Source organism: Triticum dicoccoides, chromosome 4A (assembly GCF_002162155.2).
Source record: "Triticum dicoccoides isolate Atlit2015 ecotype Zavitan chromosome 4A, WEW_v2.0, whole genome shotgun sequence".
NCBI classification, from domain to species: Eukaryota; Viridiplantae; Streptophyta; class Magnoliopsida; order Poales; family Poaceae; genus Triticum; species Triticum dicoccoides.
The window spans coordinates 327,472,531-327,534,993 of NC_041386.1; the positions used below are offsets into that span (position 1 = coordinate 327,472,531).

Genomic DNA, 62,463 nt, shown 5'->3' on the forward strand with positions numbered 1-62,463 from the left:
ACCGTGGCTCGGCCAACCACCCGCCGGCGATTAGCTGCACCGACGCCGCTCCGGATCCCCCATGACCCGCACATCATCCCCATCCCCAGCTGGCGCATCCCTCCCCCCTGCACCACCCAGAACGCTCCACCGCTACCAACCGGCGCCGGATCCATCCCTCGACCCGGATCGCGCCTCCGCCACCATCCATTGCCCCACATCGCGCCGCCGCCACCGTCCATCGCCCCACATCGCGCCACCGCCACCGTCCCACGATGGGGATCGCGGCGCAGCCACCGTCCCACGATGGGGATCACGCCGCAGCAACTGTCCCACGATGGGGATCGTGCCACTTCAACCGCCATCGACCCACCTCCCGTCGTCGGGATCCTGCTGTCGCGCGACAACCATCGGGATCCTCCCACCGTGCGACCTCCCTCCACATGCCGCCGTGAACTTCTCCCACCAGCCACAGCGACCTTCTTTCCTCCCCTTCCTCGCTGAAGGTGAGCTAGCAGGCCACCATAGCCGCTCTGCCACCAACGCGCCATCGCCTCCGGCGGCCCCTCCCGCATCACCTCCGTTTCCCGCCGCCAGCCACGGCATGCGGCGCCCTCCGCCCCCGCCACTTTCATCCGACCCTGCTAGTGTCCAGTACATCGGCCGTCCCTTTCATCAGATATATTGGCCTCTGGATCCTCTGACGACCACCACGGTTGAGATCCGATGGATGTTGTCGGCCATGAGTAGTGGTTGCCGGAGCCCGTGTTTCTCCTGACCAAAACTGATGCATTTCTTCTTGTTCTTCTTCAGTTTTGTTGACTGAACTTAACTGTCTCCACTGATTGGACTGCAGGTGACATGTGGATGATTAGTCTGAATGATTGGTCTGAAGTGCCACTGAAGACATATAGAAACTATACTTCACATGTTTCACTACTTCGAGAGTGTGTCTTGCAATTAGTCTCTGCCCCACCTTAAAACAAAATGGATCATCTACTCCAAGCGTGTGTGCACGTGGATTCGAGGGATTTGGTTTTTTCTCTAGTAACTAGCATATTTGGTGAATGTGTGAAGTCCTGCTACTACTAATAGAGAAGGAAAATCACCAATGAACCTCATTTTGAGATAAAATAGAACCAATTTAGAAAAACTTGGCAAGCCCACATTATGTCACCACCCATTTCTTTTATAAGACAGTCGTGTGTGCGTGCGTTTGGTGTGATCGTGCTATGGGTATGCTTTTCCTTTATGTTTTTAATAAATCAGAAGTTCATACATACAAAAAATTGAAGTTTAAAAAATAAATGTTTGTAGGCAAAATTCACATGCGAAATAATGTATTTCGTGTGTGGGTGTGTGCCAAGACCACAAGTTCAGATGAGCAAAAAGTAATGAAATCAAACCTAAAAATGTTCATTGCACACGTTCAAATAAAAAGAGGAACACACCATCAAAATATCCCACAGAAGGTCAAATTGAAATAACAAATATAGTTCAAAAAAGAGTAATTAGAAAATGGATTTCTCTTGTTTCAAAAATAGACACGCTAGAAGTTTAAATTAAAATAACAGAGCGGCTCAATGTTTATTGAAAACTCAGATTTAACCGCCAATAAAAATTAAAACCAAGGACTTCAAATAAAAAATGGACCAGATAAAAGTTTATATAAAAATGTGTTTGCTCATTTGTACAACCATAGAAGATCAAACTAAAAAAACAAAAAAGCGGTTTGATATTTCCCCATTTCTAAAATAGAAACACAGAAGTTCAAAATAAAAAAATCGAGAAGTGCAAATTAAAATAAAAGAGTAGTTCAAATTTTAAAACAACTGACTAAATAATGAAAAGTAAGAAGTTCAAGCAAGAAATAGAACAATTGAAAATTCATAAAAAAAGATTTTGCCATTTCTAAATATTTTTTTTTCTACAAGTTCAAATTTAAATAACGGACCGGTTCAATATTTCTTACAAAACTAGTACTTTTTCGTTACGAAAAAATAAACCAAGAAGTCCAAATTACAAAAAAATAAAGAAGTTCGATATTTATCAAAAAACCTCAGATTTTCCTTGTTAGTAAATAGAAAATATGAAGAAGTTCAAATTAAAAAAGGAGTAGTTCGATATATACGGAAAACTCAACTTCTTTCTGTTTATAGGAAAAATAAACGTATGAAGTTCAATTTTATTTAAATGTTTGATGCTTATTTAAAAACATATTTTTTCTGAAAAAAGACTAAGAATTTCAAATTAAAATATTATAGAAGTCTGAAGTATACAGAAAACTCAGATTTTCTCGTTACTAAAGAATAAAATGGAGAAGTTCAAATTAAAGTAAAGGAACAAATGAAAAGTTTAAAAAGATCTTTCCCACTTTTTCTTAAAACTAGAAGTTCAAGCTAAAACAAGAATGTGGTTCGATGGTTATTTAAAAAATATAGGTTTACGTTTTTTTAAAACTCATATATCTATTGTTATTATAAAATCAACCATGAAGTTCAAATTGAAAAAAAACATTGAAATCCGACGTTCGTTTGAAAAATAAAAAACAAATCTTTACTGAAAAAAATGTGAAGTTCAAATAAAAATAACACGGAAGTTCTAAGTGAAGACTACTAGCTGTTCAACTACTACATGGAGTGTTTTTCATATACGAAAAAAGAATAAAAAACAAGGTCTAAAAATACATTTTGCTAGAAGTTCATGTGGTGGGCCCAGGAAGTTCAAATATTATTGTAAAGAAGGTTCACGTACACAGAGAAGTTCGAAGTATATAAAAAACTCAGATTTGTTGCAAGAAGTTCAAGTGCTCTGTCCGGAGAAGTTCAAAAATTCTTGCGGAAGAGGTTCACCTTGTATTTCCATGTTCGATTTTTTCTGTATAAAAATCAAATACAATTCTTTACTCAAAATATAAAAAGGTGAAGTTCATATTGAAATAACAGAGAACTTCAGAGTTTATTAAAACCTAGGATTTACCTGTTCAAGAAATAAAAAACATAACACCATTTTTTGCACTTTTAAAAACAACTCATAAACAAAAAAAAGGTTGCTAGAAGTTCAAGTGCTCGACGAGTAAAAGTTCAAACAAATCATGTGAGGGAGCTTCATCGTGTATTTAGATGTCCAAAATACGAGAGAGAAGTTCAAAGTGATAACAACCGGAAGTTCACGTACTGCATGGTGTGTATTTCATATAAGAAAAATATAATAAAATGAAACAGAGTGAAGTTAAACAAACATGCCCCAGAAGTTCAACTATTTCACGCAGTGCAAAAAACAGCACGTAAAAAATAGAGTGAAGTTCAAATAGACATGCCCGAGAAGTTACTAATTTTACGCAGTGCATTTCCATTCGCAATGAAGGAAGAAATCATGATCTCGTCATTTCTCTAATTTACTTCAGAACGACAGGAATATCATTTGTGTAAGTTCAAAGTCCTCGGTCGGAGAAAGTGAAAAAAAATATTGTGAGAGAGGTTTGTACAAAAAGAATATCATTTGTGTAACACTGACGAATGGATGAGAAAATTACAAACGAAAATACGTCATAGAAGTTCAATGTGAAAATAGCAGGAAGTTCAACTACTACAGAAAATGAATTTCAAATGAAAAACTTTTAAAATCGTCGCGAGTATGAAAAAACGATTAACACGGGAAAGTTGCGTGTTTACGGCAGCTTTCCACCGGTATATCACTTGCTCAATTCCGGTGAGTGGATGGAGAGCTACGAGCAAAAAAATCATGTGAAAACAGAGTGAAGTTCAGGTACACGCGCCGAGAAGTTCAGGTTCTTCGCCCGGTGCATTTTCGAAGAATCTGTTTTGCGATAAAGGCAGAACGAATGATCTCGCCATTTTCAAAATTACAGGAAAACAGCTAGGAATCAGAGAAAACCATCAACATGGGAAAGTCTCGCATTTTCCGTAGCTTTTTAGCCGTATATTATTTGCCTCATTCCGATAAAGTTTGTAGAACTTACGGGGAAAATATGTTTTTAGCCATTTTCAAATTTGACTTAAAACCGTAAGGAATTGGGAGAAACAATATATACAGAAAGTTTCGCGTTTATTCAAGCTTTCCAACACCATATCATTTGCTGCATTCGGACGTACGGTTAAAAAATTAGCTCAAAAATACGAACTCGGTGGAACTTGTATCATTTTCTAAATTACTTTTAAACCATTCAAAATTAGAAAAAACTTTTAACGTGAAAAAGTAGCTCATTTTCATAAGCTTTCCAACGCCATATTATTTTCCTCAAGTGTATTGGCCGTTTAGAAATGACATCGAAAATACGAACTCGGGTGTTCCGTTTGCGAAATTCTATGATTTTCTGAATTACTCTTTATCCATAGGGAATTAGAGATAACTTTTAACATGTGGAAGGAGCGGTTTTGCAGTAGCTTTCCAACACCATATTATTTGCCTTATTCCAATAAACAGTTTAAAAATGCGATCGAAAATACGATTCACGTTTTTTGTATGAAGAAAAAACGGTTTTCAAAACTGCTCTTAAACTGCTTACATTTTGCCAAAAATTTAACTTGGGTCATGATACTGATGTCCATAGCTTTCCAATGGTATATCGCAAGCCCCGTTTGGGCGATGTTGGCGCAAGTTCAACCTAGCACTAGGAGAAGTTCAGGTCGAACAACTGAGGCAGTAAAATTGCAAAAAACGCAATTTCATCACGAGTCGAGAGCAAAATCCGCCAACTAGCGAGATTCCTATTTAAAACCGGTATTTAGTTGCTAAAAACGTTCCTAGATTACACTAACATCATATAGAACACGACTAAATAGAATAATTCGCGGGGGAAGCCACGGTTGCGAAGATAGCCCGAAGGCCGGGTTCGTACAGAGGGAAGTCCAGGCGCGTTACTCATGCAGTTCCGGTTGTGATCAGAATATTATTCTGATCCCGTGATCAGAATAGTGTTTATGTATACACACACACACACACACACACACACACACACACACACACATATATATATATATATAGGATAGCACTATTCTAATCCTAGAATTAGAATAGTTATTCTGATCACGATCCACCCTATATAGGGCCCGATGTTCCTGAGATCCCGAGCAGCCCACCCGACCGGTACGAGGAAAATAAACCCAGCCCACCTGCTCCCACGATCCCCTCCCCAACCTTCGAACTGCATGACGCCGCAACCACCGCCACCCTCCCTGCCTTGTGCCGCCGTCGGGCCCCGGCCACGAATCACACCGCCGCCCTGCCCCGACCTTCAACCGCGCCGCCGCAGCGTCCTCCCTCCCGTGCCGCCACCGCCGCCTCCCTCCCCACCTCGCCACCAACTGGTGTTGTGCCGCACCCCTGACCCCAACCGGAGACGCCGTCTCACCTCCTCCCTAGATCCCGCGCCATGGTCCCGCACACGCTGCCCCTGACGATAGGAGCAACCACCCGTGCGGGCTGCTCCACTACCTACCGGCCTTCACCACTCCCCTCCACCAGCAACGGCCCCGCCCAATCCACCGAGCGCCGGCGTCCCCCATCTCCCTCCACCTTCCTCTATGCGTGATGGATGCCATGGCACGGGACCATGAGCTCGCCGGATTCCTTCCCCTACAGCTAGCGCCACCACCTACATCCGGCGCCACAGTCGTCCAGGCCGTTCAACTTCGCCGCCTCAGGCCGTGCAACTCCGCCCGTGTGAGTGCGCTCCGCTCCTCCGTAGCTTCTCCAATTCGGATGGCAGGTGACCTCGTTGATGTCTGAAGTTACTTCCTCCCCCTGTCCTAAAACCGAATCCATATCAAAGCATCGATTCTTCCCCTGTCCAGTCTTGTATTTGTTCTCTAAGTGATTTTCATTGATGTTTGAAATTCAGATGTATCTGCAGTTGCAAAACACTAGTGTTTTTGGGTCTGAAGTTCAGATGTATCTGCAGCTACAAAACACTCGTGTTTTTGGCCCATTGTTTTTAGTTTCACAAGCCGCAACCCATACTCGCTGCTTCTGTATGGGGACTTGGTGGCCTAATATGCATGAGCCGCCGTCGCAGAATGATTGGAAGGTCAGATGCAAAAACCAATGAAGTTCAAAGATAATATACGGAAATAAAAACAGGAGAACTCTGCAATCAAATGTATTTCAACAGCAGTTCTGCTGCATATGCATAGTTCCATAAATAAAGAACAGACAAGCACTAAAAGTGTGTGTGAGATGCAGGCAGAATGCTAGTGGCCGAGTACTAGTTGCATTTTTTAATTGAGAGTACTAGTTCAAGATGTGGCGGGGCATGTAGTAAGTTGGGACATCTACGGTAGAAGGATTTTTTGTTTTCCTTTATTTCCTTTTCTCAGAGAACTAGTGCTCCACTGATGTCTGTCTGGAACCCCATTACATCCATCTAGAAATTTTCAAAAAGTTGAAATTTAAATGAAAATGAAAGTCCAAAAAACTGAAGCAAGTTAATGTATCTTGTTAGAATCTTTTCTCCATTCATGTGTCGCCAAAAAAATGTACACATAATTATTTACCATGGGGCACTAGACCCAATGTTCAAAGCAAAAAATTACAAAGTATTTCAAAAAGGTCAATAAAAACGAATTTTGCCCAATTTTTAAAAAGTTAGTAGTTAAAATTTAAATAACAGAGCGGTTCGATGATTATTACAAAACTCAAATTTCACCAATTATTAAAAGATTATACCAGGAAGTTCAAATTAAAAAAACCAAGTGGTTCGATGATTAGATACCAAAGAAGAAAATAAACGTCACCTAGAAAATATTAACTCTCGAAGTTAAAATTTAATAAGTTGGAGAGTTCAAAGAAAATGTTATGGTTGTACAAAAAAAGCCCATGGATTTTCCTGTCATCGAAAAAAGATACTCAAAAAGTTTGAATTAAAATAACAGAGTCCTTCATATTTGTAAAAAAACATATCATCAAGTATAGAAAAACAGAAGGTCAAACTAAAATAACATAGCAATTCAAAAATAAAAGAGCACCCAGAAGCGGATATTTCACCATTTCTAAAAAACAAAAAAACAAGAAGTTCAAATTTTAAAAATAGAGAAGTTCAAAAACCATAGAAAATGACTTTTGTCATTTCTAAAATAAAAAAACTCTAGAATTTCAAATTTAAATAACCGGCGGTCCAATATTTATTACAAAACTAGGATATTTTGTTACTCAAAGAAATAATCAAGAAGTACAAATTACAAAAATAGAGAAGTTCGATATAAACAAAAACTTCCATTTTCCTCGTTATCAAATAATAAACCAAGAATTTCAATTCAAAAAATGGAGCGGTTCAATATATATTAGAAAAACTCGAATTTTTCCTGTTACTAATGAGTAAACCAAGAAGTTCAGTCTGAAATTACCAAGAAGTTGTACAACGTTTATTACATTTCTAAAAAATACACAATGAAGTTCAACTAAAAAAGGTAGAGTGGTTCACCGTGTATTTAGATGTCCAAAAACACAAATAAAATATGTTATTTTGGTGTTTTAAAATAATTCTCTCAAACCAGAGAGAAGTTCAAAGTGATAACAACCGGAAGTTCACGTATTGCATGGTGTGTGTTTCGTTACTTTCGTTTGCAAAAATAAAATAAAAATGTAAACTTTTTGTTGCTAGAAGTTCAAGTGCTTGGCCCGGGAAAGTTTAGGAATTCGTGTGAGAGATTTTCATAATGTATTAAAAAACTTTCCAAACGGTATATCATATGCTCTATTCCAAAGGGTATATCACACACTCTATTCCGAAAAACGGTTAAAACAAATTGGTGTATGTTGTTCATAATTAATATTGCGGGATGTCCGACCTCCAATTACATGTTTTAAAATGGCAAGAAATGGCGTCCGACTTTCAATTGCATGTAATTCGATGTGTACACAAAAATACGACAGAAGTTCATAGTGAAAACAACGAGAGGTTCAAGTACTACAAGGAATGCATTTCAGGAGAGAATAAAAGTATAGAAAAATAAAAGCTTAAAAAGTTTGTCGAAAGAAGTTCAAATGCTCTGTCCGGAGAAGTTCAAAAATTCTTGCGAGAGAGGTTCACATTGTATTTCCATGTTCGATTTTTTTCGTATAAAAATCGAATACAATTCTTTACTCAAAATATGAAAAGGTGAAGTTCAAATTGAAATAACAGAGAAGTTCGGAGTTTATTAAAACATAGGATTTACCTGTTAAAAAAACAAAAAACACAAGCTATTTTTTTCACTTTTAAAAACAACTCATATACGGAAAAAATGGTTGCTAGAAGTTCAAGTGCTCGGCGAGGAAAAGTTTAAAAAATTCTTGTGAGAGAGCTTCACCATGTATTTAGATGTCGAAAATACAAAGAAATATATGTTGTTTTTTGTGTTTTAAAATAATTCTCTTAAACCAGAGAGAAGTTCAGAGTGATAACGATCGGAAGTTCACGTACTACATGGTGTGTATTTCATATAATAAAAATACAATAAAGTGAAACTGAGTGAAGTTCAAACAGACATGTCCCAGAAGTTCAACTACTTCACGCGGCGCAAAAAACAACACGTCAAAAAACAACACGTCAAAAACAGAGTGAAGTTCAAACAAGCATGCCCCAGAAGTTCAACTACTTCACACAGTGCATTTTCGTTCGCGATGAATGCATAAATCATGATCTCGCCATTTTTTAATTTACCTCAAAACAACAGGAATATCATTTGTGTAACTCCAAGTCCTCGGTCGGAGAAAGTTAAAAAAATTATTGTGAGAGACGTTTGTACAAAAGGAATATTATTTGTGTAACACTAACGAATGGATGAGAAAATTACAAACAAAAATACGTCACAGAAGTTCAACGTGAAAACAACAGGAAGTTCAACTACTACGTTGAATGAATTTTAGATGAAAAACTTTTAAAATCGTCGCGAGTATGAAAAGATGATCAACACAGGAAACTTGCGTGCTTACAGCAGCTTTCCATCGATATATCACCCGCTCAATTCTGGTGAATGGATGGAGAGTTACAAGCAGTGGATGGAGACCTACGAGCAAAAAAAGAACGTGAAAAAACAAAGTGAAGTTCAGGTACACGCGCCGAGAAGTTCAGGTTCTTCACGCGGTGCATTTTCGAAGAATCTGTTTCGCGATAAAGGCAAAACGCATGATCCCGCCGTTTTCGAAATTACTTGAAAAAGGCTAGGAATCAGAGAAAACCATCAACATGAAAAAGTTTCGCATTTTCCGTAGCTTTTCAGCGGTATATTATTTGCCCCATTCCGATAAAGTTTGTAGAAATTACGGCAAAAATATGTTTTTCGTCATTTTCGAAACTGACTTCAAACCGCAAAGAATTGGGAGAAACAATATATACCAAAAAGTTTCGCATTTGTTCAAGTTTTCCAACGCCATATCATTTGCTGCATTCGGACGCACGGTTAAAAAATTAGCTCAAAAATACGAACTCGGTAGGACTTGGACCATTTTCTAAATTACTCTTAAACCTTTCAAAATTAGAAAAAAACTTTCAAGATGAAAAGGTAGCGCATTTTCATAAGCTTTCGAACGCCGTATCATATGCCTCCATTGGATTAGCCGATTAGAAATGACATCGAAAAAACAAACTCAGCTGTTCGATTTATGAAATTTTACGTTTTTTCAAATTACTCTTTAACCATTGGGAATTAGAGAAAACTTTTAACATGTGGAAGGAGCAGTTTTGCAGCAGCTTTCCAATGCCATATTATATGCCTCATTCCGATAAACGGTTTAGAAATGCGATCGAAAATACGATTCACGTTTTTTGTGCGAAGAAAGGACGATTTTCAAAACTGCTCTTAAACCGCTTATATTTTGCCAAAAATTTAAGTTGGGTCATGATATTGGTGTCCATAGCTTTCTAACGGTATATCGCAAGCCCCATTTGGGCAATGTTGGCGGAAGTTCAACCTAGTTCACAGGGAAGTTCAACGTACTACTAGCGGGGCAGGTCAGGTTGTGATCAGAATATTATTTTGATCCCGTGATCAGAATAGTGTTTATGTATATTATTTCGCTGTAAGGAATAGTTATTCTTCACCCCCTCTCCATTTTGATGTCAATGCATCGTATTTTTAGGTTTCATAAAAAATTTCTTATTTCGTACGTAAAAAGAGAACCTAAGAAAATATGTTCTCGCCGTAAAGAATATTTTATGTTACGTAAAGTTACGAATGTAAAAACATACAAAAAATGCGATATTTCTGGTCTTATAACCTATTTTTTGTTTTTTCTTGTACCAAAATTTACGTAGTGAATCAATAGGAATGTAACTATTTGGATTCCAAATGTAATTTATTTATGAAATGATCGTAAGATTACCTCGGATGAAGAATAAGTTATTCTTTCTTTATTACTTCCTATTAATTGCAACGATGACCAAAACTATGTTTGTCAGCTCTCAACAACTTTTATTCATCATACTATTTATATGTGAAGTCATTACTCTCCATAAGATCAATATGATCTATTTATTTCTTTTAATTCCTTCTTTTTTTCTTTCATTCCATCAAGATCATAGTAAGATAACCAAGCCCTTGACTCAAGACTAGCTCACGGACTCGATTACATAGACAAGGATCAACACAAAACTCAAAGCTAGAACATTCTAAACTTTATTCTACTAGATCAAGATATAACCAAAAGGATCGAACTGAGAAAAACGGTAAAGATAGAAGTGTGATGGTGATACGATACTGGGGCACCTCCCCCAAGCTTGGTAGTTGCCAAGGGGAGTGCCCATACCCGATACTCAGTTCTCCTTCTTCGGAGGTGGTGATGTGATATTCTTGGTGATGATGCCCCATAGGATATGATTCTCTTCCTCGAGCTTATTGACTTGCTGCTTAAGATACATTATTTCCCCACGGAGCTTGCCCGTGACGGCTAAAGCTCCTTTCACCCATGGATGTTTCATAGCTGCAGGAGAACAAGTAACACTCTTTTTTCATATTTTCATAAGAAAGAAATCTAGCATTTGGAGGGATGACCGAGTTTGGAATTGCTGAGCTCTAAAGTTCCTCCATCATGAATCCGGCTTGGAGATGAGAGGTAACTTCTTGATCCTCCTCCATGGCATCTATCCTTTTCAAGTTGGCCTCCATCTCTTCCTCCATTGATGGCCCAAAGTGGCCATCATCACTGTTTGCTTTGCCCCGGTGTCGGATGAGGCGCCCGACTCTCCCCGACTGACTCTTGAGAAGACATCTTGCTCTAAATCTGCTGCAGAAACAACTCAAAACAAAAACAGAGGATCGTGTCATGGTACGGTGGTCAAAACCTTTGGGAGATTATATAATGAATTTTTACCGACCAAAATAAGTATCGTGCAAGAAAACGGAGTCCGGAGGGCACACGAGGTACCCACGAGGCAGGGGCGCGCCCTCCTCCCTCGTGGACGCCTCGTGTCCTTTCCAGACTTCTTCTTATCTTCCTATTTTCTTAAATTTTCCAAAACGGAGAAAAATTGCTATTAGAACTGTTTTGGAGTCGGTTTACTTACCGTACCACATACCTATTCCTTTTCGGAGTCTGAAACATTGTGGAAAGTGTCCCTTATGTACTCCTCCGGGGTTACGGTATTAATAACATTGGTTTCAACATTTATGGGATTACCTGAGATATAATGTTTGATTCTTTGACCGTTCACCACCTTCAGATTTGTGCCTTCGAAGTTGTTGATTTTTATGGCACCAGAACGATTGACCTCCTCGATAACGTAAGGACCTTCCCATTGAGAGAGGAGTTTTCCTGCAAAAAAAAAATCTTAAACGAGAGTTGTATAACAAAACATAATCACCTACATTAAACTCACGCTTTTGTATCCATTTGTCATGCCATCTTTTAACTTTTTCTTTAAATTGTTTGGCATTCTCATAGGCCTGGGTTCTCCACCCATCAAGTGAGCTAATGTCAAATAGTCTCTTCTCACTGGAAAGTTTGAAATCATAATTGAGCTATTTAATGGCCCAATATGCCTTATGTTCTAGTTTGAGAGGTAAGGGACATGCTTTTCCATAAACCATTTTATACGGAGACATACCCATATGATTTTTATATGCAGTTCTATAGGCCCATAATGCATCATCAAGTTTCTTGGACCAATTCTTTCTAGATCTATTAACGGTCTTTTGCAAAATTAATTTAATCTCTCTATTACCCAGTTCTACTTGACCACTAGACCTGGGTGGTATGGAGATGCAATTCTATGATTAACATCATACTTAACAAGCATTTTACGAAAACCACAATGAATAAAATGTGAACCACCATCAGTAATTAAATATCTAGGGACTCCAAAGCTTGGGAAAATATCATGTGACAAATAAAAATATAGTCTCGAATAAAATACCGATAGTTGTTGGAACAAAGTGGGGATGCCACTCGGGGGCATCCCCAATCTTAGTTGGTTGCTCATTCTTGGATAATAGCTTTGGATGTCGGGGCATCCCCAAGCTTAGGCTCTTTACATCCTTCCTTCATCCATCAGAAGATAACCCAAAACTTGAAAACTTCAATCACACAAAACTCAACAAAGCCTTCGTGAGATCCGTTAGTATAAAAATAATAAACCACTACTATAAGTGTTGTATCAAACCAATTAATATTTTGTTTTTTATTATATATATTGTATTCCAACTTTTTTATGGCAAAAAAACTCATCAAAGAAAACCATAGAGCCATCAAAATAAGCACACAACACAAAGAAAATAGAATCTGTCAAAACAGAACAGTCCGTAGCAATCAGACTATTTCAAATACTTCTTTAACTCCAACAATTCTAAAAAATTAGGACGGCCTGAGAAATTTGTACAGTGATCTACTGCAAGTGGAATGGTTATTTTATCGCTGTCTGGTAAAAAATCAAAATTAATTTCGTGAGCGCAAACTTTCTGTTTTTTTCCCAGCAAGATCAAACAACTATTGCCCAAGAAGATCCTAAAGGCTTTACTTGGCACAAACACTAATGGAAACATAAAAAACACAATCATAAAAGTAGTATAATTGGGTAAACACACAAGAACAGGAAGCAAAAAGCAAAAATAAATTTTATTCATTGGGTTGCCTCCCAACAAGCGCTATAGATTTACGCCCTTAGCTAGGCATATAACAAGGATCTAAGTTTTGTCATCCTTGTCCAACTCTTCAATCAAACACTTAGAATCCCTCAAAGATTTAGCATAAAGATTTTCAATAACAACACTCCTAGGAATAAATTCAAAGATTTCATTCTTGCAAAAAGGATCTCTTATCACTTCAACAAAATCAGGGTGGATACTAATCATCTTAAGATCTCCTATATTGCTATAACTAGAAGTTGCACCCTTGTTTCTGGATCTCCTACTCTTTATGAGAGTTTCCTCAATAATTTTAGTGGTAGTAAAAGCCGTGCTTAAGTTACTGAAGATTTCTTCCAATTTATCAATCTGACGCAGGCTTTCTTCTATTCTTTCATGGATCAAGGCACCCCTCTCTTTTAATAACTTAAAAATATCACCCACTTTTGACCCAAGATTAGTAGAAAAATTATGCATCTTTTTATGTATAATTTCCATATGATCTTCGGTGGGCATTTTCTTTTCAATAGCATCTAGTCTTTCCGTAACATGCTCAAGAGTCAAAATTGTTTCATTAACCATAAGAGGTGGTGAGCCCACTAAATTTCCCATAACATTAAGAGCATCAAGAGGAGGACTCATTAAGAAATTTCCATCGGTAATCATATCAAGGACGAATCTTTTCCAAGTGGTGATGCCAACATAAAAACAACGCAAAAGCACAACGGTAGATTGCTTACGGATAGATCTATTATGAGCATTGCAAATTCTATACCAAGCATCTTTTAAACTTTCTCCTCCCCTTTGTTTAATGTTGAGAACCTCGTTCTCGGGACTACAAGCAATAGAGGAGGAATTATCCATAACGGCAAACAAGATCTCACACACAAAAACAGATCCGGCAAGAAAACGGTGAACGGAAAAAGAGAGGCGAATAAAAGGGATTTTTTTGTAAAGTGGGGGAGAGGAAAAGGAGAGGCAAATGGCAAATAATGTAAATTGCAAGGAGATGAGATTTGTGATTAGGAACCTGGTTATAATGAAGATCCTCCCCGGCAACGGCGCCCGAAATTCTCCTTGATGGCAGCTGGAACTATGTCAGTATTTGATACATCTCCAACGTATCTATAATTTTTGATGTATTCATGCCATGTTTATAATATTTTTACATGATTTGGTATGATTTGGTTAGAACTAACTCGGACTGACGATGTTTTTAGCAGAACTACTGTGGTGTTGTTTTTGTGCAGAAATAAAAGTTCTCGGAATGCGCTAAAAATCAACGGAGATTTTTTCTGGAAAATATAAAAAATATTGGAATGAAGAGTTACCGGAGGGGGGTCCCGTGGGCCCCATGAGGGTGGAGGGCACGCCCCTGTGCCTCGTGGACTTCTTGTGGGCCCCCCTGACTTGTTCTCGACGCCAACCTCTCCTATAAATCCCCAAACCTCCAGAAAATAACCTAGATCGGGAGTTCCGCCGCCGCAAGCCTTTGTAGCCACCAAAAACCAATCGGAACCCTGTTCCGGCACCCTGCCGGAGGGGGGATCCATCACCGGTGGCCATCTTCATCATCCCGGCGCTCTCCATGATGAGGATGGAGTAGTTCACCCTCGGGGTTGAGGGTATGTACCAGTAGCTATGTGTTTGATCTCTCTCTCTCTCTCTCTCTCTCTCGTGTTCTTGATATGTCACGATCTTGATGTACCGCGAGCTTTGCTATTATAGTTGGATCTTATGATGTTTCTCCCCCTCTATCTCCTTGTGATGAATTTAGTTTTCCCTTTGAAGCTACCTTATCTGACGTGTGCGGCGTTCAGCTTGGTCAATAATGCGGACCAGATACTCTTTATAGGAGAGGTCCTATTGCAATTCGAGCACTTCATGATCCACTGCTCGGATTGGGTCCTTGGAGCAACGGCGGAGCTGTGACACGTGGAACACATCGTGAACTTGAGAAAGGTTTGACGGAAGCTCCAGTTGATATGCCACTTTTCCACGCCTTTCAAGAATAGTGAAGGGACCGATATAGTGAGGAGCTAGCTTGCCCTTGATCACGAAGCGGTGAGCACCCTTCATTGGTGTAACTCAAAGATAAGCCTTTTCGCCAGGTTGATAGACCATGTCTTTGTGATGACGGTCATACTGACTTTTCTGACGTGACTGAGCAGTCTTGAGATTCTCACGAATAATGCGGACTTGTTCTTCGGCCTGTTGGATAATATCCGGACCGAAGAGTGGACGTTCCCCAATTTTTGACCAGTTAAGAGGGGTTCGACAGTTTCGTCCATATAATACTTCGAAGGGGGACATCTTCAGACTAGCTTGATAGCTATTATTATAAGAGAACTCGGCATACGAAAGAGATTCCTCCCATTTCTTGCCGAAGGAAATTACACAAGCTCGAAGCATGTCTTCGAGAACTTGGTTGACACGTTCAACCTGCCCTTGCGACTGAGGATGAAACGCAGTGCTGAACTACAGATGAGTTCCCATAGCTTCTTGGAAACTTGCCCAAAATCTTGAAGTGAATAAGCTGCCACGGTCTGAACTGATAACCAGTGGAATACCGTGAAGTGAAACAATTCTGGACATGTAGAGAGTTGCAAGATGACTAGTAGGGATTGTTTCTTTGACTGCCAGAAAATGTGCAACTTTAGAAAGCCGGTCAATGACGACAAGAATAGCATCATTACCTTTCTACGATTTGGAAAATCTAGTGATGAAGTCCATTTCAACAAGGTCCCATTTCCTTTCAGGAATAGAGATAGGTTGCAGAGTTCCAGCAGGCCTTTGATGCTCTACTTTGATACGACGGTAAACGTCACACTAAGCAACATAACGAGCAATGTCTTGCTTCATATTAGACCACCAGAATCTCTGATGGATGTCTTGGTGCATCTTTGTACTACCAGGATGGATAGATAGAGGCGTATCATGAGCTTCTTTCATAACCTTTTTAGTCTGATCCAGGTTTTTCCTCGAACATGGCACCACTAGGCGGCCTTTGAAGTACAAGGCGCCATCTTCGGTGATAGTGAAGAATGATGGCTTTCCTTCTGCGAGATGGCGTTTAATCTTTTGGACTTTAGAGTCATAACCTTGAATAGTCTTTATACCATCTAAGAGATCTGGTACGACAGCCAGGGTATTTAGCGAACCCTTAGTAACAACACGAAGATTCATCTTTTGGAACTCTGGGGGAGGGGAGCGAGTGCACCAGGGGGAACAATATGGAGGTTCAGCTTTCTGAATTCTTCAACAAGCGAGGGCTGAACTTTGTGAACTTGGAGGTGGTTGTAGTAGGACTTGCGGCTCAAGGCATCAGCCATTACATTAGCCTTGCCGGGGGTATAGGACATACCCACGTCAAAGTCTGCAACAGTCTCCATCCATCTCTGCTGACGGAGGTTCAAGTCTGGTTGAGTAAACAGATACTTCAGACTTTGGTGGTTGGTGAAGATCTCGCAACGATTACCGAGAAGGTAATGTCGCCACTGCTTCAAAGCATGAATGACAGCAGCAATCTCGAGGTCGTGGACTGGGTAGTTTTGTTCGTGAGGGCGCAGTTGACGAGAGGCATAAGCAATCGCTCTGTGCTCTTGCATTAGGACACAGCCTAATCGTTGACGGGAAGCATCGTAGTAAATTACGAAGTCCTTCTTAGTATCAGGTGGAGCAAGCACTGGGGCAGAAGTCAACTTGTCTTTGAGTGCCTGGAAGCTTTCCTGACACTTCTCTGTCCATTGGTATTTGACACCCTTATGTAACAGATTAGTCACATGCTTGGCAATCTTGGAGAAGTTCTCAACAAATCAAAGGCAATAGCTGGCGAGACCGAGAAAACTTCGGACTTACTTGACATTCTTCGGAGGAGTCCAATCGAGAATAGCCTGGACTCGTTCAGGGTTGACGGTGATACCATCATTGGAGATGACATACAAGCATCTTATGAAACTCAACTTGAAATCCAACACCTGCTTTAGTTTTTGTTTGTGGTGACATAAGTCCCTCCCTATAACTCTTGAATTAAGAATTCTCACAATAACAGGGTCTACTCGATGTTAATTAGGCGTGAATGAAACTTTAGAAAAAATCTCGTAAAACAAAAAGGATATTCAATTAATATAATATCAACTCATCAAAGAAAATTGAGGGCATGCTTAGGTTAATTAATATGTTTCATTCATATATAATGCGTACACCCTGTGTATGTTCTATCCTATAGGAATTCCACTATAGGAATTCGATAGGAATTGAGTTGTTGTTATGGTAAGTTAACATGGTTCATTATTAAACCATGGATTTGATTTACCAAATCCATAATTATTGTATACTCTTTGATAGATATAGCGCAACCCAAATTAATTCCTAATCCTTATTTTACAAGTTCTTAATAGTTCTAGTTTCTTATTTTGAATACAAATACCTAACTAAATACTAATAAAATTCTTTGTTGACAGCAATCTATGCTTCATAGTAGTATATATTTTTTATATCGAAGTCCTAGATAGGAAAGTAGAGTAGGCACAGATCCTCCACAAAAGGCAAAATGTATATGAAAAAAAGATTGATTGAACTTTCCAACGGACTCATTCCATGAGTAAACGATTGAATGGGATTCGCTTGGGCAACGAAATCAAGTCCTGGTACCCTTTTCTCTCTTATTTAATTAACCAATTCATTTCCTTTTTTACTTTTGGATTTTTTTAATTTGATTTGGCATTATTCAACAATAAAAAAAATGAAAAATTTCGACAAATTCCTTTTTTTAATTATGTGATAATTATGAGAACTAATCCTACTACTTCTCCTCCCGGGGTTTCCACAATTGAAGAAAAAAGTACAGGTCGTATCGATCAAATTATTAGACCCATGCTGGATGTCACTTTCCCCCCAGACAAGTTACCTTATATTTATAACGCTTTGGTAGTCCAGAGTAGAGACACTGCCGATAAGCAAATTAATGTGACTTGTGAGGTACAACAATTATTAGGAAATAATCGAGTTAGAGTTGTAGCTATGAGTGATATGGACGGGTTGATGAGAGGAATGGAAGTGATTGACACAAGAGCTCCTCTCAGTGTTCAGGTCGGTGGAGCTACTCTCGGACGAATTTTCAACGTTCTTGGGGAGCCTATTGACAATTTGGGTCCTATAGATAGTAGTGCAACGTTCCCTATTCGTAGATCTGTGCCTGCCTTTATCGAGTTAGATATGAAATTATCCATCTTTGAAACAGGTATTAAGGTCGTCGATCTTTTAGCTCCTTATCGACGTGGATGAAAAATAGGACTATTTGGGGGGCTGGAGTAGGTAAAATAGTACTGATCATGGAATTAATCAATAACATTGCTAAAGCTCATGGGGGCGTATCCGTATTCGGTTGAGTAGGGGAACAGACTCGTGAAGGAAATGATCTTCATATGGAAATGAAGGAATCCAGAGTAATTAATGAAAAAAATATTGAGGAATCAAAGGTAGCTCTAGTCTATGGCTAAATGAATGAACCACCGGGAGCTCATATGAGAGTTGGTTTAACTTCCCTAACCATGGCGGAATATTTCCGAGATGTTAATAAGCAAGACGTGCTTTTATTTATCGATAATATCTTTCGTTTTGTTCAAGCAGGATCAGAGGTATCCTCTTTATTAGGGAGAATGCCCTCCGCAGTGGGTTATCAACCTACTCTTAGTACAGAAATGGGTTCTTTGCAAGAAAGAATTGCTTCTACTAAAAGGGGATCTATAACTTCGATTCAAGCAGTTTATGTACCTGCAGACGATTTGACCGACCCTGCCCCTCCCACAACATTTGCACATTTGGATGCTACTACCATACTTTCCAGAGGATTAGCTTCCAAGGGTATTTATCCAGCAGTGGATCCTTTAGATTCAACCTCGACTATGTTATAGCCTCGGATCGTTGGTGTAAGTGCATCTAGTCCCACCCCTAGTTGGTTTTGGAGTATTGATGACAAACCTAGTTGAGGGACTAATGTGTTTGTGAGAATTGCAGGATAACACAGGTAGAAGTCCCTCATTGATTCGGTTTTCCTACCAGAGATGACCCCTAAAAATGTATGAAGACATTGATGTCAAAGGTGGTATGTGAAGATATTCACATTGAAGACTATGACAAGAGAAGACATCGCATGAAGCCTATGGAGCTCGAAGACTTAGATCTTTCATAGTTCTTTTTCTTCTTTGTTGAGTCATAGGAACCACCGTACTGTTAAGTGGGGTCCAAGAGAACCAGTCAGAATGACTGAAGTGATGCTTAACCAAAACCTATGTCTTCGAGTGAAGACTATGAGAGCGAATCTTGTCCAGAGTCAGACAAGTCAGCTTTGCTTGTAGCCCAAGTAAAGTTGCCGTGTGTGTTTGAAATCTGACCGTTGGAACACGTGTCAGTTCCTTAGTGACCCAGGGTCATTTCGAACAAATCAGGTCGGGTTGCCTAGTGGCTATAAATAGCCCACCCCCTACAACCATAAACGGTTGGCTGCTCAGAGTTAGAGTACGGCTTTTGTCGTTTGAGAGCAACCCACCTCGAAGCCTTTGAGAGAGAATTCCTTGCGAGGATAAAGCCCTAACCACCCAGAGCCAAAGAGTGTTAGGCATCACTTAAGTCTTCCTGTTTGTGTGATCTGAAGACTTATTACACTTGAGGACTGTGAATCCTCCAGCCGGTTAGGCGTCGCGTTCTGAGCATCCAAGAGTCATTGTGGATCGCCGGTGAACGAAGTTTGTGAAGGTTTGGGAGTCTACCTTGAAGACTTACCAGAGTGATTGGGCGAGGTCTGTGTGACCTTAGCTCAAGGGGAATACGGTGAGGACTAGGTGTCCTGAGCTGCGTGTTCAGGACTGGGTGTCCGGGACTGTGTGTCCTCAGGTTTAAATACCTAGCCTCCCTAACCAGACGTACAGTTGTCACAGCAACTGGAACTGGTCTAACAAATCATTGTCTTCAATGAGTCACTGGTTTCATCCTTCCTTTCCCTTTACTTACTGTTGGTCCTTGTGAAGTCATTGTATGATTGCACTATCTTTACTGAGTGACTGCGTGTTCTGTTTGGCTTCATAATATCTTCCTACCTGATCCTAACTACCTAGCTGCTATAGGTCATTGTGCTTTCACTTCATTGAATACTTGACTATGGTTTGCCTAGTGTAGTCTACCTTCCGCTGCGTGGTAATAGGTCTATTTCTATCGTTTGTCTTCGAAACTTCCATGTTTTGAAGACTTTCATAAAAATCGCCTATTCACCCTCCCTCTAGTCGATATAACGCACTTTCAATTGGTATTAGAGCAAGGTACTCCCTTGTTCTGTGTGATTCGGTTTAACCACCTGGAGTTTTAGCTATGTCGACTGCAGGGATAATTAAAGTCTCCGCTGCATGTCCCGTCTTCGATGGAACTGAATATCCCTACTGGAAGAATAAGATGCGCATGCATCTTGAAGCCATTGATGTCGACCTATGGTATGTCATCAAGAATGGTGTTCCTAAGGCTGGTGAAGGTGTCGCCGCTGCTGATGTCAAGAAGTTCGTTCAACTGGACTCCACTGCCAAGAACATCATCTGTGGTCATCTGACCAAAGGACAGTATGGCCGTGTAAGTGCTTTGAAAACATCTAAGCTAGTATGGGACTGGCTCTCCAAGGTCAATGAAGGCGTCTCAACCCAGAGAGATCAGAGAATCAACGTCCTTCGCAACCTCTTCAACCGCTTCAAGAGAAATGACAATGAGAATGTCCAGCTCACATTTGATCGACTCACTGATATCACAAATGAGCTTCAAGCTCTCGGCGCCACTGAGATCACCAAGCATGAAGTCGTCAAGACACTCCTGAGATCACTTGACAGCTCGTTTGACACCCTAGCCCTGATGATTCAAGAACGTCCTGACTTCAAGACACTCGATCTGTCTGACATACTTGAGAGGCTCAACACACATGAGTTTCAGCTTTCTGAGAAAAGAGACATCTACGGTCCCAACTATGGGCGAACTCGTGCCTTGAAGGCAAAAGCTGTCTCCACATCTAAAGAAGAATCCGACAGCAGTTCCGATGATCCTGAAGACATTGGAAAGGAGCTTGCTATGCTTGTGAAGAAGTTCCAAAAATTCACCAAGAAGAAAGGCTTTAGAAAGTCTTCACGATCAAGCTCAAGGAATGATGAAGCTTCTGCTTATGACTACAAGAAATGATCATGCCACAAGTGCAAGAAACCTGGCCACTACATCTCTGAGTGTCCGCAGTGGGACAATGAGAACAAGAAGAAGAAGAAGAGCAAGGAGTATGACTCTGACGACAAGAAGAAGAAGAAATACTCAAAGTCTTCTTCCAAGTCTTCCTCCAAGTCTTCATCACACAAGAAGAGCTCATCTGGCAAGGCACGTGCATTTGTTGGCAAGGAAATGGATTCAGAGGAGGAGTCTGCTTTTGAGGAGGTGGAGGTGGAGTCTGAGGAGGAGTCTGATTCTGGCGTTGCGAGTCTGGCTACAACATACGTTGCCAAGTCTATCTTCAACACTGAAGACAACGACTTCATCACCGACACCGATGCAAATGACAAGGACTACTCCGCTCCTACCTACTGCTTCATGGCACGCGGTGCCAAGGTAAACACACGCACTACTCACTATCAAACATCTAGTGAAGATGACTCTGATTGTGATTCCAAACCCAGCTACAAAACACTTGCTAAAATTGCAACTGAACAACAGAAAGCTATGGAACATATTCAAAAACTATTAGACAAAAGCGATGATCTGCTAGACGCTGAAATGACTCGATCTCACTCCTTAATTGAAGACATAAAAAATCTTCATGTTAAGTATGAGGAACTTGAAAGTCGTCATGAAACGCTCTCAACAACTCATGAAAGGCTTTCCTATGATTATCTTCAAAGGAAGCAAGATCTTGAGAAATTGAGAGCGGCTCATGAAGATCTTCAAAAGGAAAACGAGTCACTTCACGCCAAACAGATCAGTTCCGCTCAGGAAGGATTTGAACCACCATGTCTTAAATGCATTGAGCGTGATAACGCTACCTCTGTTGCTGAATGTTCTACTGCTGCTACTATTGCAATATCTTCAACTGTTGATGTGGTAACTAACCCCTCCGCTGAGGATACCACTGCTATTGCTGATGAGAATGCTAGGTTGAAGACACTGCTTGAAACAGGGATGTGCAAAAGTCTCAAAGGGCATCAAACACTATGTGATGTCCTCAAAAGGCAGATCCTGAACCGAAACCCTAGGAAAGAGGGTGTTGGGTTCGTAAGGAAAATGAATGTTGATGGCTCTTACTGGAAACCTGAGCAGTACCCCAAAACCACATGGGTTGCTGCAAAGGAACCCTCTTCAGCGGATCCATCCACCCTATCTGGCTTCACTTGTGCTAATCCCATCGTTATTGATGAATCCTTTGATGCGAACTATAAACTGTTTAAGAATCAGAATGGTGAAGTGTTTGCCAGGTATATTGGTACTAACTGCAGGAATGGACCGCCTATGAAGAAGATCTGGGTGCCAAAAAGGTGTTTGGAGAATCTTTCTATGAATGTCATCATGACACCACAGGTGAAGAAGATAAACCCCAGACCACAGGCTTCATACGGTCCAAAGGCTTCATACAGACAGAGGACTCACCTGAGTCACACTAACGCAAATGTTTTGCAGGGAAGCCATACTCAGGCCTATGAATATGAGCGTGGTTCATCAAACCGCCATGTTCATAAGACCAAGAACTATTCTGCTTATTCTTATGAGTACTATTGTCCTCCTGCAAGACTTTTTGCTAGGGCTCCAAAGCCAAAGTTCTTAGATGCTGCACTTAGACTTATTGCTTCTAAGCCACCCTTGAAGATGTGAGTGGCTAAGAAAGCTTAACTCTCTTTTGCTGGGAAGGGTCTCCAGCAGAAAACCAAAATCGTCTGACGCTATTGCTGGGGACCTTAAACATCTTGTAGGGTGCAAGATCAAATGCCCGAATGGTCTTATTATGTACTTTGTTCCTGAATCATTTGCTACTCGCCCTATTAGTCCAAATCTCGATCTAAGCTTTCATAACCCACTGGTTCGTCAAATGTTTTTGCTTCACAATTCTCTTCGTGAAGCCTATCCCCCTAACTGCACTGTAGGGTACGACACCAGCAGCTTCAGAATGGATTATTGATAGTGGGTGTACCAATCACATGACTGGCAAGAGAAGCCTTCTTATGGACTCAACCTTACGTCCATCCGACAAGAGTCACATCACATTTGCTGACACTGGTAAAAGTAAGGTATTTGGTCTAGGTAGAGTTGCAATCTCAAAGGATCAACACATGGATAAAGTCATGCTTGTTGAATCCCTTGGTTTCAACTTAATGTCTGTCTTAATGCTTTGCGATTTAAATATGATCGTGATGTTTGGAAAATATTGTTGCCTTGTTCTAATGGAATCTGACAAGTCTCTAGTGTTTGAAGGGTATAGGAAAGATGATTTGTACGTGGTAGATTTCTCAGCAGGACCACAGCTTGCCGTATGTCTTCTGGCAAAAGCTTCAGCTGGCTCTGGCATCGGAGGCTAGGGCATGCTGGCATGAGGAACCTCCACACCCTTGCAAAGAAGAAGTGTATGTTGCACAACCGCCTGGCTTTGAAGATCCGAAGCATCCTGACATGGTATACAAGCTCAACAAGGCACTGTATGGCCTCAAACAAGCCCCTCGGGCTTGGTATGACACACTCAAATACTTCCTTAAGAGCAAAGGCTTCACACCTGGTTCCCTCGACCCCACTCTCTTCACGAAGACATATGATGGTGAACTGTTTGTGTGCCAAATATATGTGGATGACATTATCTTCGGCTGCACCAATCAGAAATACAGTGAAGAGTTTGGATATATGATGCAAGAGCAATACCATATGTCCATGATGGGAGAGCTGAAGTTCTTCCTTGGTCTTTTTATACGATAGCAACGCAACGACATCTTTATATCTCAAGAGAAGTATCTCAAAGACTGCCTAAAGAAGTTCGGTATGCAAGACTGCAAAGGCTTCACAACGCCAATGCCAGCCAAACATCATCTGGGTCCCGACGATAATGGTAAAGAGTTCGATCAAAAGGTATACCGCTCCATGATTGGTTCTTTACTTTATCTATGTGCATCTAGGCCAGATATTATGCTTAGTGTTTGCATGTGTGCTCGATTCCAAGCGGCACCAAAGGAATCGCATCACTTAGCTGTGAAGCGAATTCTTCGATATTTGGCTTACACCCCAACTCTAGGATTATGGTATCCAAAGGGCTCAGAGTTTGATCTAGTTGGATTCTCAGATGCTGATTATGCTGGTGACAAGGTGGATCGCAAGTCTATATCAGGCACATGTCATTTTCTGGGACGCTCACTTGTATGTTGGTCTTCAAAGAAGCAGAACTGTGTATCTCTCTCCACTCCTGAATCTGAATACATTGCTGCTGGATCTTGCTGCGCTCAGCTTCTGTGGATGAAGCAAACACTCAAAGACTATGGCATTCATCTGAAGCAAGTGCCACTCTACTGCGACAACGAAAGCGCCATCAAGATTGCCAACAACCCAGTTCAGCACTCGAAGACAAAGCACATTGAGATTCATCATCACTTTCTCAGAGATCATGTTGTGAAGGAAGATATTGATATCATACACGTCAACACTGAAGAGCAATTGGCAGATATCTTCACCAAGCCCTTGGATGAGAAGAGATTTTGCAAGTTACGGCGTGAGCTAAATATCTTGGAATCCTCAAATGTCCTGTGATCAGGCACACATCCTAACACTTATGCATATTGATGACTTAGATGTGCAACACACGAAGCAAAGTATATCTTCAATCAATGAAGACATGCATTCTAAGTGTGAATACATTAATGAGGAATTTGACCTCGGAGCGCCACGATAATTGTGCGTTGTGTCTGGGTCTAACACTTCCTATACGGTGGGTAACACCACCACCAAATGTTTTGTTTGAAGTGTTTCACTCATGGCGTTACATTTGCTATGTCTTCACATTTGGTTTGGCTTCAATCTCAACATGTCTTCATGATTATCTTCACTATGTTGATTATATATATATACTAGTGTTCTGTCCTCTACAACATTCACTTATAGCTATGTCTTCTTGTTGAATCTTTTGAACTAAGTGAATGTGATCGGACCCTAACCTCTCTATGCTTTCTATCTCAACTCTATCTCTCCAAATCATATGCATTCTCTTGAAACTGTCAAATGTCTTCTCTGCGTCCTTGTCAGCAGAAGATAAAGAGACAAACATTAAGTCCGCTTTCAATGCTAATTCCTTCACCTGAAACCTGGAGAAGTGGGAACGACCACCCGACAATCTAGGCGTGCGTGGGACGTGGAACAACCTCTGATATGCTGCATGATGGCCACGTGTTCCTCAGATGTGAATTGCCAGGGGCACCTGTGTAATAACACTGAGCCGCCCCTGTCCCTATAAATACACGCCACACCACAGTCATTATCTCTTCTTCCACTCTCGCACGAACCCTAGCGCCACCGCTAGCCCTCGACGACACCAGCGACAAAGCGCTTAGCTGCCGCAACCTCTCCGACGCCGTCATCACGCTGACCGCGGACATCGTCTTCTCCGCCGTCGCCGTAGGTGTGCTCCGTCGCCAAGTTAGGGCACGGACGATCGAACTTCTCGGCCTCCTCTTCTACTCCGTCTAGCAGTTCCTTGTGTGGTAAATAAAACTTCCTTTTTACGGCCCCTTTTGATTCTACAGATTCGTCACTTTCTACCACAAGTAGTTTCTGTTCACACATGTTGGATCCACTTCATACTACATCTCATATTATGCCTAGTATGTTCACTTATGCTTCACAAAGTAGTTAGATTCCTCACTTGTACTAATCTCTGGATTCATACAAATTTGGAACCAACTCCTTATCTATGAGTGAATGTCTTCGCACGATGAGGTCAATGTCTTCTAAACTGATTTATCTTCAAAATCTTCTGAGAATGCATATGACCTCTTCCCCTTCCCTCGCACCTTAATGCTATCACAGGTACATGTCCGTGGGAGAATCCCTTGGTTCTCATAGACTGCATTCATTTGCAGAATTCTTACAGCATCATATAAATTCTCCCGAAGCCAGTTCCTGTTTGTCCAGCTAGCGAAAGCCTCTGAAGCCTTTGAACGCGTTGAAGCCATTCAGTTTAAAGTTCATGGCTACAGAGATATCTGCAAGGAAGGGAGGCAGACAACGTCGTGGGGGAACATCAAGAGATTTACCTGATGACCTCTCAGAGCTTTACAAGACAGATCCTGAAGAGGATTACAATCAGCGAAAGACCTGAATCCAACGGATTCAAAGATATTGGGCAGAACAATGGTTCAAATACCGGTTTGTGACCCAGGAATATACTGAGAAAAATGCCATCAAGCGACCGTGGGGAGACATCCTATACAAAATTCTTCAACCCAGGTCCAGAGCTGAAGCCGTTGAACAAGGCTTCTATCCCTGCATGGTCCGTGGACCACAGCCTGCAGATGCACACCCATCGTCACTACTATGGTGTCGTGACGACAATCTGTTCAAGTGCAACTTCCAGTTTGCCAAGAACTCAGCGAAGCAGAACAAGAAGTCTTTGGGACTAGACTTCAACCCTGGTCCCTCTGCTCCCCGTACTGACGGCACATGTGATGCAGAACCGAATGTCATCAGTCCGTTCTACAACCTGGATGGCCTCATTACTCACATTTCTGTTCTAGGTGCCAAAGTGGATCATTCTGATGATGATGCTGACACTGATGAAGCCCCAGCCCCTACTCCAAAGCCAAAGAAGGCTAAGGCTTCAAGATCAGCTGCTCCACCGAAAATTTCACGGGCGAAGCCACTGGCTACTGCACCTCTTGAAGACAGTGTGCAGTCTGAAGATCTGTCACGCATCTCCAAGCCCCATAGAGTCAAGATGCCTCTGCCACACACCACCCAAGAACTGACTGCTGCTACCATTCTGCGCAATGATGCCATTGATCTGTTCAGTGATGAAGATCTGGCAGATGATGCTCTTGAGCAACTGATCAAGAGCAAAGAAGAAGCAGAAATCTTCAATGATCTGCCTCTCTTTGACGTGGCAATCATCAACAACTTCATTGATGAGTGGTTTGACACGCCCAACCTCAGCTTCGAAGATCTGCAACTTCCAATTGGCCTCAGTGTCGCCTTCCATGGCGCCATTACTTCAGAGTTAGTTATCGCCCAGCGCATTGTTGAACTGAAGCAGAAGATTGACTTTGAGAAAACTCAGTTCAAGAAGCATATGGCCATGCTCAGCGTGCAAGAGGTGAAGAACTTCAAGATTATGCTGCACGAGCTCAAAGAAGCCTTTCTCAAGAAACATGCAGAAGCTCAGGGTTCTCGTGAGCGCATGAAGAGCCTGGCTGGCAAGTGTGTGCAAGGCTACAACGAGGCTGAGAAGCGCAAGGCCCTTGGGCGTCCGGGCATTGATCCCAGGATGGCTGCTACGAAGAAGAAGAAGCCCACTGTGGCCGAACCCAACGCACCAAGGCAGGAAGCAGATCCCATTGTCTTCCCAACTAGCATGACTGGCTTGAAGCCAAAAGCCAGGTCTACCGCTTCAGAACTAAAGAAGACGAGGACTGCTAAGGCTGAAGCCAGAAAGAGGAAATATGCTGAAGCCTCTGATGCTGCTCCCTCCAAGAAGAAGCGGAAAACCAAGAAGGAACGGGCTGCTCCCAAAGAGCCCTTAATTGTTGAACCTATCTCCATGGTTCGCCCTGACGCTGAATGTCAAGAGCGCCAACTGACTGTCCATGAGCCTGCTTCCACAGAGGCTTATGAAGCTGAAGACATTCCAGCAGCTGATCCCACCGCTGCTGAAGACATTGGTCACCATGAGAATGTGGAAGATAATGTAGTCCTTCCTCAGATCGAGTACCAACAGGTATCATCACGTGTGCTTACGCACACCGAACTCATCAGCATTGGTCGTCCCTTGACGCCAATCGCTCAGGATACAACATGGGCTGATCACCCACAGCAACCACAAGTCACACCACCCCGACAAGAAGAAGAAGATGACTTTGAGGTCCAGCCAACGCCATCTCCAAAGGCGTTGCCAGCATTCCGCAGGCTTCGCAAAGGATCAAGGTCTCAAGTCCCTACTTCCAGCATTCCAGAAGGAGAAGTGCCTCACCAATCAGTTGCACATCAAGTGTTTCCAGATGCCACTCCTACTGTGACTGAATCCGAAGCCAAACTGGTTGAAGATGTTCCGGCTGCATCAGCCAATGAAGAAGAAACCCCAAGAGTTGCTACACCCCCGTCTCACCAAGAAGCTGTTCTCGACGAGAACGTGACTGTGACCGACCCTCCAGCTCATCAAGTGGAGGTTGAGAATCTTGAGGCTGCCACCACCAAAACAAATGAAGCCAATGACGTTGTCATGGCTGAAGCAAATGTGGAGCCTGCACCAACCAATGAGCCAGAAGTCAGTGAAGCAAATGATGCTACTGCTCCTGTTCCTGCGCATGCCGCTGGTCCTCAGTTTGACTATCGTGTTGAGCACAGGCCTCAGGTACAGAAGCCAATTCCAAGGTTGCCCAGGTTTCCAGGTCTTGCATCAGCACCTGGATCCTTCAATGTCAACGGCTTCAAAGCAGACAACACTTTCTTCAACAGCTCCAAGAACCCCTACTCAAGGGAACGAATATCTCCTGATCGGTTCTGGAGCTATCCACAGCGAAGCTATTACTCCTGCATTCTGTACAATCAAGGTTGCATCTTCCCACATAAGCGTCTTGACACCGAAGCAATAGCTGGTCTGCCCTGTCTGGAAGAAGCTCTGGATTGCTTCAAAGAGGTTGGACTGTTGCCTTTTGTCACCGACCAAGAGCACCGGAACGAAGAGCTGCTGCTCCAATTTTATGCCACACTTCACATACGTGGCTACAACAGAGATCCGAAGACTTGGGTCCTGGAGTGGATGACATGAAATGTTCATCACGAAGCCAAAGCCTTTGATATCATTGAGCTCACTGGTCTGCCCACTCCTGGAGATCTCTATGAACCTGACTGCCAGCTTCACAGTGAAGCTATGGAGAACATCTTTCAGAAGCCTGAACCGAACGTGAGTCAGATGCTCAGTATGATGAAGCCCTTGCCACAAGATGCTGCATATCCTAAGGAGTTCTTTGTTGAAGACCTTGAGTATCTGCCAAGGACTATCTATCACATCATAAGGAGAACTCTCTGGCCCATCAAAGGGCATTCTCCACATGCCAAGCTGGAAGGTGCAATGAAGACTTTGGTCTTCTATATTCTTCATGGCAAATGCTTCAATGCACAAGACTTCTTCATCTGCCAACTTGCTGCATCAGGCTCTGATCTTTTTGGCTTGAAGTTCTATGCTCCATGGATAATGCGGCTGATTAAACTCCACTCCGCTATCTCATATCAGCCATCTGCTCGCAATCATCGGATCTTTCTGCTTGATGTGGATATGTCCGTTGAAGCCATTTATCCCGAGTCTGCCAAGGAGCCTCTTAGTCTTCAGAATGCGGAGCATCAAAGTTTCTCTCAGAACATTGAAAGAGTTGAAGCAGTCCCTCGTGTTTATCCTCTGGCTGGAACTACACATGCACCTCATCGTGCCCTTACTGAAGCCACCGAAAGCACTATTGCCCAACGACCCAAGAAGCAATCTCGTGTTCTCAATGACCGAGAGCTTCTGGTGGCTCTTCATCAGAAACAGGATAGGCATCATGACTGGCTGAAGCGCCAAATGCAAAGCCTCTTGGTGGATGTTAACCGCATTCGCAATCTTGCCACCAAGAATGCCTTTGTTGCCCATGAAACCTCTCGACGCACATGGAAAGGGCTGACGCTTATGTGCTCTGAAGATGATCTTCAAGAGGATGGCTTCTCTGAATGCTTCAAGTTTGACTCCACACCTCCCCGAAGGGCAGTGCTGCAACGAACTCCATCTCTTGAAGACTCTGAGTTCTCTTCCTCTGCGGCAACTGTGAATGCCCGAGTGATCGAGGACGAAGACGATGCTACTTCACCGCCCCCTCCTTCAGCATGCTTTGACACTGCTCCAAGTTCTTCTGCACCACCGAACACCACCGACGACCCTGCTGCTTCACCTACTCTTCATGGAAACGAGTAGATGCTCTATGTATTCAAACCTTTTGGTCCTTACTGACAAAAGGGGGAGAAGCATATGAGTTCGATAGTCTTCAAGCGGGTCCATATGGGCGGTTGCTTTATATTTTGCCTAGTGTTTACAACTCTCGTTTTGATACATTTGGTTCTTTGAGTTGTAACACTTAAACTCGATTGTCGTCTGCTACTTATTTGCTACTTTGTGATGCGATGATAAATTCTACATGTGCGACTATAAATTCCGCACTTAGATCATTTTGCAGACGTCCATTTTCCATTATGCATGTCATTATCTTCACATACCTTCACATGCATAATGAATTGTCATCATAAGTTGAAGAGGATCTCCACAAGTACAACCTACCATGTGCATCTGCATTCCAAAAGCAAATTACTCATATGCACATCTTCAGGGGGAGCCCTTGCAACTTATGAAGACAATTCCTTACCCTTTACAATTTCACATTATATTCCCTGTTGAAAACTTCAACTGGTTTGTCATCAATCACCAAAAAGGGGGAGATTGTAAGTGCATCTAGTCCCACCCCTAGTTGGTTTTGGAGTATTGATGACAAACCTAGTTGAGGGTCTAATGTGTTTGTGAGAATTGCAGGATAACACAGGTAGAAGTCCCTCATTGATTCGGTTTTCCTACCAGAGATGACCCCTAAAAATGTATGAAGACATTGATGTCAAAGGTGGTATGTGAAGATATTCACATTGAAGACTATGACAAGAGAAGACATCGCATGAAGCCTATGGAGCTCAAAGACTTAGATCTTTCGTAGTTCTTTTTCTTCTTTGTTGAGTCATAGGAACCACCGTACTATTAAGTGGGGTCCAAGAGAACCAGTCAGAATGACTGAAGTGATGCTTAACCAAAACCTATGTCTTCGAGTGAAGACTATGAGAGCGAATCTTGTCCAGAGTCGGACAAGTCAGCTTTGCTTGTAGCCCAAGTAAAGTTGTCGTGTGTGTTTGAAATCTGACCGTTGGAACACGTGTCAGTTCCTTAGTGACCTAGGGTCATTTCGGACAAATCAGGTCGGGTTGCCTAGTGGCTATAAATAGCCCACCCCCTACAACCATAAACGGTTGGCTGCTCAGAGTTAGAGTACGGCTTTTGTCGTTTGAGAGCAAACCACCTCGAAGCCTTTGAGAGAGAATTCCTTGCGAGGATAAAGCCCTAACCACCCAGAGCCAAAGAGTGTTAGGCATCACTTAAGTCTTCCTGTCTGTGTGATCTGAAGACTTATTACACTTGAGGACTGTGAATCCTCCAGCCGGTTAGGCGTCGCGTTCTGAGCATCCAAGAGTCATTATGGATCGCCGGTGAACGAAGTCTGTGAAGGTTTGGGAGTCTACCTTGAAGACTTACTAGAGTGATTGGGCGAGGTCTGTGTGACCTTAGATCAAGGGGAATACGGTGAGGACTGGGTGTCCTGAGCTGCGTGTTCAGGACTGGGTGTCCGGGACTGTGTGTCCTCAGGTTTAAATACCTAGCCGCCCTAACCAGACGTACAGTTGTCACAGCAACTGGAACTGGTCTAACAAATCATTGTCTTCAACGAGTCACTGGTTTCATCCTTCCTTTCCCTTTACTTAGTGTTGGTCCTTGTGAAGTCATTGTATGATTGCACTATCTTTTGTCTTCACTGAGTGACTGCGTGTTCTGTTTGGCTTCATAATATCTTCCTACCTGATCCTAACTACCTAGCTGCTATAGGTCATTGTGCTTTCACTTCATTGAATACTTGACTATGGTTTGCCTAGTGTAGTCTACCTTCCGCTGCGTGGTAATAGGTCTATTTCTATCGTTTGTCTTCGAAGCTTCCATGTTTTGAAGACTTTCATAAAAATCGCCTATTCACCCCCCTCTAGTCGATATAACGCACTTTCAGTTGGCAACGAACATTATGAAACTGCGCAAAGAGTTAAGGAAACTTTACAACGTTACAAAGAACTTCTGGACATTATCGCAATTCTTGGCTTGGATGAATTATCGGAAGAGGATCGTTTAACTGTAGCAAGAGCAAGAAAAAAATGAGCGTTTCTTATCACAGCCGTTCTTTGTGGCAGAAGTTTTCACTGGTTCTCCAGGAAAGTATGTTGCTCTTGCGGAAACTATTTGGGAATCCTTTCTGGAGAATTAGACGGCCTACCTGAACAGGCTTTTTATTTGGTGGGTAACATCGATGAAGCTAGCACGAAAGCTATAACCTTAGAAGAGGAGAACAAATCGAAGAAATGAAATTAAATCTTTATGTATTGACTCCTAAGCAAATTATTTGGGATTGTGAAGTGAAAGAAATCGTTTTATCCACTAATAGTGGCCAAATTGGCGTATTACCAAACCAGGCCCCCATTAATACAACAGTAGATATGGGTCCTTTGAGAATATGCCTCCTTAACAACCAATGGTTAACCGCGGTTCTATGGAGTGGTTTTGCGAGAATAGTTAATAAGGAGACCATCATTTTAGGAAATGATGCAGAACTGGGTAGTGATATTGATCCGGAAGAAGCTCAAAAGGCACTGGAAATAGCCGAAGCTAACTTGAATAAAGCTGAGTGTACGAAAGATTTGGTTGAAGTGAAGCTCGCTCTTAGACGAGCTAGGATACGAATCGAGGTTGTCAATTGTATTCCCCCATCCAATTGAAGACAATCCAATGATTTATAGTTGATACAAAGAAAAAGGGAAGAGGGGTAGAAAAAGTTATTAGATAGCAAAGCGATGTAAGTCCAATGCTATCTAGTAATTTTTCTACCTACTTACCTACTATTGGATTTGAACCAATGACTCCCGCCGTATGAAAGCAATACTCTAACCACTGAGTTATGTAGGCAATTTATCACCACAAAGGAAGACCCATTACTTCGATCGATTATATATTGAATCCATTTTCTAAGCAATACCACTCTGTTATTGATCTGTTATATACTAAATACTAAACCAAATACTAAACATATACAGATCAAAGGGGTATCCTCTGGCGTTAGAAAATATTCATCTTGACAAGAAATTGTCTATATGTTAAGATATCTCTGATAAGGGCTATAGCTTAGTTCGGTAGAGAAACTCATTTACACGTGCGCCAATGCTTTTCAAAGGAGCTTATTATGCAATGAACATAATCGATCTTATTGCAAAATCAATGTCTTACTTCATAGATTCGAGAGAATAGGAGAACAGTAGCCTGACAAATAGCCGGTTCAGTCTGATTCAGGTGCCTAATCAAATAGAACCCTTATGGATTTGCTGGTTGATAAGGTAAATATCGATCCCACTAAATGCTAGGCGTAATGAGGATAAGGGCCTCCAAAAAACTTCTTTTCGTTCTATGAACTTTAAGGTGTATGAAGTCTCATAGTTAACTCTTGCAGTGGAACGATAGAGACTCCATTTCACTTAGGTTGATTTAATTTAGACCGGAGTCAGACCTAAGTCAAGGTAATCCTCCTTTGAAACACTTTGGTATTGCTCCTAGATAGATCATAATACCAAAAATCAATCAGAGCACAGGGATCCATCTCATTATCTTTCCATAAAGAAAAACTATGGTGGACTAACTGATCTTTAAATCAGTTTATGAAATAGCCCAATGCAAAAAAAATGCATGTTGGGTCTTTGAAATAGTTCAAATCATTTCGATAATAATCCGTTTGATCTGTTTTACCGAGAAGGTCTACGGTTCGAATCCGTATAGCCCTAATATGCCTTTTTTTAGATTTTAGGATCTCTATCCTATGTTTTCTTTAGTTTAGTATAGTTTTCATTTTCTCATTAGTATTTGTTTATAGACTGGATAGGCGCCTGCAACATAGAATAGAGATAAGAGCATTACCAAAGGCTCATTCATCGAAAATCAAAATCATACAGACAGGAAAAGAAAAACAAATTTCTATCAAATCAATAGAAGAAAGGATCCTTTCCCTGATTTGAATCCCGTCCTCCTTCAAATAGGATATCTCTAGACTTCCCTATAATAACTGCAATGATTTTATCCATTTTGCGAATTCCTACTTTGTTTTAAGTATATCTATTACTTTGTTTATAGATACATTATGTAAATTGATCAACTTTAAATAGAAAAAATAAAGTAAAGAGTAAATAAGAAAACAAAATATTGTGTCTCATAGTTCTGAAATAGAGTTCTTTATTTTTATTTTATAGTATTACTTCTCATTAATTACACTACATAGATTAGTCCTACTATCTTAATTAGGTTCTAATTTAGTAGTATTCTCATTTTTATTTAATAGTCTGTTATTATTTTATTATTAAATATTAAATAAAGGATAGAGCTATTCTTTTTCTAGAGATTCTAGAGAAAGCGAGACAAAGTGAAACGAGAAAGTTTTCTTTATATAAGAATTAGATCTACATACACCATATCTAAATAGAATGGAATTCCAAAAGAAAGGGAGTTGGGATTCCATTGGATGAATCTTTAAAGAAGATGCAGCACAGAGGAAACAAAGGCTAAGTTAAGCATTTTTGTTTGAACAAAAAAGATTCTTGTTTCACCGAGGAAAAGAGAGAAGTTCTGGATAAATTGACAATGCTGAATTGAATTGACTAATTTAAGTTCTGCCTATTCCACATTAATGGGAGTACATTATGTTTCTGCTTCACGAATATGATATTTTTTGGACATTTCTAATAATAGCAAGCCTTATTCCTATTTTGGCATTTTCGATTTCAGGACATTTTGCCCCGGTTAGTGAAGGACCAAAGAAGATTTGTAGTTATGAATCGGGTATAGAACCCATGGGACGGGCTTGGGTACAATTCCGAATACGCTATTATATGTTTGTGCTCGTTTTTGTTGTTTTTGATGTGGAAACCGTCTCTCTATACCCTTGGGCAATGAGTTTCGACGTACTGGGTGTATCCATTTTTATCGAAGCTTTGATTTTCGTGCTTATCTTAGTTGTTGGTTTAGTTTATGCATGGCTGTGGGTGTCAAAATTGGCAGATCTCGGGTAGGGGGCCCCGAACTGTGTGTCAAAGGCAGATGGTAACAGGAGGCAGGGGACACGATGTTTTACCCAGGTTCGGGCCCTCTTGATGGAGGTAAAACCCTACGTCCTACTTGATTTTTTCTTGATGATATGGGTAGTACAAGAGTTGATCTACCACGAGATCGAAGAGGCTAAACCCTAGAAGCTAGCCTATGGTATGATTGTATGTTGTCCTACGGACTAAAACCCTCTGGTTTATATAGACACCGGAGGGGGCTAGGGTTACACAAGGTCGGTTACAAAGGAGGACATATACATATCCGTATTGCCTAGCTTGCCTTCCACGCCAAGTAGAGTCCCATCCGGACACAAGACGAAGTCTTCAATCTTGTATCTTCATAGTCCAACAGTCCGACCAAAGGATATAATCCGGCTGTCTGGAGACCCCCTAATCCAGGACTCCCTCAGTAGCCCCTGAACCAGGCTTCAATGACGATGAGTCCGGCGCGCAGTATTGTCTTCGACATTGCAAGGCGGGTTCCTCCTCTGAATACACCACGGAAGAATTTGAATACAAGGATAGTGTCCGAACCTACAAAATAAGTTCCACATTCCACCATAGAGAGAATAATATTTCCACAAATCCAATTTGCTGACTTGTTTTGGCAACACGACATTATGCCATGGCCCGGTGATTATTCGAACCGTTTCCTTTAACTAGCCCCGCACATAACGCGAGGCAGTTTTTTGACACGTCTTGTCAAAGCAGAGATCGTGTCCCCTTATCACGGGATTCTCATCAATACGGGCGTGGGTAACCCAACCGCGCCATCGATTACGGCGCTTGGGGGATAAGCGAGTTTTACCAGGCTAGTGGGGGCGCATAGTTTCGGCCGCCCATATAAAGGGATAAGGATTCACCTTTTCATCCACACCTTCTTCCTCCTTTGCTCATCCATTTTCGCACACTCGAGCTCCAGCGCCCAAGTCCGCATTTCCCACCTCGACCTTCTCCAACCATCTCTGGAGCGGGAGGCAGGTGGATGGTCTCCTCCGTCACGGAGGGACACATCAAGAAGCTGAGGAAGCCGGATACCTGCCCGACGACATCGCGCACCGGCTCCCAGATGAGGGGCAGCTCATCCCCACCCCAGCCCCCATGACAGGGTAGTGTTCCTTACCCATTTCCTCTGCGCACTGGGATTCCCTCTCCACCCATTCGTCCGGGGGCTCATGTTCTACTATGGCCTGTATTTCCACGATCTGGCCCCGAACTTCATCCTCAACATCTCGGCGTTTATCATCGCGTGCGAGGCCTTCCTCCGCATCAAGCCCCACTTCGGCTTATGGCTGAAGACCTTTAATGTCAAGCCGAAGGTAGTGAGCGGCCGCCAGGTGGAGTGCGGAGGCGCCATGGTGGGCAAGATGCCCAACGTCACATGGCTCGAGGGCTCCTTCGTGGAGACCGTAAAGGGGTGGCAATCGGGGTGGTTCTACATCACCGAGCTGCGTGACCCTAAATGGGCAGCGGCCCCCGAGTTCCGATATGGCATCCCCACGCGGCTGACCTGCTGGCAAGAGAAGGGCCTGTCCTGCGGTAGTTCGGGAGAGTTGACCAGACTCCAGACATGTATTCAAAACATGGTGAACAAGAAGCTCAAACTCGTCAACATAGTCTAGGTCATGCTCATCCGCCGGATCCTCCCGTGCCAACAACGGGCTTTCAACTTGTGGGAGTTCGACCCGGCCCAGCACCGAACTCTGAACAGGCTCTTCTACACAACTCACGAGGATGTCTGGAAGGTGCTATTCAAGGGTGCCGAGGTTCCCCCTCCCACTACCGAGGATCGCGGATTCTGTGCGAAGCGCCAAGCCAGCGCGGTAAGCTATTTTACCTCTCACAGGATACTTGTTTTTCGTAGTTTCACTCTATGCGGGATCTAAGCTCCCGTACCTTTGACAGGACTGGCAGGAGACGGCCGGACAGATCGACTGTCCGGCTCCTTTGCCCGAAGGCCCAGCAGACGCTCTCCTGACGAAGATGCTGACTCCGGCTCCTTACAAGGTGCCGGAGAAGACCAAGAAGGCCAAGGGAACCCGAAAGAGTTCCCGACGCCAGGCGTCATCGGACTCATCATCTGATAACTCTGCGACACACTGCTCCCCCGATGACGAGGAGGGAGAAGAAGATGCTCCCCCTTTAGTTGGGGGAGACAAGAAAAGGAAGGTCGCCCCAACTGGGGAGGCCGAAGGGTCCAAGAAGGGAAGGACTCCCCTTCCGGACAGTTCCACCACCGCCGCCGAAGGCGAAGACGAGTGGCTGCTCAGGGCCAAGCCCCTGGCGAAGTCGTAAGTATTCGGATACCAGAGTAACTCATAGCATTCCTTTGTCACACTGCTTCTCCTAACGCCGAATATGATTATGCAGGCCGCCGCAATCCCGTATCGATGTATCATCGGACGACTCCCTGGGCTCGTCGGATATGGATAGCGATCCACTTCCAACTGCCACCTCCCCTTGCCCTACGGACGACGCCGAGGTATTATCTCAAGAGGCACCGGGTCGAGGGGAGACAGTCCCAGAGGCGCCTCAAGGCGACCTTCCGGACTCCGGGAGCAGAGGGAACAAGGCCCCTGAGGGCTCCGAGTTCGGCCCTCAGCCGAACACCGCGCTGGAACCTCCAGTGGTTCCGGACTCGGGCAGGCGGCCTCCTTCCAAGAGGGACAAGACGCCTGTGCCGGTGACCTCTGTCCATCCAGAGGCGCCGGACAATCTGCTGGGAGCGCTTCGCAGCGCTTCCATCGACGAGGAGCACCGTACTATTATGAGTGCGGTGGTCCAGAAGGTTCAGTCCGCCAAGAGCGGATTGACTGAAGCCTGTGCCAGCCTTCTAACAGGCTTTAAGGTAAGTGTTTAAAATATAGGAAAAATATTACCGCATAGACAGTAGCCCCTGATGCTTTGTTCGGTGTTCACAAAGAAAAGCCGAACAGAGGATCAAACAATATCGCAGGAGTCTAATATAAGTATGTCAATATGCGTATGCAGGCTTCGCTGCTGGCATCTACCGCACTGACTGCGGAGGTCGCCGCGCTGAAGCAGGACCTTAAAGGGTCCAAAGACGAGCTCGGCCTTCCCAAGAGGCAGCTCGAGGAGAACAAAGGTAAGTAGTACCTGGTCTATGGATATGTATAAAAAGAATGCGATTGCAAAATGACAGGATCATCATGAATTTGCCAGGGGCCATGATACGTCTCCAACGTATCTATAATTTTTGATTGCTCCATGCTATATTATCTACTATTTTGGACTATATTAGGATTTATTTTCCACTTTTATATTATTTTTGGGACTAACCTATTAACCGGAGGCCCAGCCCAGAATTGCTGTTTTTTTGCCTATTTCAGTGTTTCGAACAAACAGAATATCAAACGGAGTCCAAACTGAATGAAACCTTCAGGAACGTGATTTTCTCACCGAACGTGATCCAGGAGACTTGGACCCTACGCCAAGGCATCAGAGAGGCGGTCACGAGGGTGGGGGGCGCCCCCCTAGGGCACGCCCCCCTGCCTCATGGGCCCCTCGGAGCTCCACCGACGTACTTCTTCCTCCTATATATACCTATGTATCCCCAAACGAACAGGGACGGAGCCAAAAACCTAATTCCACCACCGCAACTTTCTGTATCCACGAGATCCCATCTTGGGGCCTGTTCCGGAGCTCCGCCGGAGAGGGCCGTCATCACGGAGGGCTTCTACATCATCATAGACTCTCCGATGAAGTGTGAGTAGTTTACCTCAGACCTTCGGGTCCATAGTTAGTAGCTAGATGGCTTATTCTCTCTTTTTGGATCTCAATACAAAGTTCTCCCCCTCTCTTGTGGAGATATATTCGATGTAATCTTCTTTTTTCGGTGTGTTTGTTGAGACTGATGAATTGTGGGTTTATGATCAAGTCTATCTATGAATAATATTTCAATCTTCTCTGAATTCTTTTATGTATGATTAGTTATCTTTGCAAGTCTCTTCGAATTATCCGTTTGGTTTGGCCAACTAGATTGGTAGCTCTTGCCATGGGAGAAGTGCTTAGCTTTGGGTTCGATATTGCGGTGTCCTTTCCCAGTGACAGAAGGGGCAACAATACACATATTGCACCGTTGCCATCGAGGATAACAAGATGGGGTTTATTTCATATTGCATGAATTTACCTCTCTACATCATGTCATCTTGCTTAAAGCGTTACTCTATTTTTAACTTAATACTCTAGATGCATGCTGGATAGCGGTCGATGAGTGGAGTAATAGTAGTAGATGCAGAATCGTTTCGATCTACTTGTCACGGACGTGATGCCTATATACATGGTCATGCCTAGATATTCTCATAACTATGATCAATTCTGTCAATTGCTCAACAGTAATTTGTTCACCCACCGTAGAATACTTATGCTCTTGAGAGAAGCCACTAGTGAAACCTATGGCCCCCGGGTCTATTCTCATCATATCAATCTCCATCACTTTAATCTTGTTTTGCTTTTACTTTGATTTTTACCTTTCACTTTGCATCTTTATACCAAAAATACCAAAAATATTATATCTATCAGATCTCACTCTCGTAAGTGACCGTGAAGGGATTGACAACCCCTAATCGTGTTGGTTGCGAGTAGCTATCGTTTTGTGCATGTACGAGGGACTTGAGTGTGGCCTCCTACTGGATTGATACCTTGGTTCTCAAAAACTGAGGGAAATACTTACGCTACTCTGCTGCATCATCCCTTCCTCTTCGGGGAAATCCAACGCAAGCTCAAGAGGTAGCAAGAAGAATTTCTGCGCCGTTGCCGGTGAGTCTACGCAAAAAGTCAACATACCAAGTACCCATCACAATCCCTATCTCTCACATTACATTATTTGCTATTTGCCTCTCCCTTTCCCCTCCCCCACTTCACCCTTGCCGTTTTATTCACCCTCTCTTTCCCAATCTCCATCTCCATCTCCTTCTCTTTCTCCGCTTGCCTTTTTGCTTGCCCGTGTGTTGGATTGCTTGTTTGTCGTGATGGCTCAAGATACTACCAAATTGTGTGACTTCACCAATACCAATAATAATGATTTCCTTAGCACTCCGATTGCTCCTCTTGCTAATACTGAATCTTGTGAAATCAATACTGCTTTGTTGAATCTTGTTATGAAAGATCAATTCGCCGGCCTTCCTAGTGAAGATGCCGCTACTCATCTGGATAGCTTCGTTGATTTATGTGATATGCAAAAGAAAAGAGATGTCGATAATGATGTCGTTAAATTGAAGCTATTTCCTTTTTCTCTTAGAGATCGTGCTAAAGCTTGGTTTTCGTCTTTGCCTAAAAATAGTATTGATTCTTGGAACAAGTGCAAAGATGCTTTTATCTCTAAGTATTTTCCTCCTGCTAAGATCATCTCTCTTAGAAACGATATTATGAACTTTAAACAACTTGATCATGAACATGTTGCACAAGCTTGGGAGAGAATGAAATTAATGATACGTAATTGCCCTACTCATGGTTTGAATTTGTGGATGATTATACAAAAATTTTATGCCGGATTGAATTTTGCTTCTAGAAATCTTTTAGATTCGGCCGCGGGAGGTACTTTTATGGAAATCACTTTAGGAGATGCTACTAAACTCCTAGATAATATTATGGTTAATTATTCTCAATGACATACTGAAAGATCTTCTAATAAAAAAGTGCATGCGATAGAAGAAATCAATGTGTTGAGTGGAAAGATGGATGAACTTATGAAATTATTTGCTACTAAGAGTGTTTCTTCTAATCCTAATGATATGCCTTTGTCTACTTTGATTGAGAATAACAATGAATCTATGGATGTGAATTTTGTTGGTAGGAATAATTTTGGTAACAACGCTTATAGAGGGAATTTTAATCCTAGGCCATATCCTAGTAATCCTTCTAATAATTATGGGAACTCCTATAGTAACTCTTATGGAAATTATAATAAGATGCCCTCTGAATTTGAGAATAGTGTTAAAGAGTTTATGAATTCACAAAAGAATTTTAATGCTTTGCTTGAAAAGAAATTGCTTAAAGTTGATGATTTGGCTAGGAACATTGATAGAATTTCTCTTGAGGTTGATTCTTTAAAGCTTAGATCTATTCCTCCTAAGCATGATATCAATGAGTCTCTCAAAGCCATGAGAATTTCCATTGATGAGTGCAAGGAAAGAACCGCTAGGATGCGTGCTTCCAAAGATGCCTTTATTAAAGCGTGTTCTTCCAATTCCTATGAAAATCAAGATGAAGATCTGAAAGTTATTGATGTGTCTCCTATTAAATCTTTGTTTAGCAATATGAATCTTGATGAAACTGAATATGATCTTCCTTTACCTAGAAGGCGTTCTAAAAATTCGGAGTATTTAGATCTTTATGATGAAATTCATAAAAGTGGGATTGAAAGAAATAAAAATCTAGATGTTGCTAAACCCACTATATTGGATTTCAAGGAATTTAATTATGAAAGTTGCTCTTTAATTGATTGTATTTCCTTGTTGTAATCCGTGCTAAATTCTCCACATGCTTATAGTCAAAATAAAGCCTTCACTGAACATATTGTTGATGCCTTGTTGCAATCTTATGAAGAAAAACTTGAGTTGAAAGTTTCTATCCCTAGAAAACTCTATGATGAGTGGGAACCAACTATTAAAATTAAAATTAAAGATCATGAGTTTTATGCTTTGTGTGATTTGGGTGCTAGTGTCTCCACCATCCCCAAAACTTTGTGTGATCTACTAGATTTCCGCGACTTTGATGATTGCTCTCTAAACTTGCATCTTGCGGATTCTACCATTAAGAAACCTATGGGAAGGATTAATGATGTTCTTATTGTTGCAAATAGGAATTATGTGCCCGTAGATTTCATTGTTCTTGATATAGATTGCAATCCTTCTTGCCCTATTATTCTTGGTAGACCTTTCCTTAGAACGGTTGGTGCGATTATTGATTTGAAGGAAGGGAATATTAGATTTCAATTTCCATTAAAAAAGGGCATGGAACACTTTCCAAGAAAGAAAATAAAATTGCCATATGAAACTATCATGAGAGCCACTTATGGATTGCCTACCAAAGATGGCAATACCTAGATCTATGCTCGCTTTTATGCCTAGCTAGGGGCGTTAAACGATAGCGCTTGTTGGGAGGCAACCCAATTTTATTTTTATTCCTTGATTTTTGCTCCTGTTTAGTAATAAATAAATTTTCTAGCCTCTGTTTCGGTTGTGTTTTTTGTGTTTAATTAGTGTTTGCGCCAAGTAGAACCGTTGGGAAGACTTGGGGAAAGTCTTGTTGAACTTGCTGTAAAAAAACAGAAACTTTAGCGCTCACGAGAACTGCTGTCATTTTTATTTGAGGAGTGCTATTTAGTTAATTCTTTTTTCAGATGATTAATAGATAAATTCCTCACTTCCAGCAATTTATTTTAGAATTTTTGGGGTTCCATAAGTTTGCGTTAGTTACAGATTACTTCAGACTGTTCTGTTTTTGACAGATTCTGTTTTTCGTGTGTTGTTTGCTTATTTTGATGAATCTATGGTTAGTAAAATAATTTATAATCCATAGAGAAGTTGGAATACAGTAGGTTTAACACCAATATAAATAAAGAATGAGTTCATTACAGTACCTTGAAGTGGTCTTGTGACACCCCCGATTTAATCGTACACTAATCATACACGCAAACGTGTACGATCAAGATCAGGGACTCACAGGAAGATAACACAACACAACTCTACAAATAAAATAAGTCATACAAGCATCATATTACAGGCCAGGGGCCTCGAAGGCTCGAATACAAGAGCTCAATCATAGACGAGTCAGCGGAAGCAACAATATCTGAGTACAGACATAAGTTAAACAAGTTTGCCTTAACAAGGCTCGCACAAACTGGGATACAGATCGAAAGAGGTGCAGGCCTCCTGCCCGGGATCCTCCTAAACTACTCCTGGTCGTCGTCAGCAGGCGGCACGTAGTAGTAGGCACCTCCATTGTAGTAGAAGTCGTCGCCGACGATGGCGTCTGGCTCCTGGGCTCCAACATCTGGTCGCAGCAATCGAGTAGAGAAAGGGGGAAAAGAGGGAGCAAAGCAACCGTGAGTACTCATCCAAAGTACTCGGAAGCAAGGAGCTACACTACATATGCATGGGTATATGTGTAAAGGGGCCATATCGGTGGACTGAACTTCAGAATGCCAGAATAAGAGGGGGATAGCTAATCCTGTCGAAGACTACGCTTCTGGCAACCTCCGTCTTGCAGCATGTAGAAGAGAATAGACTGAAGTCCTCCAAGTAGCACCGCATAGCATAATCCTACCCGGCGATCCTCTCCTGTCGCCCTGTAAGAGAGCGATCACTGGTTGTATCTGGCACTTGGAAGAGTGTGTTTTATTAAGTATCCAGTTCTAGTTGTCATAAGGTCAAGGTACAACTCCAAGTCGTCCTGTTACCGAAGTTCACTATTCGAATAGATTAACTTTCCTGCAAGGGTGCACCACATAACCCAACATGCTCGATCCCATTTGGCCGGACACACTTTTCTGGGTCATGCCCGGCCTCGGAAGATCAACACGTCGCAGCCCGGCCTCGCTGACGTCACGAAGGCTTTGGCTTATACCACGACGTCGAGTGCCCATAACTGTCCCCGCGTAGATGGTTAGTGCGTATACGCCAGTAGCCAGACTCAGATCAAATACCAAGATCTCGTTAAATGTGTTATCTTGAAATAACTGCAAACGCCGACCAGGGCCAGGCCCACCTCTCTCCTAGGTGGTCTCAACCTGCCCTGTCGCTTCGCCACAAAGATCCACTCAGTGGGTCGTCAGGACAAACGTCGTTTCGGACCCAATCCATGGATCACTCGTGGGTACTCCTATGAGACGACCCGTCTTTAGTCACCACAAGTATCATATATTATGTATATAAGTATATACCCGTGATCACCTCCCGAGTGATCACGGCCCGATAGTATAGCATGGCAGACGGACAAGAATGTAGGGCCACTGATGATAAACTAGCATCCTATACTAAGCATTAGGATTGCAGGTAAAGGTAACAACAGTAGTAGCAAGGATAGACTATGCATCAGGATAGGATTAACGAAAAGCAGTAACATGCTACACTACTCTAATGCAAGCAGTATAGAGGAGAGTAGGCGATATCTGGTGATCAAGGGGGGGGGGCTTACCTGGTTGCTCTGGCAAGAGAGAGGGGTCGTCAACACCGTAGTCGTACTAGGTAGCAGCGGCGTCGGTCTCGGTGTCTAGCGAGAGAAGAGGGGGAAGAAACAATAAAAATAATGCAAACAAATGCATGACGATGCATGACATGACAAAGCATGATGCTAGGTGTGCCCTAATGCGGTACGAGGTGGTACCGGTGAAGGGGGGAAACATCTGGGAAATTATCCCCGGTGTTTCGTGTTTTCGGACAAATGAATCGGAGGGGGAAAGTTGTGTGTTCTCTATGCTAGGGATGCGTGGTGGACGAACGGGCTGCGTATCCGGATTTGTCTCATCGTTCTGAGCAACTTTCATGTTCAAAATAATTTAATCCGAGTTACGGATTAAAAGACATGATTTTCTAAAGATTATATTAATTTCTAGAATTTAATTAATTATTTAATTTAATTCGAAAATGGATATATGACATCAGCATGATGTCATGCTGACGTCAGCAGTCAACAGGGTTGACTGGTCAACCTGACGAGTGGGTCCCACTGGTCAGTGACACATTTTAATCAAACAGTTTAATTAATCTAATCAAAATTAATTAGGGGTGGGCCCCACTATCATACTAATTAATTAGCTAATTAACTAACCAGGTTAATTAGATAACTAATGTTTAATTAGTTTAATTATTTGTTTACTTTAATTAATCAAAATTAATTAAGTTAATTATTCTTGTAATTAATTAATTATATTATTATTATTATTATTTATTTATTTATTTAAAAAAATCTTTTTTTAATAAAACGTTTTGGGCTAGGCCCACCTGTCATTGGTCCAGAGGGGCTAGCGGGCACGGGCGCTACAGGTGCGTGGGCGCTGGGCGCTAGCCCGTTTAGGCGCACACCCAGGCTACCAGGGGGGCGCTGGCCACGGCGGGGCGGCGAGGAGGCAGCACAGGGGAGGCCACGGCGACTTGGGGAGGTAGCGGCACGGCGGGTGCGGTGGGTAGAGAAGGCAGCAGCAGCCGTGGAGCAGGGGCACGGGGTGTGGGATGGTCGAGGGAGCGGGGCGAGGAGGCCGTGAGCAGGAGCGGACAGAGCACCATCTCGGGCGCGGGCGTCCGACAGGGATGTCCGTGGACGCGGGTGGGCTCGCACGGGCGCGTGCAGGGTGGAGCAGGCGTCGACATGCGCTGTGGCTGTGGTTGGATGGCGCGGGTCACGCACGGGAGTGCGCGTCCGCGCGCTGGGTTGATCAGGGGCGAAGGCAGTCGGCGAGCACGCCTGTCACATCCCTAGTCTGGTATGACTTAGACTAGCTAGCTATTTGTGCATCATATTTAAATTTCATTTAAATTTGAAATGAGGATTGGTGGAACCCTCAGAATCATTTTTGAAAATGACCCAAATAAAAAAAAATTCTCCAAAAGGGTCCAAGAAAATGCTCATGTTGCCCTCTGAAAATATTGGACAGAGATAAAAATCAAAACAATATTTTTAGGAGCTCATGGACATTTATTTTGGCCATTTGGATTAATTCGATAAATATTTGCATTGGAAATATATTTCTATATATATGAAATATGGTCCAAAAATTATGCCAATTATAAAAGAGCTCTAGAATAATATATCTAGCTCCTGCAAAAATTGGCATAATAAAATTAAATGATTTAATATATTTATTAAATCAAACAAATGTCAGAAAATTAGAAAAGAAAACAGAATAGGGGAGAGAAACTTACCTGGGCCACTTACCCGATCGGCCCAGTAGCTCGGCCCAGCTGACTGGCCGACGCCAGTCGTCCTCCACCTCCCGCCAGGAGGCCAGGGGCGTGTGGCCGGCGCGTGCGCATCGCCGTGCCGCCACGGCACCTGCCTGCCTGTCCTCCCCCCCGACGCCTGGACGTCCGGAACGTCGCCACGCGCTGCCCCGCACCGCTCTCACTCCCTCTCCCTCGCCCTCCTCCTCTCCCCCTGCTCTCTCTCTCTCACCCGAGAACCACCGCCGCCGCCGTCCGCCATAGCCATCGCCACTGACCTCCCCTCGCCTCCCCGACACACGCGGAAGCTCCGCCCCCTCGCCCTGAAGCTCCTCGTCGAGCCACGCACCTCCGGACGGCCTCCATCGCCGCTATCGCCCTCGTCTTCCTCCTCGGGCTCCGCCGTCCGCCGCCGTCGATTCGCCGTCACCAGGTCTTCCCCGACCCCGCTGTGCTGCTCTGCGTGATCGCCGTGAGCTTCTTCCCGTTTCCCCTCTCTTCTCCCCCTCGTTTCCGCGCCGTAGCCTCGTTCCCCACCATGGCCGAAGCCATCGCCGCCACAGCCCCTCGCCGTCGTGGCCAGAGCCACCGCAGCCCGTGCCTGCACCTGCCACCGCGCTCAGTAGCCTCCCAGAAGTCCAACGCCTCCGCCCGCAGCTCCTGCCATGCCCCGCAGCCCGTTCCCGCTCGAAGCCGAGCTCCGGCAGCCGCCCCGAGCTTCGCTCCGGCGAGCTCCGCCGCCCCCGCAGCCTCCCGCGTGTTCCACTGGATGCGCCTGAGCGCGGGCTTCGCTCCCGTGGTCTCCGCCGCCCGAATGGTCGCCGGAACGGCGATCCCGAGCCCCTCCGCCGCGTTTGTTGCCGCCGGCGGCTAAACGCCGGCGTTTTAGCCCCGGTTGACCAGGGGTTTGACCTCCCCTGGCTCAATGACAGTGGGCCCCGTCGTCAGGTGATTAGCTTAGTGCTAATCACCGTTAACTAACCCCCCCTGACGCTGACCAGTGGGCCCGACCCCCCTAACCTTTTAATTAAACTAATTAACCCCTGTTTAACCCCCCTGTCACTGACGTGTGGGTCCCACACGTCAGGTTTGACCCGGACCAGCCCAGTTGACCGCTGACGTCGTGCTGACGTCATGCTGATGCAATTATTTATTTTCTGGAATTAAAATAATTCAGAAAATCCAGAAAATGATTTAAACTTCAAAAATTCATAACAATTCAACCGTAGCTCAGATTGAAATAATTTATATATGAAAAATTATCAGAAAAATGCAATCTTTCCATCTGTACTAGTTTCATGCATGACAAACCAACTTATACATGCTGAATATGAGAAAACACATTATGGCATATTAAGAGACTTAATTTAGTAATGCATTTGAACCTTTGGTTCAAATGGACTTCAAACCAAATGTTTACTAGTTGCATTAGCTCAACAGCATCACATCTACATGCCATGTTCATGCATCATATTGTTGCATATGATTGTGTATTGATTGCCGGCACCGTTCCTTCTCGATAGGTCCTACTCCGGAGACGTTCCAGAGTACCTGTCTGTGAAGCAGTGCCTCCCTTGTTGAATTACCAGGCAAGCAAACCCCCTTGTTCATTTCGATAAAACCCTACTCTCTCGCTCCTGCTCTCAGTTATTGCATTAGGACAACAACGATTCATATGCTACTTTGTGCTGCGGTAGTTGAACCCATTCCTCTGCATGACCTGTCATTGCCACAGTAAATAGTTGAAACCCACTAGCATGTGTAGGAGTTGATTGAAGCCATTGTTGTGTTCCTACCATGCTATGCCTGCTATTGCTTAGAGTTGTGTCAGGTCTGATTCATTGGGAATGAATTGGAGTGTTACGATATGTTCTGATGCTGAGAGTGAAGTGTGTGAACACGATTTGGTAAAGGTAGCGGTGAGAGGCCATGTAGGAGTACATGGTGGGTTGTCTCATTGGAACCGTCCCTAAGCACTGAGTTCTATGTATGTTGTCCAATGACTCGATACTACCACACATTGGAATGCTTAAGTGCCCCTCTCGACTTATTAACCAACTTGATCTCTGTCCAGGAGTCGCAACTAGTTTCTGGTGTTTGTAGGTAGTGCTATTTTTCTACCAAGTGGCACCCGGCAGGGTGGGCTTGGGACAGACTAGGCACACGTGGCCTGGTGTACCGAGTGGCACCCGGATGGTGGGCTCGGGAACCCTGTACACATCGTTTGGGGCCGTGAGCGACACCCCGGCCGGATCTCCTTGCGGATGAAACCCGAATAGGCGATAAACCTGGACTAGAGTCTTGTGTGGTTAGTCAGGTCGTGGCCGACACCCTCGCCAGGCTTCCGCTTGAAGGTTGCCGAGATACATGACGTGTACATGGCGGTAAGTGGCGAGAGCGTGTGTGAAGAAGTACACCCCTGCAGGGTTAACATGATCTATTCGAATAGCCGGGTCCGCGGTTATGGACTTCTTGGATGCTTACATGGTACATAGACAACTTGAAGTGGATACTATAAAATGCTCAAGACATGTGTGAGTGCTATGGATGGCCTTCTCGTAGGGAGATGGGGATGAATCCATAGTAGTGTATTGTGTGGTGATTAGTGGACTCGTGTACGTTGTTTCACCTCAAGAGTTTCTGGTAGTCGTAGAACAGGATAGCCACAGAGTCAAAGCTGGCTTGCTGCAACTAAACCCCACGTTACCCTCTTGATACAAGTGCATGTATGATAGGATCTGATGTAAGTCTTGCTGAGTACCTTTGTACTCATGTTGCTTTATTTATGTTTTTGCAGCGGAGACTTCGGTCTTACTAGTGTTCCCATGGACTTCGACTAGTAGCTAGTACCTCAGCTACGATCTTGATCGGATGTTGTAGATAGTCAGGCTCTTCAGCCTTTTTCTTTTGTAGATGTCTGTACCCAGACATGTAATGCTTCCGCTTGTTGCTTGTATGCTCTGTATGATGGGTCTTGTGACCCCTGTTTGCAATATATGCTATGACGGCTCTTCTGAGCCTTTATCTATATGAGTTGTTGAGTTATGCTGTGATGCCATGTTGTACAGCACATACTTGCATGTTATGCGTATGTGTAATGTGTATTGCTATGTGTGGGATCTGACTATCTAGTTGTTTATTCTTAGTAGCCTCTCTTACCGGGAAATGTCTCCTAGTGCTTCCACTGAGCCCTGGTAGCTTGCTACTGCTCCGGAACACTTAGGCAGGCCGGCATGTGTCCTTCTTCGATCCTGTGTCTGTCCCTTCGGGGAAATGTCACGCGATGAATACCGGAGTCCTGCTAGCCCGCTACAGCCCGGTTCACCGGAGTCCTGTTAGCCCAGTGCTACAGCCTGGATTCACTCGCTGATGACCGACACGTTCGATGCTGGGTCATGGATGCCTGTCCCTGTAAGTTAGTGCCACTTTGGGTTTACGACTAGCCATGTCAGCCCGGGCTCTTTATCATATGGATGCTAGCGACACCATCATATACGTGTGCCAAAATGCGCAAACGGTCCCGGGCAAAGGTAAGGCGACACCCGTGGGGATACCGTGCGTGAGGCCGCAAAGCGATATGAGGTGTTACATGCTAGATCGATGTGGCATCGAGTCGGGGTCCTGACAGCTTTGGTATCAGAGCCTGACTACCTGTAGGTTTACCAAGCCATACTGGTCGAAGTTGAGTCTAGAAATTCTTTAGTTATGTAAGGGAATTGATTGTGGGAAGGAACGTAAGGCTCTTTTTACTCCTTTACCTCATGACCTTCTGATCTGAGTCATCCTATCTTTCCGACGGGGTTAAGGAACTAGGCTTCTCTTCCGTCTATTAGGATCATGTGTTACTACTCCGTAGTTCCATAAGACTGGTTGATCAGAGTCATACCCCAGTTTCGAGTACTTCCGGTGTAGTCTGTTTAGTACTATCCCAGAACCTTGAGTGGTGATGTTGAGTATGTTACCACCCCATTTTTAGTAGGATGTCTCATTCTGAGCATTTTACTGCCGTTATGCTGCCGGAATTTCCCTAGGAGTTCGAGTGATACTAATTCCTTGTCCTACATTCTACAGTCGATAGTTGATGTTGATTTCGTCCTTGGTTTTGTTCTCAGGATGTCATCAGCTAAGCGAAGTTCCGTTGCTCGTAGCCAGAACCACGGAGATGGTAGGGATGAGGATCCTCCTGACCAGCCTTCGTTGTCAGAGTTCATGCTAGAGATGGAGAGATACAAGCGTGAGTCTAATCGTTTGTTGGCACGTATCGAGGAGAACACCGCACATCAGTTCAAAGGGTCTGCTACCATTCATGACTTCATTCGTTTGCACCCACCTACCTTTCATCATTCCATCGAGCCACTCGATGCAGATGACTGGCTCCGTAGCATCACCCATAAGCTGCGTTCCGCGAGCGTAGCTGAAGATGACAAGGTCACTTATGCCACATACCACCTGGAAGGTCCTGCTAGTCTTTGGTGGCAGAACTATGAGACTTTGCTTCCAGCCGGCCAGATTCCTACCTGGAAGGATTTCACTGAGGCTTTTCGCGAGCATCACATTCCCCAGGCCCTCATTGATCGCAAGAGATAAGAGTTCTGTAGTTTCACCCAGAGTAAGATGGATGTTGATGCTTATAGCAGAGAGTTTGAGAACCTCGCCCGTTATGCCACAGAAGAAGTGTCCACGGACGCCAAGAAGCAGGCTAGGTTCCGAAAGGGTCTCAACCCCAAGTTGCGTCGTGATCTCCACCTGCACCATTGTGATACATTCCAAGCCCTTGTGAACAAGGCCATCAATACAGAGACAGCTCTACTCACTTACGAGGAGTCTCGTAAGCACACCCGTGATTTGGGATCTCCCTCTGGCTCTAGTTCCCAGAAACGCCGGATTTGGGTTCCAAACTCCGCTCTTCCTTCCGGTTATACACCGAGGTCATCTCATGTGGTGCCTCCTCCAGCTCAGTCATATGTTCCACCCAGGCCTACTGGTAGACCGCTTGTCAGTGCGGGTCCCCGTCCAACCTCAGGGACTTGCTTCACATGCGGGAAGCCAGGACACTATGCACGTGACTGCTCTCAGACTAGTTATGCTCCACCCAAGGCCGAGAAGACTGTTGGCTGTATTAAGCCATCACGCAAGATGATCAGTGTCAAGTCAGTTTCCACTGAACGTGGACGTGTGCATCACGTCTCAGCTAAAGACGCTCATGATGATCCAGATGTCGTTCTTGGCACACTCCTTGTCAATTGTCACCCAGCATCAGTTCTATTTGATACTGGGGCATCTCACTCCTTCATTTCTGAAGGCTATGCTCGTTTGCACGACATGTCATTTTGCGATATGCCAACTCCGCTTGAAATCCAAACCCCAGGGTCTAGATGGCAGACCACCAGAATCAACCATGGTAATGAAATCCTTGTTGATAGACTTGTATTCCTTGCATCACTTGTAGCCCTCAAGTCCTCAGATATTAACATCATCTTGGGTATGGACTGGATGACAGCTCATCATGCCAAGATTGATTGCTACACAAGATCTGTTCAGCTTACACACCCATCTGGCAAGTTAGTCACCGTCCCCACCAGAGTTGCAAAGCGTCAGCTCTATTCTCTTAATGCCAGCCCTCTTCCAGACCTTGAAGATATCCCGGTAGTCCGTGACTTTCCGGATGTCTTTCCAGAGGAACTGCCAGGTGTTCCACCTGACAGAGATGTAGAGTTCGTCATAGATCTTATCCCAGGAACAGCTCCAATCTCCCGGAGACCTTACAAGATGGCACCCCTAGAATTAGCCGAGCTTAAGAAACAACTCGATGAGTCCTTACAAAAGGGTTTCATCCGTCCTAGTTCTTCTCCTTGGGCTTGCCCCGTCCTCTTTGTCAAGAAGAAAGATGGTACGGACCGGATGGTCGTTGATTATCGTCCCGTTAATTTGGTCACGATAAAGAACAAGTATCCGCTCCCCAGGATCAACGACCTGTATGATCAGCTCGCTGGATCCTCAGTCTTCTCCAAGATGGATTTAAGGTTAGGATACCACCAAATCAAAATCAGAAATGGGGACATTCCCAAGACAGCTTTTGTCACTCGTTATGGTCAGTACGAGTACACCGTCATGTCCTTTGGCCTAACCAACGCCCCAGCCACATTCTCCCGCTTGATGAACTCGATCTTCATGGAGTACTTAGATAAGTTCGTCGTGGTTTACCTCGATGATATTCTTATTTACTCGAAGAACGAGGAAGAGCATGCCGAACATCTTAGACTTGTGTTAGAAAAACTCAGAGAGCACCGCCTTTATGCCAAGTTCTCCAAGTGTGAATTTTGGTTGCCAGAAGTGACCTACCTAGGCCACGTAATCTCTGGTAAGGGCATTGCTGTCAATCCCGAGAGAGTTCAAGCCGTTCTCGATTGGACTCCACCTGAGACCGCTAAACAAGTTAGGAGTTTCCTTGGTCTAGCCAGTTATTGTCGCCGCTTTGTTGAAAACTTCTCCAAAGTAGCCAAACCCCTCACGGAACTTCTCAAGAAAGATAAAAAGTTCGAGTGGTCCCCACAGTGTGAGTACAGTTTTCAGGAACTGAAAAGACGCCTGACTTCTGCTCCCATACTTGTGCCACCGGATTTCACTAAAGACTTTATTATCTACTGCGACGCCTCACGACAGGGACTAGGTTGCATTCTTATGCAGGATCGTCATGTGATTGCCTATGCATCTCGACAGTTGCATCCACATGAGGAGAATTATCCTACACATGATCTAGAGCTTGCAGCCGTAGTCTATGCACTCAAGACCTGGCGACATTACCTCCTTGGTAAACGTTGCGAGATCTACACCGATCACCAGAGTCTCAAGTATATCTTCACCCAACCGGATCTGAACCTTAGGCAAAGACGTTGGTTGGAGTTGATCACAGATTATGATCTAGGGATTACCTACACCCCAGGCAAAGCCAATGTCATGGCTGATGCTCTAAGTCGTAAATCCTATTGCAACAATCTCATGTTGCAGCAAGGCCAACCACTTCTCCATGAGGAATTCTGTAAGCTTAACCTTCACATAGCTCCTCGCGGATTCCTTTCTACCTTGGTGGCGAAACCTACCCTTGAGGATCAGATCATCTCTGACCAGAAGTTTGATAGGGGGGTTATTCGCATTAAGAGAAACATTAAGAAGGGAGTTGGTGGATGTTTCTCTATGGATGATCGTGGTGTTGTTTTCTTTGAGAATCGCTTGGTGGTTCCCAAGAATCAACATCTGCGACAATTGATTCTTAAGGAGGCGCATGAATCTCCTCTCACGATTCATCCCGGTAGTACTAAGATGTATCAGGACCTACGCCAGAGGTTCTGGTGGACTAGGATGAAGAGAGAAATCGCTGAGTTCATTGCTAAATGTGACGTATGTCGTCGCGTTAAGGCAGAGCATCAAAGACCTGCTGGCACCCTTCAGCCTTTAGCTATTCCTGAATGGAAATGGGATAAAGTTGGTATGGACTTCATCACCGGCTTTCCCAGGACCAAGAGAGGGAATAACGCTATCTTCGTAGTCGTTGATCGTCTTTCCAAAGTGGCTCACTTCCTTCCTGTTCGAGAGAGTATCACTGCTAGTCAGCTTGCTGACTTATATATTTCTCGAATAGTGTCACTCCATGGTGTTCCACTAGAGATCAATTCGGACCGTGGCAGTCTTTTCACTTCTCATTTCTGGGAGAGTTTCCAAACTGCCATGGGAACCCATCTTTCCTTCAGTACCGCTTTCCACCCTCAGTCGAGTGGTCAGGTGGAACGGGTCAATCAAATTCTCGAAGACATGCTCAGAGCTTGCGTTATCTCATTCGGTATGGATTGGGAGAAATGTCTTCCTTTCGCCGAGTTTGCTTATAACAATAGCTATCAATCCAGCCTCAAGAAAGCTCCTTTTGAGGTTCTCTATGGACGAAGATGTCGAACACCTTTGAACTGGTCAGAAACCGGTGAAAGACAATTCTTTGGACCGGATATGATCCAGGAGGCAGAAGAGCAAGTTCGCATCATTCGTGAGAATTTGAAAACAGCCCAGTCTCGTCAGAAAAGTCAGTACGATCGTCATCATAAGGATGTGACTTATGAAATTGGCGACCAAGCTTACCTTCGGGTTACTCCTTTGAAGGGTACCCATCGTTTCGGTATCAAGGGCAAGTTGGCTCCTCGTTACATTGGTCCCTTTCGCATTCTCGCTAAACGAGGAGAGGTTGCCTACCAATTGGAACTACCCCCACATATTTCTCGAGTTCATGATGTGTTCCACGTATCCCAACTCAGGCGTTGCTTCTCGGATCCCATCCGCGGAGTGGACCATGAAACGCTTGATCTCCAAGATAACCTCACATACCGAGAGTACCCAGTTCGCATTCTTAATCAAGCAGAGCGTGTCACTCGACGTCAGAACATCAAGTTTCTCAAAGTTCAGTGGTCTCATCATTCCGAGAGAGAAGCTACTTGGGAGCGAGAAGATCGTCTTCGACTGGAGTACCCCGCTTTCTTTCCGTCGACCCCTGAATCTCGAGACGAGATTCTTTCAAGTGGGGGCGAGTTGTCACATCCCTAGTCTGGTATGACTTAGACTAGCTAGCTATTTGTGCATCATATTTAAATTTCATTTAAATTTGAAATGAGGATTGGTGGAACCCTCAGAATCATTTTTGAAAATGACCCAAATAAAAAAAAATTCTCCAAAAGGGTCCAAGAAAATGCTCATGTTGCCCTCTGAAAATATTGGACAGAGATAAAAATCAAAACAATATTTTTAGGAGCTCATGGACATTTATTTTGGCCATTTGGATTAATTCGATAAATATTTGCATTGGAAATATATTTCTATATATATGAAATATGGTCCAAAAATTATGCCAATTATAAAAGAGCTCTAGAATAATATATCTAGCTCCTGCAAAAATTGGCATAATAAAATTAAATGATTTAATATATTTATTAAATCAAACAAATGTCAGAAAATTAGAAAAGAAAACAGAATAGGGGAGAGAAACTTACCTGGGCCACTTACCCGATCGGCCCAGTAGCTCGGCCCAGCTGACTGGTCGACGCCAGTCGTCCTCCACCTCCCGCCAGGAGGCCAGGGGCGTGTGGCCGGCGCGTGCGCATCGCCGTGCCGCCACGGCACCTGCCTGCCTGTCCTCCCCCCCGACGCCTGGACGTCCGGAACGTCGCCACGCGCTGCCCCGCACCGCTCTCACTCCCTCTCCCTCGCCCTCCTCCTCTCCCCCTGCTCTCTCTCTCTCACCCGAGAACCACCGCCGCCGCCGTCCACCATAGCCATCGCCACTGACCTCCCCTCGCCTCCCCGACACACGCGGAAGCTCCGCCCCCTCGCCCTGAAGCTCCTCGTCGAGCCACGCACCTCCGGACGGCCTCCATCGCCGCTATCGCCCTCGTCTTCCTCCTCGGGCTCCGCCGTCCGCCGCCGTCGATTCGCCGTCACCAGGTCTTCCCCGACCCCGCTGTGCTGCTCTGCGTGATCGCCGTGAGCTCCTTCCCGTTTCCCCTCTCTTCTCCCCCTCGTTTTCGCGCTGTAGCCCCGTTCCCCACCATGGCCGAAGCCATCGCCGCCGCAGCCCCTCGCCGTCGTGGCCAGAGCCACCGCAGCCCGTGCCTGCACCTGCCACCACGCTCAGTAGCCTCCCAGAAGTCCAACGCCTCCGCCCGCAGCTCCTGCCATGCCCCGCAGCCCGTTCCCGCTCGAAGCCGAGCTCCGGCAGCCGCCCCGAGCTTCGCTCCGGCGAGCTCCGCCGCCCCCGCAGCCTCCCGCGTGTTCCACTGGATGCGCGTGAGCGCGGGCTTCGCTCCCGTGGTCTCCGCCGCCCGAATGGTCGCCGGAACGGCGATCCCGAGCCCCTCCGCCGCGTTTGTTGCCGCCGGCGGCTAAACGCCGGCGTTTTAGCCCCGGTTGACCAGGGGTTTGACCTCCCCTGGCTCAATGACAGTGGGCCCCGTCGTCAGGTGATTAGCTTAGTGCTAATCACCGTTAACTAACCCCCCCTGACGCTGACCAGTGGGCCCGACCCCCCTAACCTTTTAATTAAACTAATTAACCCTTGTTTAACCCCCCTGTCACTGACGTGTGGGTCCCACACGTCAGGTTTGACCCGGACCAGCCCAGTTGACCGCTGACGTCGTGCTGACGTCATGCTAATGCAATTATTTATTTTCTGGAATTAAAATAATTCAGAAAATCCAGAAAATGATTTAAACTTCAAAAATTCATAACAATTCAACGGTAGCTCAGATTGAAATAATTTATATATGAAAAATTATCAGAAAAATGCAATCTTTCCATCTGTACTAGTTTCGTGCATGAAAAACCAACTTATACATGCTGAATATGAGAAAACACATTATGGCATATTAAGAGACTTAATTTAGTAATGCATTTGAACCTTTGGTTCAAATGGACTTCAAACCAAATGTTTACTAGTTGCATTAGCTCAACAGCATCACATCTACATGCCATGTTCATGCATCATATTGTTGCATATGATTGTGTATTGATTGCCGGCACCGTTCCTTCTCGATAGGTCCTACTCCGCAGACGTTCCAGAGTACCTGTCTGTGAAGCAGTGCCTCCCTTGTTGAATTACCAGGCAAGCAAACCCCCTTGTTCATTTTGATAAAACCCTACTCTCTCGCTCCTGCTCTCAGTTATTGCATTAGGACAACAACGATTCATATGCTACTTTGTGCTGCGGTAGTTGAACCCATTCCTCTGCATGACCTGTCATTGCCACAGTAAATAGTTGAAACCCACTAGCATGTGTAGGAGTTGATTGAAGCCATTGTTGTGTTCCTACCATGCTATGCCTGCTATTGCTTAGAGTTGTGTCAGGTCTGATTCATTGGGAATGAATTGGAGTGTTACGATATGTTCTGATGCTGAGAGTGAAGTGTGTGAACACGATTTGGTAAAGGTAGCGGTGAGAGGCCATGTAGGAGTACATGGTGGGTTGTCTCATTGGAACCGTCCCTAAGCACTGAGTTCTATGTATGTTGTCCAATGACTCGATACTACCACACATTGGAATGCTTAAGTGCCCCTCTCGACTTATTAACCAACTTGATCTCTGTCCAGGAGTCGCAACTAGTTTCTGGTGTTTGTAGGTAGTGCTATTTTTCTACCAAGTGGCACCCGGCAGGGTGGGCTTGGGACAGACTAGGCACACGTGGCCTGGTGTACCGAGTGGCACCCGGATGGTGGGCTCGGGAACCCTGTACACATCGTTTGGGGCCGTGAGCGACACCCCGGCCGGATCTCCTTGCGGATGAAACCCGAATAGGCGATAAACCTGGACTAGAGTCTTGTGTGGTTAGTCAGGTCGTGGCCGACACCCTCTCCAGGCTTCCGCTTGAAGGTTGCCGAGATACATGACGTGTACATGGCGGTAAGTGGCGAGAGCGTGTGTGAAGAAGTACACCCCTGCAGGGTTAACATGATCTATTCGAATAGCCGGGTCCGCGGTTATGGACTTCTTGGATGCTTACATGGTACATAGACAACTTGAAGTGGATACTATAAAATGCTCAAGACATGTGTGAGTGCTATGGATGGCCTTCTCGTAGGGAGACGGGGATGAATCCATAGTAGTGTATTGTGTGGTGATTAGTGGACTCGTGTACGTTGTTTCACCTCAAGAGTTTCTGGTAGTCGTAGAACAGGATAGCCACAGAGTCAAAGCTGGCTTGCTGCAACTAAACCCCACGTTACCCTCTTGATACAAGTGCATGTATGATAGGATCTGATGTAAGTCTTGCTGAGTACCTTTGTACTCATGTTGCTTTATTTATGTTTTTGCAGCGGAGACTTCGGTCTTACTAGTGTTCCCATGGACTTCGACTAGTAGCTAGTACCTCAGCTACGATCTTGATCGGATGTTGTAGATAGTCAGGCTCTTCAGCCTTTTTCATTTGTAGATGTCTGTACCCAGACATGTAATGCTTCCGCTTGTTGCTTGTATGCTCTGTATGATGGGTCTTGTGACCCCTGTTTGCATTAATTGCTATGACGGCTCTTCTGAGCTTTTATCTATATGAGTTGTTGAGTTATGCTGTGATGCCATGTTGTACAGCACATACTTGCATGTTATGCGTACGTGTAATGTGTATTGCTATGTGTGGGATCTGACTATCTAGTTGTTTATTCTTAGTAGCCTCTCTTACCGGGAAATGTCTCCTAGTGCTTCCACTGAGCCCTGGTAGCTTGCTACTGCTCCGGAACACTTAGGCAGGCCGGCATGTGTCCTTCTTCGATCCTGTGTCTGTCCCTTCGGGGAAATGTCACGCGATGAATACCGGAGTCCTGCTAGCCCGCTACAGCCCGGTTCACCGGAGTCCTGTTAGCCCAGTGCTACAGCCTGGATTCACTCGCTGATGACCGACACGTTCGATGCTGGGTCATGGATGCCTGTCCCTGTAAGTTAGTGCCACTTTGGGTTTACGACTAGCCATGTCAGCCTGGGCTCTTTATCATATGGATGCTAGCGACACCATCATATACGTGTGCCAAAATGCGCAAACGGTCCCGGGCAAAGGTAAGGCGACACCCGTGGGGATACCGTGCGTGAGGCCGCAAAGCGATATGAGGTGTTACATGCTAGATCGATGTGGCATCGAGTCGGGGTCCTGATAACGCCGAGCTAGACGAGCGGGAGGGGCGGCAGAGCGGGCAGCGGGGCGTCAAGACACATGAGGGAGAGAGGAGGAGGGGGAGCTCACGGGGGCCGTAGGGGTTCGGACAGCGGTGCGTGAGGAGGAAGACGGGGACACCGGCGACGTAGGGGAGGCAGTCCGTCGTGGTGGCTCCGAGCGGCGACGACGGTCGGCGACGGGGTGGTCCGGCGTAGGCGAGCGGCGAGGTGCGGGGCGTCGGGGGCGTCGGCTGCCCCGACCGGATCCATGCGGGGCGGAGGGATGAGGAGGCGGGCGCCGGCGCCGGTGCTAGGTGGCGGCGGGGTCAGCACGGCGACGGGCGACGCGGTCGGCCCCGATCCAGATTGGATCGTGGGGAAGCGAGAGGGAGGCGAGGGGAGAGGTGGGGATTGATCCCGATCCAGGGGAATCGAGGGAGGGAGTGGGGTGAGTGGGGGATTAGGGTTATGGGGGTGGAGATAAGGAGAGAGTGGGGAAGGGCCGGCTGGGCCAAGTGGGTCGGCCGGCCAGCTGGGCCGGTGGGCCGCGATGAGGGGGATTCTCCCTTTTTCTTTTTATTCATTTCCTGTTTTGTTGTTTTCCTTCTATTTATTGTTTGGCTTGTTTTCTTTTTTTATTCTACTTTCTTTTCTGTTTAGTTTTTACTTATTATTTAAATGATCCCTAAATTAGTAATAACTCCGAACCCATTACAACCAAAAGGTTTTACCCCAAAATCATTTAGTTTAGTAATTTATTAATTATAATAGCACTTAACTATTGGTTTATGCCACTGTCATATTTATTTTAGAGTAGTTAAACACTGTATAAAAGTTTGGTTTCTCCACCATTACTACTTATGCATTATTTGGCTCACTCCGAACATTTTAGTTTTAATATTAGAAAACTTTTATTGTTTGCTGGATTTTGAATTTGAAATCGAACCGATTTTCAAACTAGCGCGAGATTAGCAACAGTAATCAAAGTGACGTGGCATCGTTAGCAGAGAATTACTGTAGCTTAATTATCCGGGCGTCACAATTCTCCTCCACTACAAGAAATCTCGTCCCGAGATTTAAGAGGGGAGTAAGGGAAAGATGTGGCTACGAAATTGTATCAAGTCTTCTCGGTCTTGGTTGCTCTTCTCGGAGAGGTCGATCCATTACATCGATGCCGTCATTCCTCTACTTTTGGTCATCATGAGGAAGTCATCATCCTTTTCATTGGGAACTCCAACGTACTTACGAATAGGTAAGGGGCAGCTCGGCTACGACAACATGCTTACGAGGGGAACAATCTGGGGTTAACCCTGAATGAGCATAAGATTATCTCTCGAGTTGAACATATAAAATACATCAAGAGTACGATACGAAGGTACAATGAGAGGGTCCAAGTAGATAGATAGCTGCTCAAAGTCTGAACTAGAGTGAGAAAGGGGTTCAGAGCGGCGAGAGTAAGCATTGCGTCTGATACTAGAATAGAGCAGTAGGAAGGTGGCTCGCGAATTACCTACGAAGCCAAGCATAAGGGATAACTTTGAAGCAGGGATGTACAGGAGAGTCAGGTTTCGATCCTGTGGAACTGTGGGTTATGGGCCCACCATGTGGGTTAAAAGTAGGAAGGGCGGTGACGTCTTGCACGATCATGTAAGCAAGGCATGTCAGAGGATAGCCTATTAGTTATGTCGGCAACAACCTCGGTACCAAGGACGAGGGATGAAGAGAACCATTTTCCTGCTCGTTGAACGAGGCGGACCAATAGGCAAAGTTCTCGTCCATCGGTGGTTACCAGAATGTCACCAACAATAGTAACAGGGTCTTACCGACACGATTGCACAACAAGGTGTTTACATAAGCAGAAGAATATTACTGCTTAGATCATATAGATCACCGGAAAGGTTAAACAAACCAATGTAAAGGAAATGTGATCATCAGATTAAACAGAACAATGGAAAGGAAAATGTATTTAAACACATATTTCAAGGGTATATCCTTCCCAAGGACAAGCAGAGCACGATATCCATGACATGATATAATGTAGAAAACTCTTTAGGTAAGGGGAGAGAAATTTCAAGACATTACCCATACAACGGTGTTTGGGTAATTGAGCAGGGAACATTTAACATTAGGCTTTAAATGTTCTTGTTGAAAATTGGAGTACCATATATATGCTTTGAGATAGCATTGGCATGGTCTTCAGACAAAGGTCTGACTTTGGAAACACAAAGGATCCATCAAGAATAACTTGTAGAATAAGTCTTACAATTTCCTCATGGAAGAATGGATAACCTTGCTGAAAAGGAATCTATAACCATAGGGCCTCCGGCCAGGTGTTCTAAGCACGACATCCTTGATATAAAAGATGGTAATACTCCAAGGTAAAGAAGAACAAACGTTGGATAGCAAGGAACTCAAGGTACAACACAGAACACAAACAAGTTTGTGTTGGAGGGAAGGCAATAAAGTTGTCGATGATAACATAATTCATCGAGGGGCAAGGATGATATTTCTCATCATGACTTCGATTGATATTCTAGAAGAGCTCATAAGATTGATGATGATCACGACACAATTGTTGAGAGATTTCATGAAGATGTAATCCATCGGCGATGACATCAAGTCAAAAGAATGATGAAGCGAAAGGTTATTGGAACCACGGGTATGACACAAACTCGGAACCAAGCTTGTGGTTTAAAGAGAAATGATATGATGAGGAAAATCGACGTAAGCTTAGCTCATCATCGAATATCACTACTAGGGAAAAACTTATACACAGAATCTTAGCAGCAGCGCGGTCTAATAACAGGTGCTACTGCTAATTAGCAGTAACGAGCTTCAGTAAAGAGCGCTACTAATGACTAAGTAGCAGTAGCGCTCTAGGTGAAAAGAGTGCTACTACTATAATTGCCATGGTGTTGCCCCCAGGCTAGATATAGTAGTAGCGCCCTTCCCGTGGACGTGCTACTGCTAAAGAACTTAGTAGCAGTGATTTTCTTCAAAACTTGCTGCTGCTAAGTATCACCGCAACTAATTAAGTTTAGTCCCATACTGCTAAGCGAACAAGGTGTTTACCACCTTAAATATGTTACTTCTCAACCTATCTCGAGCACTTGGTCTTCATTGAACTATATGTGTATGATTCGTGGTTGCAATATGAATCCTCGCCTGTACCTATACAGGTACAATGAGGATTCATGTTGACTATTTAGATTATACACAAAAAGATCAATGATGACCAATGTATATTTTTGATGTTTTTACATTGCTTAGACTTATAGCATTTTTTCAGGACAAAGCGTTACTGATATTGGGATAAACAAAAGAAATAACTGCTTCCATTAGCAGTAGTGGTTTTCTCTAAAACATGCTATAGATAAGTTAGCTATAGCGCGTTTTCCATATGAGCGCTACTGCTAGTTCGAGTTAACCACCCCCCGAATCAAAATTTCGCTAAGTCCTCCTTTCCCCCCACCCCGATCGGTTCCCCTACTCCTGTCTCCGCCGCCCGAGCCCGAGCGCGCCTGCCCTCACCGCCGCTGACGCCGCCCGCCCTCAACCTCACCGTCGCCGCTCTCGACCACATTGTCGCCGCCCTCGACCTCACCGCCGCCGCCCTCGACCGAGCCCGCCGCCCAGGACC

At 44.1% G+C, this 62,463-nt stretch overlaps 1 pseudogene; it reads left to right on the forward strand.

Annotated features, from left to right (window-relative positions):
• Positions 1 to 18,202: 18,202 nt before the first annotated feature.
• On the forward strand, positions 18,203 to 32,475 carry LOC119283510 (annotated as a pseudogene).
• Positions 32,476 to 62,463: the final 29,988 nt, after the last annotated feature.